This window comes from Populus nigra, chromosome 18 (assembly GCF_951802175.1).
Source record: "Populus nigra chromosome 18, ddPopNigr1.1, whole genome shotgun sequence".
NCBI lineage: Eukaryota > Viridiplantae > Streptophyta > Magnoliopsida > Malpighiales > Salicaceae > Populus > Populus nigra.
The window spans coordinates 9,258,476-9,330,564 of record NC_084869.1 but is presented as its reverse complement, the minus strand read 5'-3'; the positions used below and the strand labels follow the sequence as shown (position 1 = coordinate 9,330,564).

Sequence of the window (72,089 nt, the reverse complement as noted above, 5' to 3'; positions counted from 1 at the left end):
TTTATTAATTTCGCAACATCTAATTTTACTGGAGGCGGTATTAGGTGTCCATGTAGAAAATGTCAAAATAAAAAGTATCTGCATCTAGATGTTGTAATGATGTATCTTCTACAAAAAGGGTTTATGGAGAATTATCGATGTTGGTATGCACACAAAGAAGTATTTGTTCGTAATAAGAGCATGAGAGAAAGGGTGGTTAGGTCAACTTCTAGTGCTAGCAACGTGTATGAAGTTGCAAATGACAACACTAATCTTTACAGGAATATTGTTATGGATGCAATGAGAATGAATCAAGATAATGTCAGTCAATGTCCAATCATAGAAGAAGAACGTAATACAGATGCAACTAGGTTTTTTGATTTGTTGAATCTAATAAACCATTATAGGATGGTTGCACGAACCATAATAAATTATCAGTCGTAGCATAGGTGTTCACCATCAAGTTAGATCACGGGTTGAGTGAGGTCGGGTATGACAAAATTATTAAATGGGCAAGAAGCATTTTACCTGAAGGGAACAGGCTGAAAGAGAACTTTTTTATTGTGAAGTCCATGATGAAACCCCTCGGTTTAGGATACCAAAAAATTGACATGTGCCCTAACTTCTGCATGTTATATTACCTTGAAAATGCTGGGATAACTGAGTGCATGACATGTGGGCATTCCCATTACAAACCCAGAACTGGCAGGGGAAAGACTCTAGTGGCATATAAAAAACTTAGATACTTCCCAATCACACTTAGACTGCAGAGGTTATTTATGTCACCAAGGATTGTTGAGCATATGACATGACACCAATCACATGATGCGGTTGATGAAGTGATGGTGCCTCCTTCTAACGGCGAAACGTGGAAACACTTTAACAGTGTATATACTCACTTTTCAGTTGAATCAAGAAACATGCATCTTGGGTTGTGTATAGACGGATTTAACCCATTCAAGTCATTTCTGCTCCTCATTCTTGTTGGTTGGTCATAATCACAGTTTATAACTTGCCACTGGGAATGTGTATGAGGCCGAAGTTCATGTTTTTATCTACTGTCATACCCGGTCCGAGCAGCTCGGGCCGGAATATAGATGTTTGTCTTCGATCGTTAATTGACAAGTTGGCGCAGTTGTGGTCCTCCAGAGCTTTGACTTATGATATATCAAGGAAACATAATTTTGTTATGAGGGTGGCTTTGATGTGGACTATCAATGATTTTTCAGCTTATGAAATGCTTTCTTATTGGAGCACACATGGAAAACTAGCATGTCCATACTGCATGGAAAACAACAAGGCATTCACACTAACAAACGGAGGTAAAACTTTTTTTTTACTGTCACCGTCGTTTCTTGCCACCAAATCACAGGTACAAAAAGAACAGAAAAGATTTCTTTGTTGGCAGAGTTGAAAAGGATGTTGCATCCCCGCATCTTTCTAGTAAAGAATTGCATGATGTTGTATCAGAGTACGATGACATTGTGTTTGGTCTTCAATTAGGTAAGCAGAAGTTTCTTGGTTTTAATTTGACCCATAATTGGGTAAAGCGAAATATCTTTTGGGAGCTTCCTTATTGGATGACCAATATGCTCCGCCATAACCTTGACGTCATGCATATTAAAAATAATGTGTTTGAGAACATTTTCAACACCGTCATGGATGTGAAGGAAAAGACAAAGGACAACATCAAGGTTAGATTGGATATAGCTGTGTTCTGTAACCGTAAAACTATAGAGTTGGTTTGTGATGAGTCACGGGTCGCAAAATCAAGAAGAAGCTTCGTATTAGAGAAAAACACACAACTATTAGTCTACAAATGGCTTAAGAGTCTGTGTTTTCCCGATGGACATGCCTCGAACATATCAAGGCTGGTTAATATGAAGGAATGCGGATTGTGTGGAATGAAGAGTCATGACTGTCATGCGTTTATACAAACACTCATCCCATTAGCTTTTCGTGATTTGTTGCCAAAGAGGATATAGGATGCACTCATGGATATTAGTCATTTTTTTAGAGATATATGTTCTAGCAAGTTGAATGTTGATCACATTGAGAGGCTTAAAACGAATATCGTTAAGACACTATGTAAACTTGAGATGATATTCCCTCCATTATTTTTTGACTCAATGAAGCATCTCCCTATACATTTACCATTCGAGGCAAAAGTTGAAGGACCGGTCCAGTATAGATGGATGTACCCATTCGAGCGGTTAGATATTATAGTTGCAATGTAATTCATATATAAAAGTATTTTCTTTGTTTTTCTTAATTGAAAATATTTGATTAATTCAATGCAGGTACTTATTCAATATCAAGAAAAAGGTTAAAAACAAGGCGCATGTTGAGGCTTCGATATGTGAGACCTATATTGTTGAAGAAATCTCAACATTTGTCTTGTACCATTTCGAACCTCATCTGAGAACGAGAATCAATCGTATTTCACGACATGATGATGGCAGTGAAATGCCTTCTAGTGGGAACTTGTCAATATTCTCAAATCCTGGACGACCCATACCTAAAAATATCGTAAGAGAAAGATATTTGTTGAAAATAGAGTTCAAACAAGCACATAATTATGTTCTATTTAACTGTGATGAGCTGAGACCTTTTATTCAGTAAGTATATAAATGTACTACTAATTAAACTTTGTTAATAATTTAATGTTTATATATTGTAATATCATAAACTCATTATCACTTGCAGGCAACATTGACAATATTTGCTGTCCAATAACTCATAGTTGACCGAATCCTAAATCTTTCAATTGCAAGATGAATAATTTGCCACGTGGTTTAGAACATATGTAAGTACTATCACAAACTCATTATCACTTGCAAAATTACTGTATGCATGTCATTACGAGATTCTTGTTTACTGTTCATTGATGTACATTACATACAAGATTTATCAAATGAGAATGAGTGCTACTAAGTCATTGTCTTCACTAAGCCTAGGCCCTGAAAGAAAAGTTAAGTGCTACAACGAGTATTTTATCAATGGATATGTGTTCCATACTGAAGAATACGGGCATGGAAGAAAGACATACAATAGCGGTATTTGTGTTAAGGGATCGACTAGTAGTGAGTTAGAAGTTGACTACTGTGGTAGAATAGAAGAGATCGTCGAATTGCAATATCATAGCGAGCAGAATAGAGTGTTTTTATTCAAATGCTATTGATATGACACGACTGACAGAGAAATCAAAGTTGATTTCGACCAGACTATAGTCTGATCGTAATCAACTCAAAAGCTAAACTTCGCAACGTAAATGATGTCTTTGTTTTCGCAAAGCAATGTCAACAAGTTTATTACACATACAACCCTTCCTTTAGAAAGGATCAATCAAGAGTTGATTGGTTATCCGTTTTAAAAACGAAACCCAGAGGTCGTGTCGAGGTTGTTCAAGATGAGAACGAAGACACAAGTGTGCGAGATGAAGTCTTTCAAGTTAGTGAGTTGGTTGCACCATATCGAGTTGCTCCTTCAATTGACTTGGAAGAAAATTCAAATTTTCATGTTTTCGATGATAGTCTTTTTGACGCTGACGCAAAGGAATTGAATGTTGTTTTGAGCTCAAGCGGACAAGCAAATGTCGATGAAGATGATGATGATGATGATGATGATGATGATTATATCCATATTGAATATTGCGATGAAGGTGATGACTATTCAATTGACGACAAAAAAGAAGAAAATTCTGACTAACTATCAAAATGAAGCCATGTGAAACATTTTTTTCATGTAATATATATTATGGATGATATATTTTGTAACATGAAATATTTATTTTGTAAGTTTGTATTGTTTAAGCATTGTTGTTATTGTTTTGTGCGATGGACAATTTATCATTTAAGTGTTTGCAGGAAGGTAAATAGGCAAAACAAACATCATCTTTCTTGCACACTGCACTATCACCGACATCCATACCGATGGATTCCAGTCCGTCGGCATTTCACAGTAGCCTCACTGGAAATGCCATAACCATCACCGATGACTTTGCGGACGGATTATAGTCCGTCGGCATTTCATAGTAGCCATTTTATCACTGAAAACTTTGCGAACGGACTCCAGTCCGTTGAAATTTCACAGTAGCAATTTTATCACTGACGACTTTACAGACGGATTGCAATCCATTGGTATTTCACAGTAGCGTCACTGGAAATTCCATAACCATCATCGATGACTTTATGGATGGATTCCAATTCGTCGGTATGTTGTTGGCAGCTCAACATTACCGACGGGCGGTGTGAATTCCAAAGGGCGAGGCATTAAATGCATCTTTAACCACGTGTATTTACCAACGAAATGACCAACAACTAGCAAAAAAATATGGAGGGTAATTACAAATTATGGTGCGAAATTCAAAAGTTACCGATGGATTTTCGACAGATCACTGACGGAATAATTTAAAATAATTTTAATGTCCATTAGGGAAGCCGTCAATAAAACTGCGCTATAAATCCTAGTGACCGCCCCTTCAGTTTATTTTTTCATCTACTCCGTTATTCCCCTTTCACTATCGATTTTTTTCCTGTCATTTCCTTCAAGATTTTTTTTGTTTTGCTTGTAATCTCTACTTGAATCTTCAACAAATTAAAAGGCATGTGTTTCCTCTACTTCATTTTACTTCAAGAATTTTTTTTCTTTGTTTTAGCTATTGTTATTTTTGTTATGTTTTTTGTTTTGGTGTATTTTTATAATGTAGATAAAGTCTTGAAATAAACACATTATTAAGGTAAGCATATTTCATTCCTAAAATCTACAATTTTTTTTAATTTATTGAATATATTTTATTATTTGTATTGCCATAATAATTGAATAATTTGTTGAATTTACCTTGTAATTAGTAATTGAATATGTTGGAATAAATTTAATTATTTTCTCTCAATTTTATTCTATTATTGCATGATTTGTGTTTAATTATTTCCATTAATTTTAATTGTTAGTCTAGAGTTTTTTTTTTGAATTTTTTGAATATATTTTATTGTTGGTGTTACCATAATAATTGAATAATTTGTAGAATTTTAATTGTTATTGTTGAATTTACATTGTAATTAGTATATATGTTATTTGTATAGATGTTATGTTATATACAAGATTAGTATAGATGGGGTCAATTGGTTGTGGCTATTGTCAATATTGTTGAATTTTTGTTAACATTTGAATTTAATTATATAATTATTTATATAAAATTGTGTAGATGCGTAGAATGAAATCCATAGCTTGTCGCTCATATATGATCGCAACTAGTTTTTCTAGCAGCGATGATGACATATCCTTAGGTGCCTATCAAGAAGAGGCACCTGCGCCGTCAACCGATGCTACCTCTTCCAGCGCAGTTTCACAACGCAGAGGCGGCGTGCCTTCACAACAGAATCAATTCACCTGTAAGTACGAGACATAATGGAAGGATGACCTTTCAATGTAAGTTTGTTTCGGTTTTAGTTTTTTTAAAAAAAATTATAACATAATTTATGAACAACTAATCAATATTTCATTAATTTAATTTATTTTCAAGTTCACAAACATTGAGGCCGCCCGAGTAATATCATCAGCGTTTAAATCGTCGATGGAGATTCTATTATTTCAATGGAGTCTGGTATCCAAACATCCTGAATGGATACCTCAAATCGATGCATGGTTTGACAGATTCGAGGTTGGTGTTAATTTCTAATTTCCAGCTTATTTCTAATAAATTATTAATATAATTGTAAATAAATTATTATTTTTTATTTAAAATTAATAATTTATACACATGACAAATTCGATTGGGACAATGCGCATGACATTGTTGTGAGGAGGGTGTTGGAAAATCACGCGGTAACAAGGTAACATCGAAAACAATACAATATTTTTTAGAACAAAATTTATGTTTCAAAATCTAATTTCTTTTTTTTTAGTTTAACGTGGGTGTCTAGGCTAGCTTACGCACATCTCGACTAATCCCACGGGCCCTGAAGTTAACGATCATGTAAGCCTCCAGTGGCCATTATATAAGTAACCACAGGGCTCGAACCTGAGACCACAGAGGGAGCAAACCTCTTAGTCCCAAGCTCTTACCACTGGACCACCACCTAGATGGTTTTCAAAATTTAATTTCTTGCTATGGAAGTAGGTTGCGTGATTTTTGTTATGAACCACAAAAAAAAGCAAAAACAAAACGCGAGAGATAAAGGTCTCCAAGGCTGGAACGATGTGGTGGTTTGAAGGGATTTCAAATCGCTATACATCTCGGCAGATATATGGCCGCAATATCTTGAGCACGTGACGTCTGAGCGGTTCACACGACGTTCACAGTTCGGTGCTGGCAACCTGAATCGGCCAATTCATGGCTCGATGACAACGCACACCGGCGACTCCATTCCGTTTGCTGCCCATGCGAAATAGATGGTAAAATTAATTTAAATGAAATATATCGTTAAATAATTTGTTGTTACTTAATTAATTTTTTTCATTACAGGCTACGTCTCTTGGACGTGAGCCGAGCCCAATTGAGTTGTTTGTTGAGACCGCCAAAAGGGGGTGCAACAGTTCATTGGCAACCGCGCTCAACATTTTGTGGTATGTTCGTTTAACCATTTTATTTCATAAGTTATTATTTTTATTGAGTTGAATATGATGATGATGCTTTCTTTTTTCATTTTTCAGGAGACATATAATAGCCGGTCGAGGCAGAGATATGAGGACGATCCTTCGACCCATCTGAATTTCGATCCAAAATAGTGGATGGAGGTCGGATCGTCCAGTGGACCCAATAAAAATCAGGTGTACGGGCTCTCCAACACTACGACCGAGAACTTGCGTTCGGCCCGTAGTGTCTCAATCGTTGGGAGCTCCAAATCAGTATCGAGCACCCAATCTGAGGATATCATGGCCTTGAAACAACACACGGCTAATCTCATCAAGAAATACGAGCAACTCTCGGTGAATTATGAACAACTCTGCCAAATAGTCATGAACATGACTTCACAGAGTAGTGATACATGTCAGCCCTTTTTTTGTAATGAATATTATTTTTCATCAATGTTTAATAAAATTTTATTTGCATAATTGATTTTTTTACCATTAATTTATATAATTTTATATTATTTATTCTAAATCATTTTTTTAAAAAAATTAAAAATACCCACCAAGGGATTTATCGACGGATATAATCTGTCGGCATTTCACAGAAGCTTGGTGGAAATGCACACACACCGACGCCATTACCGACGGATAGTGTCCATCGACCTTTCACCAATAGCTAAAAAATATTTACCATATATGCCAGTATCACCGACGGAATAAATCCGTTCGTAATGTTCCAGCGGGAAGTTTTTTTTTTGCGCGCAATTTCTGTCTGTAAAACCTTTGGTAATATTTTTTTTACTGACAGCCTTAGCGACGGAATGCGGTATTACCGACGAACGTTATGCCGATGGAGGTTTTCTGTTGGCGATTTAGTCAGTAAAAAACTTACCGACGACCTCTAACTCTTATACCGATAGAATATGTCCGTCAGTAATATTGTGAAATCTTGTAGTTGATTGTGAAAAAGGATGCAACTGTCATAGCAAGAATTTTGACATTTATTTTCAATTTTTTTCCTGAAAAAATAGAGAGAAACAATAAAAAATATATAATTTTAATGTATTTGTGTTTATTTTTGTCATTTTTAATTTATTGTTGAAAGAATCTTAATATTTATAAATTTACTTTGCAAAATAAATAAAATGCAAAAAGTAAGAAAAAATAAAAATAATAATAATGTACAATGGGGCTAGAAGTGCAAAGGATGAAAATAAAAGAATAAAATAAATTTAAGTTGCTTGCAATTAAAGAAAAAAAACAAAATTATTTTGCATATAAATAATAATAAAAAAAATCTCCCAAGCAAGAAACAAAGTTATTTTGCCTTCCCTCACTGTTCAAAGTCATCTTCTATCTTCAATCACCCTCGTTTCTCAGCCACAGACCCTTTTATGCTCCATAACCACCACACCAGCTGCCCCTACAGTTTCTTGCTCAACACTACCATTCATTTCACACTTCATACATGCACAAAACAAACAGACTTTTCATCTCCCCTCTTCCTAAACTAATGGCCACATCTCTCAGCCCACTGACACAGCCAGCATAACCGCTGGACCTTCCGCCTTCTAGCCACTGCACTAGCTAACCACACACCCAAAGCCTAAAAGGTTGATTTTTTCTCTCCCTCTAACAGGCCAACTGTTGGCCTTCCTTTCTCACAAACCATATCCTTCACCTTTCAGAAACCTTTTATCTTTCTTCACCACTGACAACCATATCCATAGGCCATACCTACCACCATCAGCGGAGTTGTGTCCATCAATAACCGCCAGCACCCGCACCGGTTGAAGCAGCAATAGTGAAGCATCACAATGGCAGTAACCCCGTCAGCAGCAGCAAAACCGATCATTGTCAAAAACCCAGCAACAGCCACCGCAGTGGCATTCCCTCTCACCAGCTACCTCCATCAAGAAAGATCACCAAATCCAGCCAGCATTTCCTACCAGCAGCACCTCAAGTGTTGGTCAGTGGCCACCATCAACGACATCAGTTGTCTCCACCATCCACAACAGCTTCTCCATGTCTCTCAGCCCAGCTCCTCCATCTCCACCAAAACCTGAAATTACCATCATCAAAACCCTTTTTTTCTGTTGTTTTGTCCAAGCAAACCAAACCAGCCTCTCCTCTATCTCTCCCTCATGGTCTCCCTCATTGTCACAAAACGTGACAAACACACACTCACAGCCAGACCAACACTAGAAGGCCAGCCGTGGGGGGTGGAAGGAAGAAACAAATCTGTTGAGAAAAAAATGAGATTCTGCTTTTGTTGATTTTCTTTGTAGGTAACTTTGAGATTCACCGTCGGCACGGGAAGAAAGAGGAAGAGACACCGCCACTGTTCCAGGGTCTTCTAGCACTGTTTCAGGGTCTTCTAGCATTGTTCCCGAGTTTCCTCCAATCTATTCCCAACCTTCAGAAGGTTTATTTTGATATTTTGAAATTTGGATGATATTTAATGTTTAATGTTTAATGTTTTTTTCTTTTTAATTATTGTTGAATTTTGATGATTTGTAAGATGTGGGAGTAAGATTAGTGGAAAAGGGAAGGGTGTGCGTGTGTGTTGCATTTTTTTTAATTTTAGTTTTTTAACATGTGTTAATAAATGATGGAAAAGGATAAAAAAAAATAATTATCAAAAGATTTTTAATTGTATATGGAAAAGTTTTCTAAAAAAAAAACATGTTTTTTTTTTTTAGAAAAACAATATTGCATGATTTAGCATACAAAACAAATAATTTTTATCTTTTACATGTTTATAGCTTTAATAAAATTAAAACCACAAGGACTCTACCTAAATTTTAAAAACACAAATAATCAATTTGTTTATATATTCTGGATTATGAATTTACTATAAAAAATAATTAAACAGTTATATAAAATCCAGCAACATACAAATCCAAAATTGCTTACAGTAATAGGAGATCCAGTGTGTTAAGCATGGGCTAGCCTCTGACCAAACCTTCAGTGCCATCCATAGCAATAGTCCTAACAACATTCTCTCCCAAATGCTAGGCCACTTTACGAACCAACTGAATCGAATGACCCTAAACCTCCAAAGTAGACAAAATCGGAGGCAAACCCTCATCCGGTAAACTCATTGATGATCTTCCCCCTTTTCCCTTCGACTTGGCAGGAGACAGTTGTGATGGAGGTGATATGAAGGTGGTAAAGGTCATGCACTCAGCCGCACGGTTAAGAAGGTGATCATAAGGAGACGCGTGGTGCATAGAGGATGCAGAGACTTAAGGTTAGGACATGTAATATTTTGATGAACAAGTATAATTTCAACCAAGCTATAAGATACTATAAATATTTGTTTATAACAAATTTAAACTTTTGTTAAAAAAAGAAATTGTTTTATTATATAAAACAGGCACTTGAAAAAATTATTTACAGATTTGAAAGGAAAAAACCTAATTAAGAATTTCTGGTACATTAAGGAGCTAACGGATGAAAAAAATTCTTAAATTGCTTGTAGAGATTAGTGTTTAGGACTAGGGATTAATATGAGGCCACCCTTATATATCTAGGGCTTAAAATTGATGACCATAAACATTCACTCCATTATTGAAGATAACATGAAGGAAAAGCACACTAAGCACTCAATTTTGTTGATGCCCACCTAAGAATCCAATTCATATTTTTACTTATATTTTATCTCAAGAGTAACGGGTTCAATTAGCTCGTTTTCAAGATATTGAGTGAATGAAAGAAGAAAATGAATTGATGTGAATATCAATGTGTGTTGAATGTTTGTGAATATTTCTGAACAAGTATTTCAATATTGGTCAAGACACTTTGACTTATACGAGGAAACATGCTAACAAGAATGCATATAAAAAGAAACTCCATAAGGAACTTAAGTCATACTATTGTCTAGTGGATTAGAATAATCTGAGTAGCAATTCAATCTATCTTAGCTCAGAAAGGTCTTTCCCCCCCTTCTATTTGGTTGAGAAACTCTTATTTTTCTTAGTGCATAGCAATACATCATTTACAGTATTTCATTACATGCATCTATTTAGCTAAGTACTTTTTTTTAATTTTAATTTTGTTGCAGGTCTACAAATATGGCTAAACCATCGTTAGAGGTGGCTATTGAAGGATTGAAGGTGCTGACAGTTTTGAGCACCATTAACCATTGAAATAATAGAAGTTTTAAGTTATGGATATTGCACATCATCCACTAATCTTTGAATGACAAGCCTAGTTATGCATCTAGCTAACTAGTATTGTAATATGGCATGCACGCAGTTGAGATACTCTGGAGTTGGAGCAACTATTGAAAACGATGTGCTAACACCAGAAGTAAATTTACAAACCTTTTTCTTGAACACTTCTTCTATTAAACACTTCCCATTTTTTCCCCTACAATGAAGCTTCACAGGTAAAGAATATCGTGGTCATTGGACATAGTTGTTGTGGTGGGATAAAGAGGCTGATGTCTCTTGATGAGTATGATGTCATGACGTGCACGACATTGAATGACGGATCAGCCTCATGAAATGTTAAAGGGAGTTTTGGATTTAATCATAAAGTTATGATTATAAAATTTAGAAGTCGCCACCTAGTATTATGGTCACAATAAAATTTAATGGTATGTGAGAGTATGGATAAAGAGATTAATTATGTAAGGAAAAAATACATTACCCCTAATGCATCCTACCTAAGATAGGCTCCATTGTTATTTAATTATTATTCTAAGTTGTGTTTCTATTCATTTGTGTCATTTGAAGTTCAAGGGAGATCTCACTTTCTAAGGAAATATCTACCTTATCGGGTTAAATCCTAACCATTCTAAGTCTCATATTTATCGTTGCATTTATTTTCTATTACTAATGTTCCGGGTGACAAACTAGTTATTATGAGATTTTTGGTATTGCAGCCAAACCCTAATGGATAATCATAAACTGGTTACGATATCCAGTTTTGCATTTATTTTAAAACATAGAAATGTGATTCTTTCAGAAAATATATGTGAAAAACCTTTAGGATTTGATTGTGTGTGCGAAAACAAAACATCTTCTTCTTTTTTTTTTTTTAAAGTTCATTTTTGAAATTTTGAATTTTTCATAGGGGGAAATCAGATGTTTTAACATTGGGTCCGTATCTTACAGTGTAAGTCTACGGACCAATACTAGAAAAAATTATCAGAAAAACCTGTGACAAACCTATAAATAATTTTAAAATGGTCTTCTAAAAAAATTAATTTTATTTTTATTTTTTAATAATAATAATAATAATAATATTAATATTAAAAGTCCATGGCCCGGTTAGATTGGGTTGGGGCGATTGACAGCCCAACAATCTTTTCTCTTTTTTTAATATTGGATGGGACCTAGCCCAACCATCTGGGCTAGGCTAAAACGGGTTCAGCCTAGCTTATAACTGTTGGCGAAAGCCAATAGTTGTAGAATATGAATTAATTAACGTCCTACATGGTAAAAAAGAGAGGGAGGTTGCAGGGAATTACCTGGCATGGGAGTGGACGGCTAGTAGCCATGCTCGCGGCTTATGGTGGAGCTGTTGGTGAAGAAGTTGGCGGAGAGGTCATCCAGGTTGAGGACACGATGAAGGAAGAGAAGGATAGGGATGACAGATGAAGAAAAAGACTGGGATAGGCTGATTTTTTTGCCTACTATATGCACTTAGATTTTTTGTGTCTCAATGATCGAAATCCACTCTTATTTATACGGAGTGGAAGAGGGACATCTTGTCTTTATCGGGGACCAATCTTGGCTCTTGATTCAAGCAAGGATCTCAATTGTTGGCTTATGATCTGCAAAAATTACGCTGCTATAGGCTAGTTAGGTTGGTCTTTTTGGGGCGGCACTGTGGTGGCTATAAGGGCAATCAATCAACAAGAATTACACTGTGGTGTATTAAAATGTCAGGACATTATAATGGTGTATGGTTTGTCTAGTTTGGTTGAGATATGAAGCATTAAATGCTCTGAAAAAGTAGTCACCTGAGTAAACTTTTCGGGTAAACGGTAAGGGATGATGAACAATAACCACACAACAAGTCATCTAGTTTTCTCTTATTTTTTGTTGGTCAAAACAACGTTTTTTGGGTCAAAACATGAAACGATATCTTTTTGACTTTTTAGGTTTTTAATTAGGAATTTGACTAAAGTTCAATTTAGTCCTTCGACTTTTAATTTCTTTTAATTACATCCCTAATTGATCTCGAACTTTTAATTTCATGTGATTTTTTCCTTACTGGACTTCAATATTAGCTCTAAATTTCAACGTCTTTTTCATTATAGTCTTTGGTTTTGGATTTATATAAATTGACCATTAAACTTTCAATTTTCTTCAATTTCACCCTTGTCTTCAACTAAATTAACCCCAAACTTTAGCCCTATTTTCAAAAAATTTCTAGGCTGTAAATTTCTTCATTTTAACCCTTAATTGACCCTCAACTTTGATTTTCTTGTAATTTTACCCCTGATTTCAATTAATTGACTTTGTAAAAATAAAATTTGATCCTCTAGAATTTTAATATTCACAATTAAACTCAAATTGAGCTCCTAAACTTATTTGTTCACTAATTAAGTCCCTAATAAAATTAATATTACACATTAAATGTATAATTAAGTCATTGCATCTAATTAAATCTTTTAACCCAAATTAATCTTTAAACATAATTAAACTTTTAATTTGGCCATGATTAAATTAAATTGACCTATTAAAAATCTAATGATATTTCTAGACTTAATATTTATATAGATTCGTTTAATAATTAATTAATTTAACTTTGAATCTGTATTGTATCTTCAGTCTTGGATACAATTGGTATGATTAAACTCATAATTTTATCTAACTTTTATTAAATTATCAGTGTTCTTATTATTACTTTTGATAGATTTGGAGGAACAACCCAAAATGGGTTATGACATATGGTTCGAATGAAAAGTTAGGTTTTTGGTTTGTTTTCTAATTGTCTTTACGTGGAGAAATATGAATGATGGAAATGAATGTACGTGCAGTGACTTTATAGATGAATGGGTCAAAATTGGCTACGGTCAAAGCTGAGTTTGTGCATCTGTCACCTGAAAAGCAGAACCAGATTTGTGAAAAGGTTATTACTTTTTATTTTATAATGGATAGCTGAAATGAAGCTGGTGATGTTAATTTGTTTAGGCAAAATTGTCATGCAGGAGGCTGTGAATTTGTCATTGATAAACATACAGACATGCCCATATGTTCAAGAAAGGTTGTATATATAGCAATGAAAACTCCAGCTCTGAGGGGTGGTTATTATGATTTTGTCGATGGCTGTTTCAAGCTCCGGGAGGTCAAGCCTCATTTAGCATCACCTATCATACTATGAATCGAGATTCAAGATCCTCGCTCAACCACATGAAATCACAACATGTATGCTGTTTCCATGTCTCTTTAATTTTCTCTTAGCATGTGATGCTGGTTAACGTGTATTCAATAATGAGAGTTTGTGCTGTGCATGTGTCATTATGAACAATGATCATAGAGTGAAAAAAGTAGGGCAGCTCCTTGCCTGAATGGTTTGTTTTATCTGTTCATTTTCGTTATAGTCAAATCAGTTCTTGATCTTGTTATCAGGGAATAAAAGGACTTCAAGTGACCCCCCCCCCCCTCCCATTGGCGGAAGGCCCTCTCTATATAGTGCATTCAAGTTGGATGGCATTAACATGAAAACAACATAATGAATGCAGATACAGTGGAGCTGGCAAGCATGAAAATAGATAGATGATTGACAATGATCTGCCAATTCTATCGAACAGATTGTTCTTTATCTGCATGCAGGTTGTTTTGTTTGAAAGATGAAAGCAGTGAGGAGATAAATAGGAAAAACAAGAATTTTAAACTTACTGGAGCACTTCCAGCCTACCTAGCTAATTGCTAGATAACCAAGCGCGAGCCCTTAACAGTATTTGCTTCAATTTGTACATAAACTATAGATGATGATGCTCTATGCTAACATGATTTCAGAGAATGGCATGTTTCCTACCATTTCCAGCATTGTCAAGAGTTCACACCCTCTTGAATTATGCTATCTCTTTGTTTAATTTGCTAGCGGTGCTGATATAAGCATTCAATAAAAAGGGAATTAACATCATTGGAGGATCAACATGGCACTAAAATTGCAAGATTAAGTAAGCAAACAATATAAATTAAGTACTCTTTTACTGGATGGTGTGTACAGGACTCGAAAGGATGGAGAGAATCTTGGCAGGAAAGAAGCCAGAGCCAACTGAGATCATTTCAACTTTAGAAACCTAACCCCCCCGCACACACCTTTTTCTCTTCTTGCATGACTAATTTCTATGTCACAACGAGCGTGTTGTTGAAAGTAGAAGAAAAATACAAGAGGATAGATAGATTCGAAAAGAGAGGGAAAGCATTCCCTTTACGGATGGAAGTAGGACAAAATGTCCTCAGAATCATCTAGTCTGTCCGAGAATATAAATTTGAATTCCAGAGAGGAAATCAATAAATGTGATTTTCACATTCAATGTTCTCGGAAAAATAATTTAGGTCTTAGAAAAAACTTTCTAAATTTGATTTGATTTTAAGTTTTAACAGCGATTAAAATGTGTTTTTATTTAAGAAAACAAAATCAATTAGAAAAAAATAATTAATTAACCGAGTTCACCTGTCAAATCCGCAATCCTAATCACAAAACTAGATTAACCTTATAAAAAGTAAATTAAAAAAAAATATAAAATTTAATACCTTATAAATCTATTGTTGAAAGGATGAAATTCAAATTGATAACAAAAAAGAAAGAAAGAAAGTAATAGTATATTGTTTTTATTTGAAATATTATTAAATAAAATTTTAACTAATTTTTTTAACTATAATTTTAACTAAATGGTTGGAATTCTTAAAAATATTTATTTTTATTATCATATAACTAAATAAAAATAGATTTATGGTATTACACTCCACTGTATGTATTTATGCAGCCCTTTTAGCATTGCCTTTGGTGGCTCCTTAGATTTTTTTCATTTTCTTGCTGCAATCTGAAAGAATAACAGCAGAGACCTATCATATTGCCCCCCACTAACTTTGCCCTTTCTCAACGCAAGGGATTTATATGTCCTGCACAGAGTAGAGAATGGTACGTGCAGCATAGACATGGAAAATTCAACAGCTCAGTGATTACAGAGGAACACCAACAGATGGTTAAAGGGAAAAGGGAATGAAAATGTGCTGCAGAAACAGTGACAGTGCTCTCTTCAAATGATGCTCATGATCTCGTCTGCTACTCGATACTGCACTTGACTGTCGTTGGTATATGGCTCTAATAATCTGCCTAGAAATTCCCAGTCCTTTTAATTGTTGAAGCATTTTCAGGAATCTGCCAGCTGCTTTCAGTCCAAATCTACAGTACCTCCATTTTAGGCAATTGAATCCTGTAGTAGAATCGGCTATATTAGCGACCCAGAAATTTGATCTAAACGCTGTGATTTAATACCAAACATGAAATCCCTCTAACTATGCTACGTCCTCGTTGTATGACTCACAATCACATTAAAAAAAATCAAGCCCCAAGTAGTGTAGGATTGTAAATATAGAGATGTATTTTTGGCATAGTAATATTGTCTGTGATCTATTTTGAACTTTATATATCAATTGTTTATTTATTTTATATAGAAATGGTAATTCTAACAGAATTCTCATAATTATTTGGTTTTATATATATATGTTAAAAAAACACTAAATTATTAGGTGAAGTCGCAAACAATAGTTTTATTATATTATTTGATATTATTTAACCCTTACTTATTAAGTTGTTGAAAGGGAAAAAAAAGAAATATATAATATTTTTGTAATAAATGAAAGGATATTAAAATTGTAATTAAATATCATATCATATATTATAACAAGCTAAAAGTGTGGGGGAACTTTTTTGAGCTGCTAGAAAAAAATCTTTTGCCATACATTTTGTTTCTTGAGCAATCTATTTATGGTGTTCTTCTCTGCAAGCTTCGCCTGCCTTCTCTCCTTTTCTTTTTTTTTTTGTTGGAAGCAATTTGTTTCTTCATTAATTTGGGCATGTTTGCGACGTTATTTTAGGTGTTATATTATTTTCTTATATGACCTTTTGAATATAAATCGCAATCATGTTATTTGTCTATAATTCAACTCTTTAATTTCTCGTCAGGAATTTCGGTTCATATTATGGCTTATCAATTATTGTTCTTGGTTGGTTCACCTTACCTTAGTTTATTTGATTTTCTTGCTTTAACAATATTTTGTTGGCTCATGAAGCAGTTTTTTAAAACACTTTGAGTGTTTGGAAATGAGATTGTGGTTATTTTTCAAAATGATTTTTACTTGAAATTTTAAAATGTATTAAAATAATATATTTTTTTTATTTTTAAAAAATTATTTTTAACATCAGTGCAATAAAATAATTTAAAAATACCAAAAAATATTAATTTGAAACATAAAAAATTAAAAAAATTATTTTTTCAAATATTTTTTTTAAATTCAAATAATACCTTGGTGTTTGTAAACATTATTGGTGATCATTTTCGGTTCAGTTTGGTTTTTATCAAAAAAAGTAAGCAAACCAAAATTAAAAAAAAAAACAAACCGAAACCGGTTCAACCTTGGATTCGTGTCGTGAAAGTTTGATAACTAAATAAAAAAAAATAACGTGTTACCCAGAATTAATTTGGTTTACCCGTCAAACCCAGAATCCGTATCATGAAAGTTTGATAACTAAATAGAAAAAAATTGAACATTAACAAACTAAATTAAATAAAAAAATTAATTAAAAAGAAAAAAACCAAAACAAACAAAAGGCATCAGCCTTTTCACCGTGGACTACACTGTACAGTCCACGGTCAAAGGCATAAAAACAGTAAAAAAACAAAAAGAAAAAAAATGTTCTCTAATTAGCCAAACCTAAGATAACTAAATAGAAAAAAAAGCATCAATCAATAACTAAATAGAAAAAAAGCATCAACCAATAACTAAATAGAAAAATTTTCATATTAATGAACTAAATTAAATAAAAAAATTAATTCAAAAAAAATAACAGAAAAAAACTTATAAGAAGAAAAAAACTAATGAAGAAAAAGAAAAAAAAACTAAATTAAATGGGTTAACCTGTCAAACCTAAAATCTGTATCATGAAAGTTTGATAACTAAATAAAAAAATATTTAATATCAACAAACTAAATAAAAAAATTAATTAAAAAGAAAAAAAAAGGTGATGCATACAATATTAAAAGAAAAAAAAACAAAAAAAAACTAAAGATATCAACCTTTTCACTGTGGACTGCATACAATATTAAAAGATGAAATCGGAAGAAAAAAACTAATGAGGAAAAAGAAAAAAAATCTGAATCAACTGGGTTAACCTGTCAAAGCAGGTTAACTGGTTAACCCATCAAATCTTGAATTCGTGTCGTGAAAGTTAAATAACTAAATAGAAAAAAAAAATTGACAGGTTATCTAGAATTAATTGAGGTAACCCGTCAAATCTGGAATCCATATCATGAAAGTTTGATAATTAAATAGAAAAGAATTGATTATTAACAAACTAAATTAAACAAAAAAATTTATTAAAAGAAAAGGAACAAAAAAAATAAAAAATAAAAAAGCTTTTTAGTATATGTTATAATAATAATAATAATAATAAGAGCTCATGCTTGTCACTGAAGCTTGATTAACATATACTCTTTGCGCCAATGCTTGGTTTGGTTGGTGGCAGAATTCTTCGAGAACCAAAGAAATATGCAGATGTGGCTCACTGTTTCTAATAGTAGTACAACAAAAATAAAAGGCGTGGGGAAAGCTACAGTAATTTCCCCACCCCTTTTAGAGTATTCTTAATAATATGTCACTGATCTCTTGTCATAGCACAGTACCTGTCTAGTCATATTATTAACAATATACTAAAAGGCGTGGGAAAGCACTGTAGCTTCCCCACGCCTTTTAATTATACTTATATATAATAATAATAATTATTATTATTATTATTATTATATAATAATAATAATAATAATTTTTTTTTTCATTTTTTCCCTTTTTTTTTGTTTTTTATGCCTTTATGAGTTTTTTTTTGCTTTTTTCTTTGTTTTCTTTTCTTTTAAATTTTTTTTGTTTAATTTAGTTTGTTAATGGTAAATTTTTTTTATTTAGTTATCAGACTTTCATGACACGGATTCCGAGTATGACGGGTTAACCTGGTTTGACGAGTTAACCCGAAGTTTTATATTTTTTCCTTTTTTTCTTCTTAATTAATTTTTTTCATTTAGTTTAGTTTGTTAATGTTAACTTTCTTTCTATTTAATTATCAGACTTTCATGACACGTATCCCGAGCTTGACAGGTTAACCCAGTTAATTGTGGGTTAACCTGTCAAATTTTTTTTCTATGTAGTTATCAAACTTTCATGACATGAATCTAAGGTTTGACAGGTTAACCTGATTTGAAATGTTAACCCAGTTAATTCAGATTTTTTTTCTTCATTAGTTTTTTTTTTCTTCTTGTTGGTTTTTTTTCTTTATTTTTTTCTTTTTAATTATCACACTTTTATGACACGACCTTGCAGCCAAACCCACATCCAAGGCTCTTGGGTCCGATGTTGCAATCGGACTCACTTAAACTTGAGTCATGTAAGTTTAATATTATTATAAATATTATAAATATTACTCTTGGGTCAAACGTTACAGCTAGACCAAAAGCTCTTGGCTATATCTTTGCAGAAAGACATAACACTCTTAGATCTTAGCTTTTTTTGATATTTTTTATGCAAGAAAATAAATAACATGTGGCGTATACTTTTGTTTTGTTTTTTTTTCTTTTTCTTTTTAAGCCTTTTACTGTAGACTGCACAGTGCAATTCACAGTGAAAAAGCTGATGCCTTTAGTTACTTTTTTTTTTATCTTTTTTTCTTCCTTTTTTTTGTTTTGTAATTATTCTTTTAATTTAGTTTCTTAATATTAAATTTTTTCTGTTTAATTATTAGACTTTCATGACACAGATCCCAAGTTTGACGGGTTAACCCAGTTGATTCAGATTGTCTTTCTTTTTCCTCATTAGTTTTGTTCTTCCGATTTCATCTTTTAATATTGTATGCAGTTCACGGTGAAAAAGCTAATGTCTTTAGTTACTTTTTTTTTTTATCTTTTTTTCTTCCTTTTTTTTTGTTTTGTAATTATTCTTTTAATTTAGTTTCTTAATATTAAATTTTTTCTGTTTAATTATTAGACTTTCATGACACAGATCCCAAGTTTGACGGGTTAACCCAGTTGATTCAGATTGTCTTTCTTTTTCCTCATTAGTTTTGTTCTTCCGATTTCATCTTTTAATATTGTATGCAGTTCACGGTGAAAAAGCTAATGTCTTTAGTTTTTTTTTTGTTTTTTTTTCTTTTTATGCCTTTACTGTGAACTGCACAGTACAATCCACAGTGAAAAGGTTGATGCCTTCTTTTTTTTCTTTTTAATAAACTTTTTTTATTTAGTTTGAATATTAATTTTTTTTCTATTTAGATATCAGACTTTCATGACACGGATCTCAAGTTTGACAGGTTAACTCAGTTAATTCAGTTTTTTTTCTTTTTCTTCATTAGTTTTTTTTTCATGTTGGTTTTTTTTTTCTTTTTAATTAATCTATTTAAGTATCACACTTTTATGACATAACCTTGCAGCTAGACCCATATCCAAGACTATTGGGTATGATATTGCAGTCAAACTCACTTAAACTTGAGTCTTTCCAGTTTAATATTATTATAAATATTACTCTTGAGTCAGACGTTGTAGTCAAACATAAAACTCTTAGATATAATTTTATAAAAAAATCTAATACTTTTAAATCTTGATTTTTTTAATATTTTTTATGTAAAAAAATTAACCTGGTATCATGCGGTACCGTAACTAGTACAACTTACATCATGATAATAATATATAATCGTAAAGCAAAAGTAATTCTAATTAAAATTAATAAAATATTCAATTAAAATATTCAATCGTTTGTTGTCTGTTGTCTACTGGTCATTCACAGTTAAGTGATAAAAATCTAGCTAAATCATGTCTTCTAGTCCTCTCCTATCAGTATCATTATCAGCTGTCTTGTCTTCTTTATCCTTAAGGACTAATATATCTTATAATATCAATTATTATCCTTAAATAGGTTATTAATTGTCTGATAAACATGCTTTCTGACTTGCCAGTTCATGTGTTATATATCCCAGTCCCTTTCTACTTTGTCTCGTTTTTCTTCCACTCTGTCTATAAGATCCAGTCAGCCTCTAAGTTATATTATTTGCATGAAATTTGTCACCTACCCTGTAGATTCTAGAATACATGCTATAGGTATTTTTTAGTTGATTTTTAAAGTATTTTTTATTTAAAAATATATTAAAATATATTTTTTTATTTTAATAAAATTATTTTTAATATCAACACATTAAAATAATTTGAAAATACTAAAAAAATATTAATTTAAAAAAAATAAAAACAATTTCAAAAGTACTTTTAAATAAAAAAAACAAACAAAAGCTATATCCTATACCATCTTTGAAAGAAATAATTCTACTCTCTCTAGAAGTCCCTTAAAACTCTAATAAGATTTCCTGCTGTTAGAGAAATTATATATATATATATATATATGATTAAACATATAAAAACATAAAATAATAAATTTATATTTGACAAATTAAAAAAATATATTTTTATTGTCAAACGATTTTTGGGTTTAAATAGATGAAGATATCATTTAGTAAGAGAACATAAAATATAAAAAAATATAATTCTAATTCTAATTTCAACAAATCCAGAGAAAAAATAACATATTAATTGGTAAAATATTGTGACTCCATCGGTGACTTTAGTAGCTGGAAAATAGGTATCTGGCCCTTGAAAAATAAGTACAAATTAAAATTAGGTTAATACTGTAAAATCTATTTTATATGAAAAATGAGTTAAGTTTACAGAAAAATTCTCTTAAAAAACCAGAGCTCAATGAAAATTAAAATTTAATGAAACTGAGAAATCATTTAGCGTTGTGCTTGAATAATTTTTAAATTATATATATATATATATATATATATATATATATATATATATATATATATTTCAAAGTAAAAATACTAAATTACCCTTAAATGTTATTTTCATTTAATTAGCATTAAGGGACATTTTGGTTTTCAACTTTATTTTAAAAATTAGATTGACTAAATTGTCTCTAAAGTCAAATTTTCTAAGCCTTGTGTTAAGGGGTGTTTTTGTCATTTTCTATGGATTTTTTTTTGTTATTATTAAGTTGGGCCCGAGGGCAATTCAACCTTTTTTCATTTTGAAAAATTATTTTTTAAAAAAGTTGTTAGCGTGTACTACACACGTGCTAGTATATAAAGCGGTTTCACACTCTTCGAGCGACAATTAAGTTGTTCAATTAAGAAACACCAGCTTCCACTACAATGTTTGAAGCTCCACAACGCCCCCTTCCATGCAGGGCAACAAGTGTGATAGACTTGATGGTTTGTCATCGGTTGTCTCTTGTTTTTCCTTTTCTTTTTTCTCTCTCTTCCCTGTTTAATTTCATGTTAGCCGTTAAAAACAATATGGTTTGTCCTCTTATTTTATGACATTTTAGATTTGATTCTTAACGTTTTGATTTCTAAGTTTGATTGGTAGGTCTTTTATCAAATCTTAATTTGTTTTCAATTTCATCATTGAATCCATAATTTTCATTTTCAATTTTTTCAAATCTAATCCTCATTCTTTTACTTTTATCTTGGATTCTTTTGTGAATTTGATTTTTTTTTAAATCTTACCCTTCAATTTAAAGTTTGATAATATTTAAGGTCTGGTTCTCAATATTTTGATTCTTAACTCTTTTATCAAATTTTAATTTGTTTTTATTTTCATCATTTTATCATTATTTTATTACATCTTTTAAGTTATTCATTTTAAAAAATAAATTTTAATTTCTTTTCAATCAGATTATCCCTTCTCATGAGTTGCCTAATCACCATTCTCTAAATACAATTAATTTTGAAAGTTTCAGAAGTCTGGATTAATCAAGCATATGTATCTCGCAGCAAGACTTGCCTTATTTCTCGAAAAAGCCATGCATTCCCATAGGGTACGGCCATAAAAGATAGATGGATGACTTATCACCACATGCATCCCTTGCATGCATGTTTGTTTGCTTGTCGAAGGTATGCTTATGTTTCCAATGAATTGCTGAAAATCCTAAAACCTCATTTCAAGATATCAAATATGTGAACACTTGATTATATATATGCATATATATATATATATATGTATGCATATATATATATGCATATATATATGTATGTATGTATGCATATATATATATATATGTATGTATGTATGTATGTATGTCAAGTTAATTATTACAGAAAAACCAAAAAAAATTATTTATTAAAACAGCTATTGAAAAAAAAAACCCGGAGCTTTAATTACAAGTTATACCATAAGAGATCAAGAGACTGGTCTAGAAATTCCATTACATTAGGGGAACAAGAAAATGGGTCATCATTGGAAAGCCAAAAATTATCATAGCAATCACCGAACAATACAGGGTCTTGCGAGCTAGTCATTTCCTCTACTTTTTCAGAATTGTCTTGTGTCTCCGTTTGAATTTCAGGACATAAAATTGGTTCATCATTTGAACTTAATTTTTTCTTAGAATTCGCCCCTAATTTTTCAGAAAATTTTGATGAAGAAGCACTAACTTTACATTTTTTCTGTTTGATCCCAAGTCTTTTGCTCAAATGAGTGTTCCAATGATTCTTCACCTGATTATCTGTCCTTCCCGGAACTCTACCGGCAATTAAAGACCACCTAAGAATAATAAATGAAAGTATAAGAATATATATTTGGTATGTTAACTTAATCATAGAAAGCAAATTATCCCACAATGAAACTTAACGTACAATAATATTGTAGAAGACAATTCAAAAGATATGGCAGCTAGGAACATGGTGGAAACAGTAAAAAATGATGGTGTCCTCTGGTAAAGTAAGAACTAAGAGTAAACCATGGGTATATAGAGCCATAGAATACAGGCATAGGTAAAAGAAAAGCATGGCCATTTTTCGCTATCAACCTACATACGATAATTTTGATGAAAATGATTTTACACATTAAAATTTTGCAATTTAAGCTGCGCGCGCATGTTCACCTCTGCTAAGAATCACGAGAGTCCTTTTTCGCATTTTTGTGAAATCATATCCGCACATGGTAGACTTTTCAAAATATATTGTTGCAGCTAATGTGGGTTACAGCTCCTCTTTAGAAGACAGGGCCAGCCTTGTCTCCCAAAAAATGTATTGTCCTAGCTCAGCCGATAGAGCAGCGTAAATGGGTTTTGTCCTTGTTTACCTATGATGTCTTTTTTAAAAAAAAGAGAAGACCCCATGCTATATAAATGATCATCTCCTAGCTAGTAGATATTGTGAGATAATAGAATCATCACACATGCTATATATATATATGAATTCATGCTGCCCAGAAACGCATGATATTGTGGCCATCCTCTGTGCATCAAGCAAATATTAAAATGAGATAATTAACTTATAAGACTTGATAAGTATAAGCTGAGAGAATGAATCAGGAGGTTATATCTGTGATTAGTCTTAACCAGATATTCTAATTATGCTAACTCAGAATTTATATAACCGTAAGAGAAGAAGAGAAACCTGTTGCCAAGAAGCTTATGGAGCCTGATGATAAGGTCATCTTCTTCTTCAGAGAAAACGCCGCGCTTAACACTAGGGCTTAGATAATTCATCCATCTTAACCTGCAGCTTTTGCCACATCTCTTGAGGCCTAAATCGCAATATTCAAACACAAACAAATCTTCTAATTAGCTGGTAAAAAGAAACATGCCACAAGTACTAATTAAAGCTAGCATTTCCTTCTATAGGCAAAGATTAAAAAGAGAAATCCTAAGTACCTGAGACTTTTGCTATCTGATTCCACTTCCCTTTGCCATGCACCTTTACGTGATCCGTTAAGATTCTGTCCTCCTCCTCTGTCCACAACCCTTTTCTATACTCACCATTCCCAGCTCCTTGCATTGTTGTCGCAGAGAAATGTTACAGAATATGGAGGGATATGCACGTTAACAAACCCCTTCTGGAGAGAGTTGGTAGCTCGAAAGATGTTCTGTAATCTGGAATGGAACTCGTCTGCGGATATGGAGGGTATTTATATACTAGTCATGGTTCATGGATGGATAGAGAGTGTATGATTGTGGATGTGGCCACCGTCTGTTCCCAAAATTATTGCTGATTCGTGTACCCTTTTTTTATTTTTTTCTTAATCATGCATTTTGAATTAAATTATATATATTATTTGTCATGAAGTTCGATACAACAATATCACTATCAGTGGTACTCTCGTCGGCCTATAGCGGCCAGATGGGCTTTTGTTCATTACATAAACGATAACGCATAATAAATCTATGGGCCTTTTCAATTGTCAGGCCACCTTCGATTCTCCGGTCATTTCACGTTCACAGGCAGACTCCCAAATTACCGTGTGGGCCAAGGCTAGGGGTAAATCTTTCACTCAAATTTCTGCCTCCTGGTGTTTGCCCACAAACCAAATCTTTTTTTTTTGTCAACCTCTCATTCGTTGTAAACAAGGGGACAAAAGCAAATATTTAGTGCACAATAATTTACAAGAATCTTTGTACGCAATATACCAATTTGTTAACCATAAAGCATGCGTTATACCCATGGCCAACACAGCATTAAACATCTTTATCTCTTTATATCTGGTCGTTACATACATCGATGTGTCCAAAGCATCTAATTATCTTCTTGCAATGCCTCAAGTTGCCCGTTGGTATAAATGTTAAGATGGACTCACCGATAGAAATAATCCGATAAAAAAAATTTTGTTGGTAATTTATGAATTATTGATGAGTTTGTCACTAATAAATATATTAATAAATTTACAAATAAAGTATGCCAAAATAAATTACTTGCTTTATTTTATCAGTATATTCATTGATAAATATAATATATCACCGACAAAATACCTTTTATAATTTCATCGATGCATTAACAATAGTAGTGATATTTGAAGTAATTTTTTTCTAACTCTCAAGAATATACCGACAGAGTTGTGCCGTCAGTAATCCCCTCAGTAATATTTTAAAGATATTTTTCAAAAAAAAATATTGAATAAAAGTAGAAAAATAATTAAAATAGAATAAATTAGTATAAAAATCAAATATCTATTACAAAATTAAACATTTGTATGTTCAAATAGAATAAATATAAAATAGAGAAGGAGGTTGGTCATTATCGGGACCGTGAGGTTAATTAGAGGGTGCACATGAATCACTCATATATGATCTCATCTCCGTTATCAATCAGCGGTGTTCTTTATAATTAGCAGTGAGTCGTTCATATTTATCTTTAAGATGGGTCGTCCAATCCTATACCTATTAGTCTAACATCGCTGCAAACTTCAAAGTTTGAATGCTTGAAATTGATTGCAAACATCCAATGATCGAAGCAGTACAAGTTGTCCGCAAGTTCTCAATTGTAGTGTTAGAGAGTCCTTACACCTGATTTCTATTGGGTCCACCAGACGATCCTACCTCCAACCATAAATTTGGATCGATATCCGGAAGGGTCAAATGATCGTCCTCGTATCTCTCCTTCAATCGGTTGTTATATGTAGCTTGGAAAGAAAAAATAAATTAATTAAATTCAAGGAAATAATAACTTAAGAAAAAAAATAATTGAAAACCAACATACCACAAAGTGTTAATCTCGATTATCAACGAACTATTGCATCTCTTTTTGATGGTCATCACCCCGCACATGCATTTCAATAAAAAGCTTCATTGGGTTTGGGTCACGTCCAAGAACCATAGCCTATAATAAAAAAAATGTTGTTAGTTAAATATATTTATAAAAAACAACTAATAAAAAAATGTATGTAATAAAAAAAAATCATACATCCGCTTTGAATGCAAAACGAACGGAATGGAGTCGCTAATGTCCGTGATAATGGAACCGTGAACACATTTGTTCTAGTTATCCATATTGGATTGTGATCGTCGAGTGAAATGCGTGAACGTCACATGCTGAATGTATTTCACCCAGCATTTAAGTCCCTTCAAACATTCCCATGTATCAATCTTAGGTCGTCCACCATTTAAATCTTTCTTGGTTCTTGTCCTCCACCACAACTTCACATCACCTACAAGGAACATTGTATTGATGTCCTCTTGCTCACCCAAACTAATCTTAGAAACATTGAAATACTACTATGTCTTGTATAAAGTTCTTTAATTCCTTAGAACTCCTTACCCCATCAAAGGGTTTTGGTTTTTACAATTTGGGCCTAGAAGTGCTCATATTAATGGAAGTGTTTGTGGCTTATAACCATCAACTTGTTTCTGTTGTAAGTTCACGTTTTTTGTGTGTGTTTTCAATGGCTATTGTAATCATAACTCCTTTTTTCCTTCATTTTTTCCAATGTATTTTAAATTTCCTAAAACAATGTCTCTTAGAGGTGATTTAGCCAATTGATGGTCATTTTAAGATTTTTTGTACTTCTATTTATTTTATTCCATGTAAGTTTTTATAATAAAAAATAAAATAAAATGAACCAAGGATTGAAATGATGACCACCGAAGAAAACGGGACCAAAATGATGGAGAATCAAATATTATAATAAAAGATTATATAAATGAGGAAAGAAAAATAAATATAGGATCAAACAAAATTGAAAGAGTTGTGACTTTAATAAGAATATTTATAGGAGATTCTGAACATGTAAGAAAATGAAATAAATCAATTTTTAACCATAAAATTTTTTAATTAAAGATTATTATCCAATACGGTAAGAATATTAAAATCTTTTAATTTTTCTAGTTTTAACAGGAAACTCGATACTATAAAAGCTTAAAGAACATCATAAATATAGGGTAAAATCATACAAAAATATTAAAAAAGATATATATATATATATATATATATATATATATATAACACTCTTTTTGAAAAATACATCCTGTAAGAACAAAAAAAAAACATAAATCATTTTGTTAAAACTCAATCATTAGTCACCACTATAGCAACAATAGACTTCCATTAGACACCATTATACCCACACTAACCAATAGTTCTCTCAATCTTCCATACCTCGCGTTCACAATAGCTTTTCTACCATCTCCCTTATATTGACCTCAAAAACATTTACTCATTACCATTTCCTCGATTAAATTGGTCTATTAACACTCAAAATATAATTAAATATGAAATGACACATATGAAATTTTTTTTGAAAAATATCACAATTTAAGGATATTATAGTTCAGAAATGTGACATTTCAATAATGTCATGGTTGAGAACCAAAATATTTGATATATATCGCGTTTCAAAACTGCGACAACTGATGACAAGGTTCAGAACCGTGACATTAATGAAATGTCATGTTTTTTAACCATGACATCTGATTCAATGTCATGGTTTAAAACCGTGGCATTCTCAAGGAGATCATTTTGAGAAATAGCTTGACATTTGATAAAACGGTTGGACAATAACCAAACTATAAGGTTTTAGGTCATTTCCATGTTTTAAACCTGAAAAAGTTGATAAAATCATAGTTTTTATTAATCTGAATTTTATTTACTTTATGATTTTATAGAGTTAAAATAGTTATAATTTCATCAAAATTTGGACAGAGTTTCCTCTATATAAGAACTATACCTAAAATTTTACTTCGGTAAAAAAAATAAAAAAACCATAATAACCACAATTAACAAATTATAACTAAACTCAACATATTCTCGTATTCCATAATCATAACTAGCCCCGGGATTTTCAATACAAAAACATCAAATGATGCTTAAAGACTAGAATGAGTTCAATTTTTAGTTGTTTTAAAGGCAAAATATAAGTGATGAACAAGTTTTTTAAGAGAGATATGAGGGAGATGATGAGTTTTTTTTTCAAGAGAGAGGGGGGTGTCTGTGTGTTGATGGTGTTTGAAATGTTTAAATTTTAATTGATATCGCCCTTGTGAAGCGCGACATCTTAAGTTATTACACTTTAGAAACATGACATTTTGTTAATTTCGCCCTTCACAAGGGCGACAAGGTCGACCTATGTCATTTCACCAAATGTTTTTCAAATGATGTCATTCCCCTAAATTTTTAAGTTTACTATGCTAATTTGACAAAAAAAAAACCATTTCCTCCGTCTTCTTTGGAAATGAACAATATTCATGATCCTCCATGCCCCTCTCATTAGAAGTTTAGCAGTCCATGATAGCCATTTCCCCTCACTAAAAACACACGAAAACCAAACAATCCTAGAATTCTAATCCTACTCCATTCTCCAACCCAAAATTCATAAAATAGATCATCCCTAAATAAAAATCCTTTCGCCTAAAAAATCAACCCAAAATTCTTCAAATCAAAATGTTCTGTTCTTTCTTTGCAAGTCAAATTCGGTGCGTGAAACACGTGTGCCACAACCTTCCCACATGTACTAGATGTGCAAGCATGTGAGCCCATACGTCAACATTTTCTAGTCTTTATTCAATAATCTCAAGTCAACTCCAATATCTTTCGAAGGTTATTTTCAAACCGGAATAAATTTTTATTTATCTTGAATAATTTATAATTTTATTGATTCTTTATGGGTATTATGATAGATATTTGAGATGTTGGAGTCCACGTCATTGCATGGTAAGCTTGGGAGTATAAAGTTATGGGGCATCATTTTTTCAAGACGAGATAAGGTTAGAATCAATATCCATGATAGGGTTAAGAGGATCATATTTGATTTTTAGTTTACTTGATTCATAATGTTTAGGTCTCAATGCAAAAGTTTTATGCATATATAATTGTTTATATTTGTGTATAAGTTATCATCTATTTTGAGAACTCAATTCATGATTAGATGACCTATTCCTGGCTTTCATCTTTACATGTTAACTGTCAAGTGTTTAAATTAGCAAGTACATGTCTATGTTATTTATTATATGGTTTTTATTATTGTGTTTGTTATGGCATATAAGCTGTCATTTATTTTAAAAATTCAACCCAGGGTTAGAGGGTCCTTTTTTTACTTGTATCCTTGGATGATTATTATCGAATATTTGAATTTGTGAATACATGTTTATAATCATGTTGGTATGTGTTATTTGTTTTATATTTAAAATATCTTCATTGATACTGTGAGCAAGTTAGGTCGGATCGACTTAATCCCATAAAAGCCCATTAAGAATGAGTGGTGGCATTCAAACCACATATTTATTATAGGTCAACATCCGTCAAATAACTCACCATTCTAGCAAGTCCAATGCTTGAACATTTTCTAAATGGGGATCAAGCCCTTCTCATTTCTAAATAAAAACCACTCCCTTAATTTAGACTTTTAAACAAAACATGTTAGTTTAGGCAATTCCGAACATAATAAACACCATTCATTTTTTTTTAAAACAAAAATATAGTTTGTTTTAGGTATGATATATAGGGTGATAGTTATCTTTTTTATTACATAACTAGCCCTTCGCCTAAAACTTCTAAAAGACCAGATAAGGTTTTCTAGTTACTATAAAACTAGGATGCGATATTTTGTTTCTTCTATTTTTACCCTTTGTTTTGTTAAGATGTCCCGTGTGAAAACTATTGGCCTATCATCTATTGAGTGATCTACATCCTCTATAATAGACCCTATCAAGCTTTCAAGATGTGTGTGTCAATATTTTTTGAATTATTTTTGTAGCTACTTGGTTACTTTACATATAGATTTGGGCTATAAAGCTTTCCAAGCTTTAAAACGAAAAACTCTCTTATACCAATTATTATAGGGATAAATGTTTCACTCAAATTTTTTCCCATTATGTAGCGATATAGCCCCAATAAAATTCAACCTTACCTCATCAATTGCTCATGTTTGCCTACAATTAAGAGTTTCACACCCCAATAGAGGTTTCCTACAGCTCACTCATTATAAACAAATGAAACACACATGCAGATATGTAGTGCATAATAATTTACAAGAATATTTTCCAACATTTATTAAACTCATCAAAGGAATACGTAAGTCCTTATGAGTGATATGTATAATATATCTTTTACCTATAAGGTATTACATACTACATAATATATTTTACAACCTACTTATAATAAAACTACGTAGAAGTTACATTTGAAAACTCTCTCCACTTTCTAGCAAAGACTTGGGCAATTAACTACATATCCCCCCCATGAACTTAGTAGTTTTTAGGACATGTCCACCCATGTGCCACATTAGTTATCCACTCCCTCATGAGAGGAGATAAAAAAAAATTAAAAACTTCAAAGACTTATCGAAGCTCCGATGATGACATTACTGGTACTATTAGAGAAATCTCGATGAGACAAATCCAACGATACTAAGAAATCTCATTAACACAGATTGGAGTGGAGCACACGAGCTTCCCAGAGGTGGCGGAGCTCATGCCTTCGAGAAGCTCGTGTCCCCCACTATGATCTCTGTTTGTGAGCTTCCCTAATATTGTTGGATTCATCTCGTTGAGATCTTTTATGGTACTGCTGATGTTGTTATTAGAGTATTGATGTGCTTCCAAAGTCTTTTCTTTTATTCTTTATGTTTTTTCTCTATCTTCTCTTCTTTTTGTAATTTATAAAGAGAGAGGAGAGAAAGAAAATAAATAAAGAAAAGATCTTAGAGGAAAACAAAATCTCATACGATGACATTACTGGTACTATTGGAAAAATCTCAATAAGATGAATCCAATGACACTAGAAAAGATTAGCAACGGTGACAAGAATGAGACACACGATTTACCCAAAGGCAAGTGAGCCCCACAACCTTTAGGTAGCTCGTATGACCCACTTCAATCTTTATTAATGAGGTTTCTTGGTATTGTTGAATTTATTTCATTGAGATATTTTTAATGATACGAGTGGTGTTATCACGAGAGTTTCGGTATGCCTCTGAGGTCTTTTTTTTTGTTATTTTTCCTCTCTCCTTTCTCCTCAATTTCATTTTTTATATATTATTTTATAATTTAGAGATAATCGCAAGTGTTATATGCTACTCTTTTTAACTGTGTTATTTTCCTAAGTATTTTTTGCACTATGTTAATTTTTAAGTTTTTTTTTAATGTGTTAAAATATATATAAAAAAACTTGCTAAAATTCTAAAGTATTTTTGTAGTTTAACACTTAAAAAAATGATAAAATAACACAGTAAACAAAATATTTAGGAAAGTAATATAGTTTAGAGAGTCGCAATTGACATCTGTGACTTTGTCAAATGCTAAAAATAGGCTGACATGATTTACAGTAAAGAAATAGAAGAGAAGAGGGAGAGAAAAACAAGAAAAGAAAGAAAAAGACTCCAGACACACATCGAAACTCCGATGTCAACACCACGAACACTATTGAAAAGATATCAATGAGACGAATCTAACGACACCAAGAAAAGTCATGAATAGTAATCGGTGTAAGCCACAGAGCCATCTAAATGTGTTAGGGCTCATTTGCCTTCAGACGACTCGTGTGGCACACTCCAGTCATTGTTGGTGACCTTCCTTGCTGTTGTTGGATTCGACTCATCCAGTGATGTTGTTATCAGAGTTTCGATGTGTTTCCGGGGTCTATTTCTCTCTTTTTATCCTTGTTTTTCTCTCTCTCCTCTCTCCTTCTTGTAATTTGTGATGAGAGAGAGAAAAGGAGAGAGAGAGAGAGAGAGAATATATTTTAGAGGCACAATGAAGCTCCGATAATAAAATCACCGGTACTGTTAGAAAGATTTGGACGAAATGAATTCAATGACAGCAAGAAAGGTTACTAACGGTGACTAGAGTGTGCTATACAAGCTATCCGAAGGCAAATGGGCCCTGATTCATTTGGATTGCTCGTGTGCCCTACTCTGGTCATCATTCGTGACCTTCCTTGGTGTCATTGAATTAGTCTCATTGATATCTTTCTAACGATACCGGTGATGTTATTATCAAAGTTTCAATGTGTCTCTAAGAATTTTTTCTTTTCTTGTTTTTCTCTCTCATCTCTTTTCTTATTACAAGTTGTGTCAGCTTATTTTTAGCATTTAAGAGAGTAGCAGGTAACACGACTCTATAAACTTTGCTATTTTTCTAAATATTTTTTTATTTCATATTTTTTAAAAGTACCGAGAAAAAAAAAAACTCAAAATTCTATGGGTATCTCTTTCCCACTAATTTGGACAGTACATGATTAAACTGTTCTTTTGTTGCAGGAGTCAGGCCGATCAATCCACGATCCACAGGAACACAATTTTTATGTACCAGCATGCTGTCCCACATATATATTTCCTCCTTTACGTCAAAATTAGCTTGTGATGATTTTATTTTGTTTTATTTTTTGTCTTGGACCTGGTTGGACTTCCAACCACACCAACACTACGCAGTAATCCACGAGCAATTTTGACATAGGAAGCATTTTTATGCGTCACTGTAACATCACCATATTGAACACCAACAATTACGAAAATCAAAGTGCTAGTATTCATAATGCTATATATCAGCGATGGTCAAGCACGTGATTACCATGAACAGATTTCAATGTAAAGAAGTTGGAAGGGTGTTTACCATTGCAGAAGTAGAAGCTAAAAAACTCCAGAGAGAGTTGATGCAGAGGCCTTTCTGAAGTGTTGAGATTGATAAGAGTCCGTGCCTGCACTGCACTGGCCTGAATAGACTGGTGAGTGCTTTATTGGGAACTGTAAGATTTTGTTTTTCTAAATTGCAAAAAGAAGACAGTATATGCAGTTAAAGATGGGAGCAATGAACAAGGAAGGCCATGTTCCGCATTAAATACTTGTCACTTATTTTCTCGAAATGGCCCATCATCCATTTAATTTATTCGTTTTTTTCCTGGGAGGAGTTGAACCATTGATCCTTTTAAAGATTATTTGATGCGGCAACTGCTGGAACTTGGAATACCAACCTTTCTTGCGGTGCCATGGATTGCCAACCCCTTTGACTATCTGGTTATTGTTTAAAAGGTTAATGGATGAGAAAATAAGAAAATGGTGGATTAAAGGAAGAAATTGTTTTAAATTCACCTTCAGGAGTTTAAATTTGATGAAAACAAATGCTATGAAGATTATACAAAATTAAGCATACTTTGTGAAAGGGAGATTTTTCAATACAATTATGATGGGTATCGTATTCCTCTCTAGCTCGAGTACATGGTGTGAAGCTTTTGAGGTCAAGATTGTTGACGAAATGCATGCCTTTACTGTACAGGTCAGAAAATCGACATGCAGCTGCAGCGATAAATACAACACCATTTAAGAGGCCTGGAAATTAAGTTAATACAGCAAAGATAATACCTGAAAACAAATCATACATCACCCTCAGTACGAAACCATTTAATGAAGGTTTCACGAGCAAGCTAGTAGACAGACTCCCTTTGAGTATTTTTATACTGGCCAGTGAATTTATTCATTAACAGTGGCACTAGTCTATGAGCTTGGAATTCGTGTTTCTCGGGTTCTCGGACCCGACTCCAGATTGACCCGGCAAAGAGTTTTGGCCATTTGGGTGGATCAACTTGCCACAATAAAACCCAAGCTCCCGCCAGGCGAGGGGGTTTAGCAATATAAGACTTTGATGTAGTAGTTGTGTTGCACGCAGGGAAGGTTCTCTTTTTCCATAGATCCCTTTTGCATCATGTTCGGTGCTCTGTTTTTACCCTCCATGACAATCTCAAAGATTTCAGGGGAGCAGGACAGTGGAGAAAGCACATTTTTACCTGCTTCTCTTGGTCTTTTGTTTGCTAAGTGAAAGAACCTCTGTTTCTCAAGGGTCATATCTCGTCCACAAGATTTTCAGCCGGTAAGTGAAAGATTTTCAGCCGGTAAAGCCAAAAATAGGCACCACATTTTCTGTCTCCATTTTACGATCGTAAGGTGTGGTTCGAGACGTGTCAGACTCCCGATAGCAACTACAGTGCAAGGGACCACTCTGCATCTCAGATGGGATGGATCCAAAAGTCAAACTCTCCAATCCCAACAGCTATACCACCCAGAGGGCACGATAGAAACACGGATTATCTACTTGAGGCTCCGCAAGACAAAATAAAGCATGCAACGAAAAATGTGTTCACAATTGTTGACAAGTTACATAAACAAATTACCAGCACAAACAATTAACGAAATTTGATTGAAGTTCAGTGCCTCGACATATCCACAGTTACAAAAATGTTGACTTATATAAGCACTTGGAGAGAATCAATCCGAATCCTCAGCTTAAAATATTTTGCATCTTTTAAAGCGGAAGTGAATAGGCAAATATCTCAAAAGTGACACTTTCCTTCCAACAGCCCGTGTACATTCAGGAAGTACTTGCCATTATAAGCCTCCGAAACCATGAGCTGGTGACGTATATTTTGGTCTTCAAACTTCTACGTACATGAACCTGTCCCTTCCAATTAATTAATATGGTGGATCCAAGAGACAATGTTTGCAGTTCTTCAATCATTCTGCAGTTGAAGTTTTGTTATTACAAGGAAATCGAGGGGGAAAAAAGATTCAATAAAAGAAAAAGGGGGAAAATGAATCTAAGGATGACAGGAATAATTCCTGTTTGTTTTTTTTTTTTAATTTTTTTTTAAAAAGAATCTAATTTTTTAATTTATTTTTTATTTACTTCAAATTAATATTTTTTTTTATCTTTTCAAATTATTTTGATATGTTAATATTAAAAATAATTTTTAAAAAATAAAAAAAATATTTTAATACATTTCAAGCAAAAACACATTTTAAAAGTCAAATAATCTGTCAAATGATTAAAGGGTTGAATCATAAATGCGATGCAAGCACCTGAATTTTATGCAGCAATTTCTCTGCCATAATTTTCTGCTGCACTCCACTTAAAGTCTCCGAATTCATGATTGCATTGGCAACAATAATAACTATTGATGGAGAATTAGCATTCACCTATAGTCATAAACGAAAAGAAAAGGGTATTATCATTAGAATTTGATCTCTTCTACACAAGCAAAACAGAGCAGTCTTAAAGTTGGTATATGAATGCAAACATGCCTAAAGCAGAGAAGATGAGACTATGAAACAAAAGAACCAAAGGAAGGGTGAGGGAAACCAAAAAAAAATGGAAATAAATATGGTAACACTGCTCAAAAAATCATACCCAAACACGGCCATTTAAGCCGACTGCTATCTCAAAGGAGAGCTTCTTGCCAAGAGCCTCAAGAACCGGACATGTTGGTGAGCTCAACAGCCTAAACATGAAAAAAAAAATATCCATCATGAAACATAAATACGTAAGCTAGCTAAGTAATTTCGTTATGCAGTGAAAATCTTAAGGCAGTGGCTTCAGTCAATTAAAAGTTACATGGGGAGATGTCTCACATTCTTGATAGACCAGTTGAACATTCAAACATGTAGCCATCTTTGAGGGCACCAAATTCTGCTGCCTTCCCACTGGCTATGAAACAAAAACAAAATTTTAAGAAAGCTCAAGAAATAGTTAGCAATAATTCACTAAACAAACCAAACAGTAATATGACACGAGAACAAGCATGCTGATTAACCAACCATCAGTGCATGACAACTCAGGATTCATTCCAGGATTTGCCTTCACAACTCGAACATAGAGCAGGGTACCTGCCTGCTCCAAGCAGCATTGGTAAAACGAAACATTAGCAGTGTAATTTCAGTTTGAAGTGTTCAACCACAGTTTTTTGTTCATTTATGCACAATAAAAGAAAGAAATAATCAAGACTGGGTGCCAAGCCAAAAGGCAGACACTGTTAAGGTAGTTGCAAGACTTTGTGATTTCTGATGGTGAATTCTTAAATTGGTAAAATACTAGCCTCATTATGATATATATATTTCCACAGGTGTCATATTTCAAATTGCAGCAAATAAAGTTTCATCATGATTAATTTCACTTTTACAGAATCCTGATATTTCTAGTTTTCCACGATGGCAAGCAAAATTTAGGCTGCAGTCCATGCAATTAAAATAAGATGGGATTATAAACTCAAACTTTTGAATTTTTGAATAGATATCGTAGTTGCAAACTATTTGATATGATTTCCTTGAACATGAGAAACTAAGGCATGGACCAAGTAAACAATGCCACTAATGGATACATGACTTGATGAGTATGAACCTCAAATTTGGGTATGTTTCTCCTGGTCCCTCCTTCAAATGCAAGCACAGGCAAAAAAGCCAAGGCAGGTCCTTTTATGTCGATAAGAAAGTTCTGCAAATTAAAAGTTAAGGCAAGCATTTGGATCTAATAATATATTATAATGCAAGATGGATGAAAAACACTAGAATTTAATTAAGGAGAAAGCATATACCAACTGTGAGAAGGACATGGGAAGCGTACAGAACAAGCATTTGACATAATAGATGGAAAGAAGAAATAAATAGAACAAATATAAGCACTGGTGGCTTGTCAGCAAAACCAATGCAATGTTTTAAAGACATTACATTAAGTACACAAATCAGGAAAATGTACATGCTGAAGCATTTAGTAATATCCCTTCACTACAATGAATTCCAAATATCCAGTCACCAGTCTACTGTTACTGATCACAGAGAATAGTGCTAGAAAGAAGATAGACTAGATCAGATCTTTCCTATCTATGCTTCCTTATGTCTTCCAAGCTAATTAATAAAATCAACAGGTTATTTTGATTTATGCCACAATTTGGTTCGGTCAATTTTGCTCATTAAAGAGGTCAACTTGTGTTTGACCAAAATCTCCTGCATCACATATTAGACCTCCTAACCAAAACTGGCAACTCGACCTGTGAACCTGTAAATACTTCTATTGTGATAAACCATGGTCTTGCTTTCTATCCGGATCATATTCCAACAACTAACAAAAGGTATTAAAGGTTGGCAGGGAAGTTGATCTATCTAGCTCATATTGGACCTGACATATCATATGCAGTTATTGTTGGGTTCAATTCATGCATAATCTAAATAACCAACACATGGATGCAGTGAATCGTATCTTGGCTTACCTGAAATCCTCTCTAGGTAAAGGTGTTATGTTCTCCCAACATAACCACCTGGATATTGTGGGATATACTGGATCCAAATTAAATATAAAATCTAGCTTTGGGTATGTGTCTTTTGTTGGTGAAACATTCTAACTTGGAGTGAAAAATAGAATGTGGTATCACTATCCAATGTGGAAGCAAAGTAACTTGCGTTCCATCATGCAATTACAAAGCTTACTTGGCTCAAAATTAATTCTCTTGGGTGAACTTACCGATGGTGCTCTTTTGTGACAACACAGCAGCTACTGAGATTGCTAACAAACTGAATTTAGCATAATCGAATCAAGCATATTGAACTTGACATGAACTACATCAAAGACAATCTCGACTCTGGTGTGGTTGAGATTTCTTATATTAAAAGTGTGAATCAGTTGGCTGATATAACGATTCATGTTGTTACTAGTGATACTTTCCATAGTTCGCTATCCAAGTTGGGCATGTGTTATATAAATGCCCCAACTTGAGGGGGAGAGATAACAAATATTAGGTGCATACAACTATCAATTAGTTAGCTGATTTTTAACCTAACTTTTAGCTCCCAGATTGTAGCCTATTCAATTGTATAGTTGACTTAGCTAAATGATTGATATATATCTTGTATAAATACCCTTTAGTGATATGAACAAAAACTACCCAGCCTAATTCAATTCTTCATTTTATGTCAATAATAAAACTTATATTTTCCAGGTCTTTCCAATTTAACCTATTTCTTTTTGGAGGGAAAAAAATTGAGATGGCTTATTTCATAAAGCTAAAGCAGAAAGAAAGTTATGGCAATCATCAAGTGATTTATAGCATCAATCTCACAACATAGCTCATATTTAAAGTGCTTACATCTGATTTAGAGTCTACAACAATTCCAAGAACACTGTCCTCCGCACACGGCACATACTGTACAAAAAATCAAATAAACCATCATACACAAGATAATGAACATCAACCACAAAAAATATTTAAAGTCATGTGTGAGATAAAACAGATAAAGTTCCTACCTGAAATCACTTGCATAATAATACCACTCATTGGATGAAGGGATCTCAGTGTGGATCCCATCCACTGAATGAATGAAATTTTCACAGTGATTTAGGGACGAAACTTTCCGTAATCTTAGCATAATTCACTAATGTGCAAATTAAAATTTTTCTATAAAATCACTTTGAGATTGGCAACTAAAAGAGAATAAATAGCAGCAGCAGCAGCAGTCACACAAAATACTAACTCAATCACAAAGAAGTATTGTATTATTTAAATTTTGAGCAGTCTGCTAGATTATCCACTGTTGGCATCAGTGCATAAACTATAATATAAGATAACTAACAAATAAAAAAAAATCCAACACTAAAACTGTTCATTCCTCATAGAAAATAATGAAATGCCTTTCAAATCCCACCTTTATTTTCTCCAAACCATTCAAAAATATTTAACACAAATCAACCCTCCCATTTAGCTCGTTACTGTGGTCCCTTTCAAATTGTTGAGTAATTTTAAACAAATTTAAAGCATATGCCCATAATATTATGAAAAACAAAAGTCACAGCTCCCCACATCACCAACTAATAGGCAATCAGTAAGTAAGCAAGCATACCCTCTTTTGGGAGGTTTCAACCCAATATTTATTTGGCTTTGAGAACCTCAATTTCCCTGCTTTCATTACAGATATAGCATCAGAGTCCTGTTAAATTAAAGAAACCAAAACTCAAACCAAATTTTGAATAAAGAAACAAACTTTGCAGTCCAAGAAATTCAAAAGTTTTTTTTAAAAAAAAAACCCTAAAAGATAGACCTGACGGAGCCCACCACCAAGCTTAATTGTCTGGTTAGTCATGCTAGAAAGATCAACAACCACATCTCCTGGTACCTACAATTTGACACAGAGAGAGAGAGAGAGAGAGAGAGAGAGTTTGAGTCTCATAACTGTACGAATTGGAAATTAATCTGTAACTGTATAGAAGAATATGAAAACCAACCACTAAGTTATCAATAAAGCTCGCCGGCGAACCGGAGGATTTACTCTCCATATTTATCGGCGATTGAGACTTCTCTGTGCGTTCTTCGCTGAGGAGGGAATTTAGGGAAGCGGGAATTTATATACTATTCTTAAAACGCACCGTTTATGATAAATATCTGACAAGAGCGGTCTTGAAATATTCCCCAAACGACTTGTCGTTTTTACTCTATCCCTAAAAATTAACGTAAGAAAACAAGAAGAGAAGGTAGGTGTTATGAATATGATGTCGGAGTTGGAAGTCTGGAACCTGAAAACGACATCACTTGATTGAGCTAGTTCCAAAGAGCAAATGGAAATTGTACGGTCACACTGGCTTCCATTGAATGGTCATTGCTTGAGTCACAAACTTGTGTCAGTTCCGTACAAGGTAACTCTCAGAAATCTTGAAAAGACAACTTTAATTTCTTGTAGCTTACAAAATAATGCTACTTCAATTCGGTTAGCTGAAAACCCATCTGAGAAATCAAGTTATTCACGTGGGTTTTTGATCAGGAACTCTGTTATGGATGTTTCAAAGGTTAATAGGATGATTAAGGAGTGTACAGAAGATGGGTTTTTTGAGGATGCAATTAGAGTGTATCTTGATTTCATTGAATCTGGTTTTCCAGTTGAGGAGTTCAGGTTCTTTCCTTGTTTGATTAAAGCGTTTGGTGGACTTTATGATGTTAATAAAGGGAAACAAATTCATGGGCATTTGTTGAAGTTTGGGTTTTTACAAGACATTTTTGTTAAGAATTCTCTTTTGGGTATGTATTGGAAATGTGGGGCTGGTGGGAATGCGGTTGACATGTTTGAGAGGATGGAGGAGAGAGATTCAGTTTCGTGGAATACAATGATATCTGGGTTTTGTCAATCGGGAGAGTATGTGAAATCGTTGGTGATGTTTAGAAGGATGGTTAAGGAATGTGGTGGTTCATATCATAACCGGGTGGCATGTCTTGCTGCTCTTTCATCGTGCGCTTCAATTAAGTGTTTGACTCATGGGCTAGAGATTCATGGGTTCCTTGTGAAAAATGGGTTGGATTCTGATGAGTTCTTGGTGAGTGCGTTGATTGAAATGTACATGAAATGTGGAGATATAAAGAATGCTGAAAATGTTTTTGAGAGAATTCGGGATAATGAGTTGGTGGGAAGGAATATGGCGGTATGGAATGTGATGATCTTGGGGTATGTTTCAAATGAATGTCTTTCATTGGCTTTGGAATTGTTTGTTGAAATGTTAGAATTAGGGATTAGCCCAGATTCCTCAACTGTAGTGGTTGTTTTAGTTTTGTGCTCCCAGTTGCTGGATTTAACTGTTGGAAAGCAAATCCATGGACTCATTCTGGGTCTTGGCCTGGATGATGATGTAAGAGTTGGAACAGCTCTTATGGAGATGTATTTTAAATGTGGTGATCCTGAAACCAGTTTGCAAATATTCAAAAGGTCTCAAAATCATAACTTAGTCATGTGGGGTTCAGTGATGTTGAATTGTGCTCAGAATGGTTACCCAAATGAAGCATTGCAATTTTTCAGTGAGTTTATGTTGGATTGTGGTTTTCCAGATCCTGTCATTCTTTTGGCTGCACTCCGGGCATGTTCATTCTTGTCTCTTAAGCCTAGAGGGATGGCAATTCATGGGTTTGCTATGAAGATGGGGTTTGATTCTGATGTTTTTGTTGGTGGTGCTCTAGTTGATTTCTATGGAAAATGTGGAGACATGGAGTATGCTCAACAAGTTTTTTATGGATTATCAACCAGAGATCTGGTATCGTGGAATGCGCTAATATCTGGATTTGCTCAAAATAAGTGTGCAGATGAAGCTTTGAAGGCATTTCGTGATATGCAATCTAAACAAATCAAGCCCAATACTGTAACCATGGCATGTATTCTTTCTGTTTGCACTCACTTGTCAGTCATGATCCTTTGTAAGGAGGTTCACTGCTACCTGCTAAGGCATTGGTTTGAGATCAATGCTCTTGTAAACAACTCTCTAATAAGTGCCTATGCCAAATGCGGGGACATACATAGCTCACGGACTGTGTTTGAAAAATTGCCTGTACGAAATGAAGTCACGTGGAATTCAATCCTACTGGGTTTTGGAATGCATGGCCGTACTGATGAAATGTTTGCAACATTTGAAAAGATGAAAGAAGCGAACATAAAGCCTGACCATGGAACTTTTACTTCCCTCCTTTCCAGCTGCAGCCATTCTGGGAAGGTTGACGCGGGATGGAAATATTTCAATAGCATGATGGAAGACTATAACCTTGAACCTCGAGTTGAACAATATACTTGCATGGTTGATCTTCTGGGCCGAGCTGGCAATCTAAATCAGGCATATGATCTGATAATGTCAATGCCTTGCTCCCCAGATGATAGAATATGGGGTTCCCTTCTGGCATCCTGCAAAAATCATGGTAACACAAAGTTGGCAGAGGTTGTGGCAAATCACATATTTGAACTTGATGCTTCAAGTGTTGGTTACCGTGTACTCCTCGCAAATTTGTATGAAGATTCTGGAAATTTGAATGAAGTTTTTCGAGTTCGAACTGAAATTAAACAAATGGGACTGAAAAAGCAGCCTGGATGCAGTTGGATTGAAGTTGATAACAGTATACATAAATTTGTTGCTGGTGATTACTCACATGATCGGTCTGGGGATATCTATGCAACCATAGAAAGTTTATCACTAGAAATGAAAAGAGTGGGGTATGTTCCTCACATTCAAGCAGCAAGCAACAAGTACTGGGCTTGATAAGTCAAAGGATAGCATTGTTTTGATAAGAAGAAAGGATTCTGTCTTCGGGGGTAACCTTGTAAGGAAGGAGAAACAAAAAAGAAAACTATTTGAATTATGTTCAATCAATACTTGTCAATGCCAAGCTGCATGGATGGTATTGGAAGGCAAGGTAGCTGGCATTTATCAAGTGATTGATATTTGAAATGATTTGTTGGAACCACGTAGATGCCAACTGATTAGTTTTTCCTCCCTGAAACTAATCAGGTATGTTTCTGTACGACTATCTGATATTTGTCTTTACTCTAGATTGGTCATTTTTGTTCATTAATGCTGTCAAATTATTTTTATCTTCTAAGCATCAACATGTCTTCTCATTTTCAGGCCAACTTATCTGAGGTGAATTGGACAGTTTGATGGTAAACAGAAGGTGAAAAGTTTATTCCTGAAATGCCAGTCGATAGCTTTCCTTGAAATCTTGAATGCAAGTCATGTATAATGCCTTCACTTGAAATTTTGGAAATTGAGCTGAAGTATGTAGTGAGCCTGATGAGGCCGAGGATGGCCTTGTTTTTCTGGCAGGAATGGTTTCTGTCTGTGGGTCTAACCTTGTAAGTGGCAAAAAAAAATTTAAAAATCACTAGTTGAAAGTAAGGAGCCAATACTTGTTCAACGCCAAGATGTATGGGATGATATTGGAACGAAAGGAAGCAGGCATTGGTTGAGTAATTGAGATTTGAGATAATTCTCAGTGTTGTGCAGATGCCAAGTAACTGGTTTTTTTCCCTGAAACTAACCAAGTAAGTTTGTGTTGCGACTACCTGATGTTTCCTCATTCTCCAGATTGGTCGCTTTCGCCTCATTAAAATGCTGTCAAATTATTTGTCTTTTATAGGCAGTTAACATGCCTTTTCATCTCTTGCAAACTTTAGCTGAGATGAAAATGAACGATTTGCTGGTAAAAGAAGAGTTGAAAGGCCTATTCTTGATGGGGTCACTTGAGAGCTTTTCTTAAAATCCTGGAGGAAGACTGGTCATGTTTAATGCTTTTATTTGAAATCTTGGAAATTGAGCTGAAGTAAGTAGGATGTTAAGATCAGCCAGCCCTAAATTTGACTGTTTGAATTTCTTTGATGCTATTGCATGATCGGGGTCTCATCTCATCACCTTATATTGTCAACAGCTCATCATCCTAGTTGGCTCAAATGAAGAGGTATCTGATCCCATCTTCTTTGAAAAATTCACTGGACTTGTGCAGTGATACGTTCTGGATCCGTGTTGCACTGCATGTATTTTTTTCCCGTAAAAACAATGTTTAAGGGACACAATTATGTTTTTGTTTTTTTTTAAAAAAAAAGCTAACTGAAAAATATAGTAAACTGATAAAAAAAATTAAAAAAACAATTATGATAACTTGAAAAAAAACCCTTTGAAAGTGCAAAATTAAATAATAAAAAAATATAGTTTGAATTAATTTGATAGACATGTAACTGAGGTAATAAAAGTTAAACCAACCAGGATTCACCTGTAAAACTCGTGGTCTATTCAATGAGATCAAGATGACCCAACATAAATAAAATTAAAGAAAACTATAAAACTAATTTTTTTAAAAAAAAAATTATCATACGATAAAGTCATAAAACAAAATAAGAAAAAATAAAAAAAGAATGTCGACAAATGTGAACTTTTTAAGACCTTGGTCATTAGACTAGAGACATCAAAAACTATAAAATACAATTTTTAATAAATTAAATGTTGAATGATGAAATTAAAAAATAAATTAGTTATATGAAAGCATCTCAAACAATAGCAATTAAAAAAATAAGAATAAAAATTAAAATAAAATAATAATCAGAAGAATAAAGATAAAAAATAAATTAGAGTACATACAAAAAACTTTCATCGAATAGTGAAATCAATAGGAAAAAAAATAACAAAAAAATTAAAAAAATAAAAATTAAATTAAAAAAATCTATATCATAAATTTGAATTAAAAGATAAAATTAAAAAAACTAAACAAAATGGTTAAGAAAAAAATATTAAAAGCATACTCTAACTATCCTGGATTATGATGGAAAGAAAAATTAATAGCATTTACTATTATCTAAGATTTAAACGTAATAAACAACAAGGAGCACAAAAAATTAATAAATAAATATGAAAATGAAAATCAAGAAGACAACCGAATCCATGCCTGCAGTTGTTTCGAAGTATGAATCTGTGAGAACACCAATAACCTATGCCTTTCTTCTTTTCCTTCTTGAATCAACTCCTATAACACATTGTGCTCCATTTGAATAAATACAGCTACAGAAGCAGCATCTTTACGATACCTAAATGCCATCAGTGTTTATGCCATGAGAGTTGTCATCAAGGAGGTTCTCCAGTGACATGGCTTTTCTGCTCCGAACTCTGCCAGCTTCTTTCAACAGCTCGGCCAGCCTTTTTTTCTCATCAACAACATCTGGATTTGCTGTCCCGAGCTTTTCCTCCCTCGTCCCGACAACATACTCCAAGATTTCAATTGCATCGTCCAACCTGCGTTAAACATTACAGAGCACCTCGACTGAGCTTCAAGTAGAACTTGTTATGTGGAAGAAAACTGCACATGAGCACATTCAGGCTAACACATCCATGTTTTACAAATTAAATAAATCTAGAGAAGAAAAGGCATCACATTCATTTGGTAACTAAACCACCTAACAACATCAATTCGTAAAATGAGCAACATTGATGACTTGACTAGAAATTAGAATGGCATTAAGCCTATGACAGATGCAAACGAGGATGGCATGGAGAAAAGGCACAAGAAATGGTAAAAGGTGCGCACCTGCCCATTGCATCATAAGTGCCTGCAAGATTGCTATATACCCCAAGAGTGTCAGGGTGATATGGTCCACACTCTTGTTCCAGAACAATCTTGGCTTCCTCAAACAATTCTGCAGCCTCATTTATAGCATTGCGCTGCGCACAGGCGAGACCCATTTGGTTGAGAGCAATGCCAAAAAAAGCAGATTTCTTCTCTCCGCTTGAACGGAGCTTTGAAATTGCGTTCTTAAAGGAGTTGTAAGATTCGGAATAATCTCCCAGCATGTAGTATATGACACCCATTTGAGCTTCAATTCCAGCAATTGTGCTTTGTTGGCCAGGTGCATCTTTATATTTCTTTAACGCCTTCTTTAGCAACTTGATTGCCTGATCGAGCTCATCCATTGATTCATATAAAGCAGAAACATCAGTGAGACCACTAGCGACCTCCTCTGGAGGGATCCCTAGCAAGGGCTTTTCGTAAATCCCAAGGGCATTCTCACAATATGATTTTGAGTCCCTCAACTTCCCAGTTCTGTTACATAAATCAGCCAAACGAACAAAAACTGAAGCAACAGATGGATGATTCTCTCCTTTTGTTGTCTTAAAAGCTGTGAGTGCTTTTTGATAAGCAAAAATAGCCTCATCATACCTAGACAAAGATAAGTATGCATCTCCGATGCTACAATCAACACAGGCCACCTCAGCTTCCTGGCCATTTGCCACCATGGCCATACTGGCTAACACAAGATGTTCAAGAGCAGCTTCATGATCTCCCTTTGTTTCACATATAAGACCCATAAGCCGTCGATCCGCTGCCTCTTCAAGAGAAGCAGGAGAACCGTTGTCTCTATGAATGTCTAGAGCCATCTGGCAAACCTTCTGCGCATCATCAAACTGCAATGCTTGAACATGGGCCTCAGCCAAATATCTACAAGTCTCGCCAACTCTAGGGTCAGTTTCTCCCAGAACTTGTTTCTGCACTTCCAATCCTGTTGAGTAGCACTTTGTTGACTTCTCAAGCTGGCCCAGCATCGCATAAGTATCACCCAACTGCATGTAACCAGCAAACTTGGCAAGGGCATGCTCTTGGCCTTCCTCGGGCACTGGAATCTCAATTGAATGCTCAAGAATGGGAATGGCCTCGCTATACTGGCCTATGCTGCAGTGTATAGCTGCTGTGACATGCAAACACATTACCAGTTCTAAACTGGGTTTATCATTTGCACATATTTCGAATGATTTATATGCTCGAAGAGCTAATTCAAGAGCTTTCTGGGGATTATCCCCTGAAGAAATCAAATCCCTTGCTTGCTTTAGCAAAAATTGTCCAAGATCTGGATTATCTAAACCCGATTCTGATGAATCCTCGGTTCCATTCGGTAACTTTACTCCTCCCAGTGAAGAATTTCTTTGTTTCTTCATCAATCTGACTCCCACATTTCCTTTTTTCAAATTCCTATCATTCTGCTTGTCAATAGGAGGTTTCTCTGGAGGACATTTTCCCTGAGGAGTCAACTTCGATGATGCTTCAGAGTCCAAAGGCTTCTTTGAGGTTCTTGAAGAAACAGACTTGGTGCTTGCAGATTTGGTCTTGTCCAAGTTCCCCGACTTCTTGCTCCCTGATGAACTTCCCTTCTTGGAAGAAGAGTTGCTATGAGTGCCAAGTTCTGGTTTATCCACCTCTTCCTCTTCCTCTTCCTCTTCCATTATCTCAACCTCTCTCATCTCTCCTCCTACCAGATGGCGCAACTCTGAATCAATCCTAGACTCTTCACCATCAGATCCAAAGCTATGCCTTAAGGGAGACTGATCAGAACTCTGCATATCACACACATTCTCATAAAGCTGCTCGATGGAGGTGTCAAGCACCCCATCAACTGCCACTCCATAAACAGAAACTCCATCTACAGGAGGATCTAGGCCAGTACTGTGACGGCTGTGCGGACTCGATTTTCTCCTTGGGGACTTATTAGGCACTGAATTGTCCTTCATCGGCACTGAATTTCCATTCATTTCATTCACTATTCCTTCCTCATCAATTCCATCCATAACAATTCCAGGCATCTTTATTCACCCAAATCAATGAAAACACCGAGTTCCAATAAACTAACTGCAACAAAGTTTCCATAAAAAAAGAAAAGGGCACGCTATATCAAACAAGTGGCACTGTAAATCCAAACAAAAAAAATCATATATTTAAACTATCTAATTATATACAAGATGCACCAACCTTACACATGTAGCTAAAACATGACAAAGTCAACTAAAACCAAAGCAAAAACACCAATGATAACATCAAAAGCTCAATCCTTTAACTTGTGCTTTAAACAGCCCTTTAAACTTTCCATGTTTGCAACAGCAATAAAAAAAATCTAACGTTTCTTAATTAGATCTTTCGAAAAAAAATGTTTCCAAAACTCAATAAAATGAACCCTTAGATTATAAACTCATCAATACAAAACAACACAATCCCACAAATTATATAACTGACACAGCAAAAAATCAATGAACAAAAATGCAAGCTTTAATTTTTTCTGACAGTTGACCTCTCAAACTGATCCAATAACAGACAGAACATGAAAGGCAAAAAAGAAGAGAAGACGTTGATATATTCAGTACCTTAAAAACCAGTCATGAAAGAAGATTCCAAGATGATATGTTATCTGGGCTTTTTAAACAGGAGATAGAGATTGAATACTCATGTGATTACATATAGAGAAAGACACGCACCACAAAAAAAAAAAAAACAATCTTGAATTTGGTTTTGTGTCAATCCTCTGTGTGTGTGTGTGTGTGTGTGTGTGTGGAAGAAGTTAGGCAGTTGAAAAAGAACAAGGGGTTTTTGTTAAAAATAACACAAGGGCAATATGGCAGCTTTCATAGCTTAGCTGGTTAGAAATGAAAATGGTAGAATAATAATAAAAAATATATATATGTGTGTGTGTGTGTGTGTGTGTGTGTGTGTGTGTGTGTGTGTGTTCTAGCAGAGGTGGAATGTCAGAGAGGGAAAGGTTAAAGAAGGGGACTTTTCTCCCACCCTAAATAGGCATAGACAGGCCTATATAGAGCGGGAGGCCTGCTGCTGCCATTCTGCTTTCTGTTTGTTTTTTTCTGTTTAATGGGATTTTGCCACGTGTCATTGGGTTATGTGAACTGACAGCCATGGCCTTTTTGGATGTCGCCGGAAGGTGTACGAGAAAGTCAGAGGTTGTTTTTTAAATATTTTTTATTTAAAAATATATTTGTAAATAATATTTTTTTTATTTTTTTAATATTAACATATTAAAATGTTTTAAAAATATAAAAAAAATAATTTTTTTTAAAAACAAATTACGAAACTGCGTAAGTAAATGAAGGGTTCTTTGACAATGGTGTTATTGGGTGGAACATGTGAAGATACTGAGGGTCGTGGTCCTGAACCATACCGACCCTCTCTTTTTATACTTGAGAACTAGCTAAGCTGATCAGCTCCAATGTGTCACTTTCAACCAGGGCCGGGCCAAGAAATTCTGTTTGGGGGTTAAATTAAAAAAAAAACAAAATCTAGGGAGTCAAAAGTTAAAATTCACTAGTTTTAGAACCAAAAGTTAAAATCCACTAGTTTTAGGACCGAAAGTTAAAATTACTCAAGAAAAAGGCAGTAAAGAAAACTTTGTAGGGCCGGGCCCCTGCTTTTAACCATGTTTGCTATTTTATTATTGAGCACCCTTTTGCAGCTCCTTATAGATAAGTGTACTAGCTACGTGAACCGTGATTCACACGGGTAAGATTATTCTTTTTCAATAAAAAAATAAATATTCATGTTTTTTAATATATATTTGAATTTAAAAAATTCTTTATTATAAACTAAATTACTTATCCATTTATTTTATTAAATAAATTGATATTTAATCAAAAAACCAAAGTCAACTTATTCTAACTTTTAAAAATATATGACCATGGTCTTGAGGTGGGGACTGATTTCATAGAAGACAAACTTATAAAACACCAGAGCAAAATTTTTAATAAAAAAAAGCTTAGCGATGAAACCAAAATAAAAATTAATTTAAAAACAAAACAGTGAAAAAAAATATGAGTCAACCTAAGATCGGGATAATCTCATGTAGAGAAAAACAAAACAAAACATGAAAACAATTTTTTTTAAAAAAAAACAAATATTGAACCATGACCTTGGAAAAAATAGAAGGGGGGAAATAATGAAGAAAAATTCTAAAAAATGACAATAGATTAAATTGGAAAAAAATTCAAAACAAAACAAACAATAATAAAAAGAATGAGGACCGAATTCAAAATAAAAATAAATTAAAATCAAATGCTTAGAGATGAAATTGAAAATAAAATTTATTAGTAAAAGGAAAAAATCAAAAGAATAAGGATCAAATTTGACATAAAAATCAAATTAAACTATATGACAAGGAAGAAATTGAAGGAAAAAATCAAACAAAATAAGATAAAAAAACTATACATATAGTAATAAAAAAAATAAAGACTGAATTGGATATAAAAAATAAATGATAGGATACTTATACTTTGGCAAGGAGAAGACAGAAAAAAGAGGGAGTGAAAGGAAAAAAAACTCATCGAGGCCTAATTAAAGCTCTATTGTACACACATGTCGTATCACCGTGTAGAGAACGTTAACACGCTTCCAATGTTACCTTGTAAGGTAGTGTATAACCGTATGACACCGTTACATGTGCCACCCAAAGAACACAGACGACATCCACTAGCTGGCACTTGTCATGCATGTGTCAACAACCTTTTCTTTTCATTAATATTTTATATTTAATGAAAGACCAAGGTGCTCTTTAGCTCCTCTAAGAATAACAAAAAAGCTAAGAGAAGGAAGCTTTAATTTTTTTGATCCCAAGGGTAGTTAAGTAACTTTACTATGCATTAAAAATTGAAATTCCAATAAAACCCATCCACCAACCTATTATTACAAAGAAAACTATTGTAAAAATATCAATACACCCCTAACTATTAGTGAATAAAACTTGATCTTTTAGGGGTAATTTAGATTTTTTTACTGTGTATATGAAATGAAAAGGACAAAAAGACTCCTTGGCATCAACTTTAAAAATTTTGATTCCAATGGTGGCAAAGTCATTTTATTTTGCATAACACACGAAAAAGACCGATCTATCCCCCATAAATATGGTAATGACAAATGAACACCTATGAAATGACAAAAATACCCCCAATTGGATGGTTTTGAGAGGGGCAAAATGGGAAAAACATAGTGGACTGTCCTTGTGTTTTCCCCACTCATTTTAGTATTTCTTATATTATAATTATAATAATTTTAATTGTTCCAATTTATGCAGGATATTAAAAAGAAAAAAAGGGTAATTTCTTATATTTATATGCATCTGCACTAACAAACTTGAATTAATTAAGGAGATGATGGAGTGTTATAATAATCACAAAGCTTTGGTATATCTGTTTGTTATTAATTTAATGTTATGATATTGATCATCCTATATATATAAGACCAACATAGCTTTTGTCTATTGATGAGTTGAGTGCATCATTTTAACTACAGAGCTTTTATGAAGAACAAAAAAACTTGTAATTCACTTCCTCGTAATTAGGCAGTCATTAAGATACTTGCATTATTGTGTGTTTATAGGAAGTACAAATTGCATAACAAATGCAAAATAGCTACAATGCACCATGTGTTATGTATTAAAAGACTTCTTACACATAAGGTTTACAATTTAAAATTTTATTAATTAATACACACACACACACACACACACACTTCATGTTGAATAATAAATAGTATTTGATCATTGATATTTAAAATCTGATAAATAATATATAAATATCTAGAAAATTTATATAATTAATAATGGATAGGATATAAACATAATAGAATTAGTGGATATTCATTATCATCAAGTGACAATATATAGCTCACAATTATATATTGTTGGCCCGCGCTTTGTTGCGAGTCAAATCATTATTTTTTAAAAATGTTTTTTAACTAAAAAAATTAATGTGACATCTATTATTTTTTAAAATATTGAGACAAAACATATTGAATTGATTTGTGTTAACGTGAATTAACTTGTCAAATATATGACCCGAGTCATGAGACCATGATAACACCATATAAAAAAAATCAAAACAAATTATGAAATTCAATTTTCAATCAACTTAATGTTGAAGGATAAAATTTAAAAGAAAATTATTTTAAAAAAAAAGGACAAAAGAAATTATCTGAGTTAACATGTCAAACTCATGACCCGAGTAATGAAACTAACATAACCCCATAGAAAATAAATTAAAACAAATTATGAAGTTTAATTCCAATCACTCAATATTGAATGATAAAATTGCAAAAACTCAATTAAAAAAAGACACAAAAAATAACATAGGTCAACCCACCAAACTAATGACTTGGTTCATAACACTAGGATAACCTTATAGAAAGTAAATCGAAGAAGTAGCTCAAGTCAACATGGGTCAACCTTTCAAACCAACAATGCAGGTCATGCGACTAGGATAACCTAATAGAAAGGAAATTGAAATAAATTATGAAACTCAATTCCCAATAAAACTCATTCTTGAATGATTGAATTAAAAAAAATCTAAAATATGACACAATAAAACAACGTGAGTCTATCAGGATTAACCAGTAAAACCCTTAACCTAAATCGTGAGACTGAGATAACCTCATGGGAAGCAAATCAGATCATGAAGCTTAATTCCTAGTCAACCTAACATTGAAAGGTGAAATTAAAAAAGAAAACACCAATTAAAAAAGTAATAAAAAAACTCAAGTCAACTTGGTTAACCCGCCAACTCGTAACATAGGTCAAGAGACTGAGATAACCATATAGAAAAAAACTACAACAAATCATGATGCCTAATCTTCAATAAACCAAATATTGAATGGTAAAACTAAAAAAAAATAAGATTAAAAAAATAAAGGCAAAAAAATTATTGTAATTAATAGTGTTTTGTGAGGTGGTGCACAATAAAAGCACATTCTCTTTTAGTTTTTGTTAATGTTTATATGACCTAGCTAACTAGGCTGCATAAATAAAAGGATAGGTTTAGCATGAAAAGCTTACATGGCACTCCATCCTTCACATGTTTCTTAATATTTATTCCCTACCTGAGTTATATATATACATATCACATTTATTGATGCCTAAGCATACCTCTTGAAGCAATATTAAGTAGCTTGTGTACATGTGTACATTAATATGCTTGTATATATAAATATAGATTAACCTGGCAACAAAAATATCTACTAACTATGATGCAAATATGGTAAAAATATCTTCCATTATTATACTGATTTTCATCTTAAAGGGTGGAGAAGAAAAAAGAGTATAGGTGTTTGACAAACAACGGTAAATGATTGAAATCCTCCTTAACATATGGTGGAGATAAATTCTCATTATATACATAATAATTACAACTATGTAATCCTATATAATAGGAAAGGATCAAATATAAATAATCAAAATATTTCTATAACTATACAAGCATATATTATGGTAACAAAAAATGAATACAACACATATTATGAAGAATCATTCGATTCTCCCAAATAAATACAACATATATTATGGAGAATCATTTAATTCTCCTATATCATCCCCTATAAGGTTAGTATGGTAGAAGGGATATTGTTGAGCTTGCTTTGAAAGAGAAAAACCAAGGCTTGGTGACGTCTTTGGTCAACGACTTAGTAAACTACAGTTTGAAGGAACAAAATCAACTTTTAAAGTGCCCATTAACAACAAGTTCACGGACAAAATGTTAGTTGATCATAATATGTTTTGACCAAGGACGAGTAACCAGATTGACTACCATAAAAATTACACTTTGATTATCGCAAAGAGTTTTAGATGGATATGAGAGTGTAGCATAAAGGTCATGAAGCAATTGAATAATTCATGCAATATCAATAATGACAACAACTAATGAGCGATGTTCTTTTTCTAAACTTAAAATAGATATAATGCTTTATTTTTTAGAGAACCAGGAGATTAAATTGGTGTAAAAAAAAAGATAGCATAACCAATAGTAGAACGACGTGTATTAGGACTTTCAGCCCAGTCCGCATCAGAATAGGCAAGAAGATCACAAGTAGATTGTTTATGAATTTGCAATCCATAATAAGTAGTGCCTTTAACATAGTGCAAAATACATTCGAGAGAATGAAAATGATCCTCGGTGGGAGCATGCATGAACTGGCAAATGAAATTTACAATGAAGGACATACTAAGCTTGGTGATAGTCAAGTATTGTAAAGCACTAACAAGAGAACAAAATAAAGTAAGGTCGATGAACAACTTTCATTTGGTTAATAGATGTTAACCAATAACAAAAGGAATAGAAATAAGCTTGACATCAATCATGGAAACACATTGCAAAAGATCAAGAGCATATTTCATTTGACTGAAAAACAGACCTTCTCATTAGCTTGAACTTCAACACCAAGAAAATAATGAAAATCACCAAAATCCTTCATGGAAAATTCTTTGGAAAGTCAAGTAATAAAAGTGTGATCCAGAGAAGGATTATTTCCAGTGATGACCATACCATCAAGTAAGTAAACAATCCTGAGCGAGGAGTGATAAACAAACAACGAAGAATCAACCTGACTAGAGAGAAAGCCAAGTTTAAGTACAAAAGAGATAAAACAATAAAACCAAGCTTGAGGAACTTGTTGTAATCTATAAAGAGCACACTTCAGACGACAAATATGCTGAGGAAACTATGGATCAGAGGTGGTTCTTCCATGTATACCTTCCATTGAGAAAACCATGAAGAAATGTGATTTTAACATCTAATTGATGTAAACACCATCCAAAAGTAATAACCAATGACAAAATGATTTTAATCGTAGCAAGGTGCACCACAACGATAAATGTGTCATCAAAGTCAAGACCATGAACCTTAGAGAATCATTGAGCCTTGTGCCTTATATCGCTTAATAGACCTATTAGATCAAAGCTTTGTTTAGAAAATTCAACAACAACCAACTACATTATTGTTTTTGAAACGAGGTACAAAAACCCATATACTATTTTTCTTCAAAGCTTGAATTTAATCATCCATAGCTGAGAACCATTTAGGGTGTTTTGCAATAGACTTGAAGCCTCGAGGCTTTTTTAGAGAGAAAAAAAAGCTTAAAAAGGCTTAGAAGAAGATAAAATATTCATAACATGATAGAACCATGGTTCAAATGTATCATTCTTTCCTCCAATAATCATTAAATGGCTAAAAGTGGTCATATGAAGAGTTGAAGACATGGGTGGAGGAACGACAGAGTCTGAAGCTGTTAAATCTAAGAGAGATTTCATAGCAAAATGAACTTGTAGATCAAGAGGAGGATTTAAGGATAGACATGAAGTATCACTATAAAATAAACATGATGAACTCGATAAGGATAGTGAAGGCCAATAATTTTAAATAAAAACAAACAGCATTAGAAGAACTAAAGACTCATTCATGACAATCATAAAAATGAATATAGTCAATGTTAGGTTGCAAATTTTTCACAGAATCATAATTATATGGATTTTTTTTCATGAAATTATATGTGTCGAGAAACATAAACACGATGTGTCTTTTGGTCTAAGCATTCAAATCCTTAATGAAGGTTAAGTAACCTAAAAAAAACATTAAGCATATTTTGGAGATAATTTATAAGGTGAGAAATATCTCAAATAAAGAAAGTAAAGACACCTAAAAGTTTGAAGCATAAAGTAATCGGGTTGTTTTCCAAACAAGAGCTCATAAAGAGTTTTGTCATCAAGAGACGATCACGGGAGTTGGTTAATGAGAAAGAAGATAATAGATAAAGCCTAAACCCACGAAAAAGATGGCATACGAGTATGGGATAAAAGGTAAGACCAATTTTTATGACATGAAAATGCTTGTGTTTAGGAATGCTATTTTGAATAGAAGTGTAAGGACATGTCAGGCGAAGAACAATGTCACAATAGTGCAAATGAGAATGGAACTTATTATTTGTAAATTCAGTTCCACCATCACATTGAGATGATTTTATTTTTGCAGAAAATTGCATCTTTATATAACATTGTAAATTGATAAAAGAATCAAAGAAATTATATTTGTGTTTTAAAGGGAAAACCCAACTAAGGGCCTGTTTGGGATTATGATAACGGTGACAGTTTAAAGTGTTTTTCGCTTAGAAATGCATCAAAATAAAGTTTTTTCATTTTTTAAAAATTATTTTTAACATCAGCACATCAAAACAATTTGAAAACATAAAAAAAAATCATTTTAAGGGAAAAAATTGAAATTTTTGGGAACACGGTTTGCAACGCGTTCCCAAACAAACCCTAAATCTGGTACAATCATCAATATAAATCGCATAGTATATATATCTAATAAATAAGAAATTGGTGATGGACCCTGTTGCATGTATGTGGTATCATGGTGATCATCCTCCTAGATCATAAATTGTTGATTATGTGTGGAAAGAACAAGGATTATTGCCCTTTTATGATTTAAGAGGTTTGGAATCACCACATAGTATTTTGGTCATTATGAACCCTAACTGGTCTTTAGAGTTTGGATATAAATCGCATAGTATATATATCTAATAAATAAGAAATTGGTGATGGACCCTGTTGCATGTATGTGGCATCGTGATGATCGTCCTCCTAGATCATAAATTGTTGAGTATGTGTGGAAAGAACAAGGATTATTGCCCTTTTATTATTTAAGAGGTTTGGAATCACCACATAGTATTTTGGTCACTATAAACCCTAACTGGTCTTTAGGGTTTGGATAAGAGAGCTGGTTGTGTATAGAAATAACAATATCATCCCTAGTACACCCTACTTAAAGTAAGCTGCATTGTTTATTCGTCTAACTATCATTAAGGCACTATTGTATTTTTTTTTTAATTGTTAATATATCTATTAGTTAAAGCAGATTCACTCTAATAGAGTGGATTATAACTTTACGGGTCAAACCTAGCTATTCTAAAAAACCTTGAGTTATTGGTATAGAAAAAAATGGCATATAGAGAAGAAAGTTATGGTTGGCTTTATCAACGGAGGCTAGCAATATCAACAATAACAAAACATAGAGAAACTAAATGAGTGTTGAAAATAGAAAAGACCAAGAAACATAACCAAACAATATTGAGGAGTCATGTTTTGGAGAAAATAAGAGTTATACCTATAATAGCAATGACAACTTGGTATATCTTTCCCTAAATGAATACTAGACCAAATATTTTTCTCCCCTTCTTTTCTTCTTGTTATTCTTTTCTTTCTTGCTACATCCCTTCTCTTTTTTTCTATAGTTGTCTAAGAACCATGATTTGTTGGCAAAGAAAAAAAAAGTGACATGTGAGGAAGAAAGCTATGGTTGGCTTTGATTATTTATTTACAATGGAAAATGAGGTTTGGGCGATGGTGTTTTATGGTGGAGAGGGAGAAAATTACAGGAGGAAGGTCTGATGGCTTCATATTCCTAAGATGTAGGGTGTCAAGTTTTTCAAAGCTAGAAGCTAAGGCTTGAAATGGTAGTATGGTTATGGCCTCTTTATAGGCTCCTTGGGTTAGAGTTTTGTAGGACTTTTATAAGAGAAATGGGGAGGTTCTAGGGCTTGTGAGCTAGTGGAATCTCGACCATTGATATTCAGAAAGAAGTATGTATGACCATTGATTATAGCTAAGAAAGAAAGTTTGTCCTATTTTATAACTGTTAAAGTGGTTACTCATACCACCTGGAACTGTTAAAGTAGTTACTCATACCACTTGAAAATTTCATTAGTTAAGGTTTGAGGTTGTTGTGATTTTTTCTTGGGGCAAAAGATAAAGATCTGAGTGGAGGGGATTTGATAAGAACATATGTGTTTGTATAACATTCAAATCTAAATAAGCAGAATTTGGCTTCATGGTGCTATTAGAGGTAAAAATCATGTTAGAAGAAGTTGTAATGCTACCGTCCAAATAGCTAAAAAGCTCTTGATAAACAAATGCATCATTATGTTGAGCGAAAGAGTAAGAGATGAAGAAGACGAACCAACCATGAAAAGGATTATAGAAAAAAAAAAACATGGGCTCTAATACCATAAAAGTGTTTGAAAAACAACGGTAAATGGTTGAAATCCTCCTTACCATACGAAGGAGATAACTTCTCATTATATACACAATAATTAAACTATGTAATTTTATATAATAAGAAAGGATCAAATACAAATAATCAAAATATCCCTACAACTATATAAGCAGATATTATGGTAACAGAATATGAATGCAACATATATTATATGGAGAATCACTTGATTCTCCCTTGTAAAATAGAAAGGTGGTTGTGAATTTGTGATTCATATAAGATTGATTGTTTGGGCATTTGATTTTATACGAATAATAAGTAGGTGCATCAATAATTTATATTTAACATATTTGGAATATAGTCTCAATTATGATCAAGAAAAGGTTATGGAGAGCATAAAAAAATACTGGCATGTTAATTCATGTAATCACTTGGTGATTTTACGAACTATATACATACATACATACATACATATATATAGGGATGGATTGGAGGTGACCGTTTAAGAATAATTAAGAGCTGCAAGCATTCTGAAGATCCGAATGCTGGGTTTCAATTGTCACATCTTTTTGGTAGAACTTCAAAGGAAATAGAAAAATGAGGTTCATAAGCATCAAAATATCAATGTAAGGAACGGCTTTTTGTTCCAATATATTTGATGCTGCACAAGGAAAATAAAGAAAAGGCCATTCATAAGCTCCTGACCACAACTGAGCATACAACCCTAGAAAAGAAAAGCATATGATACATATAGCATTACACATAATTTAGTTACAGTTCCTAGGCTTTTACAGAAGCGGACCGACGGCCAGCTATAAGTTTTGGGAAGCATCTCAAAATAGTATGATTGGTGGGAGGCTTGTAGGATGTGAAAAATTCGGCATCCTGCTCGAGGGACTCTGAATAGCTTTCCAAAATCGCAACAATCTGGTCAAAATGTGGTCGTTTATCTGGATTGCTGGACCAGCATCGGTTAATGAGATGACTAAAGGCCATTGGACATTTTGGGGGTAATGGTGGTCTGGCATTCTGCAGAAAGCCCAGAAGATATCAGATGCAAGAAATTAATGAATGTGAAAAAATAATCCTAAGAAGGGATTAAGGCAAATTTCCTCTTTGAAAGATTGAGAGCACAAAATGAGAAAAAGATGTCACTTCTTGTCAAGCATTTACTTGGATGGAGAATATGATCATAAGATGTACACTTGGGTGGTAAGGGAAACAGATTGTCATGAATCGACATACATATACAATATACAGACTCGAGTTATGTACCTTCAAAATCAAAAGGGAAGACTTTACGTTTGTCTATGCTACTATGATGTCAGTTGGCTTGATATATAATACAGTTTTCAAGAAGATAGATAGACCCCACATAAGAATGGCAAAGACAGCATGGTCCCCACTTCTAATGGCTACAACACAGGCATGGGCACATGTGACTGATTGTAATCACAGTGCTCCAGCATGTGAGGAAGATGCATCTCGGTAGATAAATCTAGAAGACCAAAACTAGCAAATGTTACAAAATTGCAAATGATTTGATCCACTTGTATTATTGCAATTTCATATCATTGATGCAGTACTGGTGTATCTTCTTTGCAGCTTAAATGTTCCTATTGTAAGTCACATTTGGACATGTGATATTGAGAACATTCCATGCTGAACATTTTCCATCTCGTCAGATAAAACTGACGAGCACATCCAGAATAAGACTTGGAACCCTCCCAATCACGTAACAGATGAACATGAATACAATACAGAATGCAATAACCGGGCTACATGAATATTCCCCATTATAGATCTCAAATCTGCATTACCACAAAGGCCATATTCCTTCTCGATAATATTAAAATATCAGACCTACACCACTACCATATCGTCATTACCATCATCTTGTCCACAATTGCCAGCATGAGTAGAAAATTGGGAGCTATGTGACAATAAAAAAATATTGGGACCAGTTACGTTAACCTGTGTATCATCATCCTAAAATTTTCTTAGATTGACAATTGAATTTAAACAGTGCATGATGATCTATGAGGCTGAAGGAATGTGGTTTAGAACTTCCTTCAACAAGAGTGAGAATGTGTTCTAACATTCTCACTCAGAAGATTAATGACTTCAAGACAAAACCACCATTCATAAGATGAAATAGATATCTGCCTTCTTTCTCCTCAAGTCAGCAATGAGTTGGTATCAGATTGTTGCTCATTACATCCTAATTTTCAAGGATATTCAAAAGAACTTATTGCCTGACAGTCTATCGTTATAGCATATCATTAACCTATGCATGAGTGGGGCTCAATATCCAGATGTATATTACCTGAGAGATCTTAACAAAACTCAAAGGAACTCTTCTTTTCTTTTCTTTCTTTCTATTTTTTTTCTTTTGTGGTTACAAAGGAGAGGCTCAAACTCGAAGATCTCTTAAGGGAAGCGGTGCATGGGTGCTAGCAAGCTAATTGGCAGAAAAAACTCAAATGAACTCTTTAAATGTGTAGTAAGACACTAGTTTGGAGGTCAACAAAAACTTCCATGTTGATTCTCGTTACGTGTGACTGCAGAACATTTTGCCTTGTTTCATGAAATTTGACCCGGTTTCCTTCTACTCTGAACCTTGTAACCCCTTCAGTGGAACAAAACCATGTGTACTTTCAACTCATAAAACACTACAATCCAATATTTCTTAATTTTCTTGAACCTTCTAAGAGAGATTTGATCAAATTCTCACAAATCAATCCCTACTGGTCTGGTGCTCCATCCATTTTTTCCCATTCCTCATTTTAGCATCCTAATATATCTCTTATCTTTTGCCCACAGCAAAATGATTCACAACATGGAAACGATTTGTTTGACAGATAAATAATTAGACTTCTGTATATTTTGACATGAATCAAAAGCTCAAATAAATATTTTACTCCTTGCATCTGCAGATATTCCTTTCCTATTTGTCCTGGAAACTATTTTTATTCAAAAGTTGGAGCATTTTCGCAGGAATTATTCCTAAGAAATAATATGTCATGCAAAATTATCAAAAATTTAAAACACCCTGAAAACATTTCTAGTCATGCTTTCTGGGAATAGCACAAATTTTGAAGTTCTTCTCGAATTAAATTCTCCAAAATAAATACATGACAAATTCAGAATGCAAAATCATTAATTATCAATAAAAAAACTAATTATCATATGAAACATCATTATTGAGAGGAGGCTCTGTTGTTTCCTTCCTATTCCCATTTTTAAACTTTTTTCTTACCCTTCAGGATCTAGCTTTTCATTTGTCTTATCATTATTAATATGCAATCCATTCGAGATTTTGGAAACAGCCAAGGGCTTGAGGCAATGAAATGTCTAGCAGATGTATATGCATTTCAGGATATGTCAGGTATAATTCATATGCAAATAGAGATAAGTAACATCCTACAATTACTAGATTCATACCAGTAAAATGAATCAGATGCGTTTACCTTTTGGCAGACAGCAAATGCAGCCTGTTCTGGAGTCATGTTGTCAAATGGTGTCATTGCTGTCAGGAGCTCCCAGAGGACTATGCCAAAACTATAGACATCAACTTTTTTTGTGTGATGTTTTTCTTTGATCATCTCAGGAGCCATCCATCGATATGTACCTGTGAATCCCTTTGCATTACCGCAATGAGATTCCAAACAGGAAATACCAAAATCAGCAACTTTGACGCTCATATCTTCTCCGAGCAGTAAATTTTCAGATTTGAGATCCCTGTGAAGTATCCCTTGTGAATGGAGATATTGCATCCCATGTGCAATGTCAAGGGCTAATTTCAGAACTAGATCGAGAGGAACTGAATATGGCTCTTGCTGATGGAGAAATTTTCTCAACGAACCCCCAGCCAGATACTCGGTGATTATACAAAATACAGGAGGTTTCTTACAAGCTGCAACAAACTGAATGACAAAAGTGAAGAAGACAGTGTGACTTATAATCAACAAAAATTTGCACAATTTGTCATTTGATTAAACCATTTAGACTCTGTACAATGCCAGTAGGGTCAGAGATTCAATTCACTCCAACATCTGAAGTGGCCTAGATGTAAAAATTAAAAAGGCTCATCTGTACAGAGAAACATCCCCAAGAGTCTAGGAATTTGCATTTAATCTACTTTTCCAAATATGTAAGAATTACTGAACATGATGAGATGAGGATATATAGCATTTTTGGTCCATTGACAACACTGACAAAGACTTCCAATAGTAAAATATAAAAAAGAAAGCAAATTGTTTTCTCTCCTTCAATCTTCATTCTTCAGTCTCCTAGCCTCATCAATCTAGAAAAGATACTAAAGACCCCACTGGCCATTGCAACCTCTGGTATGGGTACCCTAATGAAATAGTCTAGATAATTAGTGATTTAGCTATAAACTTTTAACTGCTTAAGGATATGCTGCCAAAAATATTTAATGCAGAAGAGAAGTGCTGCTCATCATAAATACTAGCTAACAATCATGTCCATGACTGTATCAATTTTCTTTGCTGGTCCACTTCATTTTTAACCATACCTCAGGGCTCAGACTGCAAATATCCATTCATGACATCATTTGGAAAACAGAAGAAGCATTGATGATCTTATATCAAAATTAGAATTCGTAAATCCCAAGAGTTTTTTCATAAGATTGCAAGCCCATGGTGAAAAGTTCACAATCTAGTAAAGCATGATATTACAAGGCTACTGCTAGAATTTTTAGACGACTCCTTATCAACGGAAGGAAAAGAGAGTAATAAATAATGCACATGGGCAATATGTAATTGATATTGAAAGTTTAATGAATTTCTACCAAATTTGTTCCACAAAACCAAGCCAGGAAACATTGCATGTTGGAATCACTTTCATTGTTCTGCAGCAAAATTACAAGCCATTTCCACCACCCTTTGTTAACAAGTAAAAATATGTATAAGATCACAACTGGTTCGAATGAGAGGTTAAGAATTTAGTTTTAAGGTAATTAACAACATATTCCTTTACAAATCCAAACACTAAATTAAAAAGAAAATGGAACTCCATGTATTGTTAATATAAAGCACAGGACATTAACACATGCAGTTAAAGAAACTGGATGCTTACAGTGATGATATTAGGATGCCTTAACCGAAACAGCAAAGCCACCTCTGAAGTGAAGTGGTTCTCAAGCATAGTAGCCAAGTTCTCGTCCTCTTCAGGCTGACTTATAAGCTTAATTGCCACATCGCTTTGCTTATACACCCCCCTATATATCCTACTGTGCCTCCCAGATGCAAATTTGTTACCAATAAACAACTGAGACATATCTGCGCTCCATTCCCCCTCTCCCTCTCCTTTAATCTCTGCCCCAGATGACACCAAATACTTGGACCAAGAAACCGCTCTCTTATATTCTCCAAGAGAAAGCCTCCTCTCTGATTTTCCATTGTTATAGATTTGCTTAAAACAGTAAAGATTCTTCATGGATTTGAACCAAGTCTTAACAAAATCACCAGATGCTTAACCCTTAAGCCTCTGGAACTCAATGTAGAAACCACAACGCCTCTAAATTTAGACTAGAAACTCAATTTGTATGTGACCCGACAAGGAAACATCTGAACTTGCATGCACAGAAACTGTTTCTCATTCAACTACATTTCAAAACATTCAGTGCTCACGCATTCAAAAATTGATGAAAACAATTCCAACCAACTAAAAAAACGAGAGCAAAAAAACACTAATCAACCATTTAACTTGAATCACAGCACTAAAAGCCAAATTTGGAAACAAGAAAAACATAGGTTTTTCATATAAAAAATCAAGCTACAAAAGATATCCAAAAAGCTCACTTCTTTCCCTAGCAAAAATGTTCAGACTGACCCTTTCGCAAATCTCAAAGCTCTAGCTTTAAATCAAACAAAAAGACCACAGTTTTGAATAAAACACAATCTCAAAAGGATGGTTTTTCTTATCTTTTCATGCCATAAAATGGTGGCTCCGCAGACAGTCAAAACCCGGAATCAAATTCTAGAGAAAAGCCGAGTGTGGTTAAAGAAGAGAGAAAGGGAGTCGGTTGGGTTGGTGTAAACACTGTTATTGTTGTTGTTTCTAGTGTGCAAAGCAGTGAAAAGCATGCCAAGCGCTGGCTGTTTTCTCTCTCTGTGTCTCACACAATAAAATATTCTTGAAGAAAGTAAAAAAGAGGAAAACACAAGCTTCACTCACTCTCTCTGACTGCAAGAGGAGGAGGAAAGGTGTTTGACAATCACAACGTGCGAAGATCCACTTCTAAGGAGACAAACCGGGTCTTCATGATAATGACATTTGTCCATCTCTTTTTCAATTTATCCTTGCTTTTGCAGCTGAATATCCACCATGCCATTCCGTGCTTGTGCTTGCCGTGTTTTCGACTTCTTTAAACTCAAGGTTGGTTCGTTTTTTTAATTGAAATAGAATGTTTTAGTTTTAGAGTGTTTTTTCATATTGGTTTATAGTTATATTATTTATATATATATATATATATATATATATATATATATATATATATATTTAACAAACATAATTTAAATTTAAAATAAATTAATTATAAATTATGTAATACAAACACAATGTCAAACAAATATAATTTTAAAATTTAAAATATTTCTATATAGTCAAGATTAAATAGATCTTTAACTTAAAGTAATTCAACTTAAATAAAATATCAAAATATTATGAAAGTAAAATGTTTTAACATAAATATTTTAAATATAAAGTTAGGTCAATGTTATCAAGACTAATGGAATCTAAAGCATCCCTTATTTTGCTCAAATTCCTACAAAGTATAAACATGAAAAAAAAACAACATGAATATAAACCATATATATTAGTGATAAATCTAATTTTAAAAAATTAATATCATTGTTAATGAAAATAGTAATAATAATTTTCAATATTATTATTAATATCATTGTTATTAAAAATAGTAATGAAAAATAGTTTTTTATAATTGGGTGGTTTAATTAATTAAATTGAACAATGTTCAATTTGATTCAATGGCTTTTCAAGAGCGGAACGGAACATGTGGAATGAAACCGGAACGTTCCGGGCGGAATTTAGCCGAAAAATTCGGAACGGGCCGAGATTTAAAATGAGATGAAATTTGTTCCGTTTTGTTATGTTTTTTGAATTGGTATGGAATGTTTCGGCCATTCCGGACGAAACAGAACGGAATTGACAACCTTGCTTTAAACAGTTCCGAAATGACCAGAAAGGCCTCTCCCTTCTAATTACTGCAAGCATTAGATTTCATTTTCTTTTCGATAAGTCAATTACCATTTCCCGTGCGTTGCTAGTAACAGATTTCATTAAAATTAAAATTAAAATTAAAATTAAAATTAAAATTAAAAGGCTAACCATGGTGACATTTTTTTTAATTCTATACTTTCATTTTCTTTTAGAAAAATCCATCATTCAAATATTAGACTTTATATTTTTTTTTAGTTTTTTCTTTATATGAAATTATCTTAATCTCATGACATACATCACGGTTTTGGTAAGTTAACCCAAGATGACTCATGTATCTTTTTTTTTATCATTTTTTAATTTTTATTTTTTTTAATTTTATATTTTATTAGGATATCTCGTTCACATTATCCGACTTGCAGAGTTTAGCAAACTTCCTTGGGGTTACTTTTTTATATTTTTTTAATTGATATTTTTTTATTTCATCCTTTTATATTTATATTATTGAAAATTGGGTATTGTAATTTTTATTGATTTAATTTTTATGAAATTATTCTAATATCATGACCTGGATCCCGAGTTAGCATCTAACTTGCCTAACAAGTTTATTTCATTGGTAAGAGAGAGTTTTTCTCATTGTATTTAGTAGCAAGTCCTACTTACATTTTTCAACACAAGTTTTAAATTGTTTTTTTTTTATGATTTTTATTGTATTTTAGTAACACAATAACCTATCCTTTGTTTCATAATTTTCTGTTAAAATTCATAAAATAGCCTGAGTTGAGCTGAGAAAGCGCGCATGTGTGGCTTAAGTCTAAGGCCACTTGGCTTAGGCTCATTTATGAAATATTTTTTAAATTTATCCCATTTATTGTTGTTGTTGTTTTATTATATAATTAAATCAAACTAGCGTATTATACCCAATTAAATCTATAACTCAAGTCCTGGATTTTTCTTACTTCTTTGAAACACGCTAGCAGCGCATGAACATCTTTTTTTATATTAAAAAAAAATTAGATTTAACCCTTGATGTAGTGCATGTCATCTATCTAGTATTTTCTCAGACAAGCTAATTTTTAATGTAAGAGAAGAAGGTGCAGGTATTATGAATGTGTTTTCGAGTATCATGATTTTTTTTTTATTGAAAAGTAATAATATGTTATTTAAATTTAATAAAATAAATTAATATATATATATAAAGAAGAATTATTAACACTAATTAAAATACTAAAAGCAAAAAGTTAATCTTCTTAGTGAAAAAAAATAGATGCATATGTAAATATTTAACTCCAAATATCCTTTATATATATATATATATATTATCTTAGTGGTTAATTCTAGTTGGTAAAAACATACAATTTTCATTTGCATAGATTTATCATGCAATTACAATTTATTTATATAAAATAAAAAATAAATTACAATAATATCTTTGAAGCAATGTGAAATTAAAAACAAATTAAAACATTAATTAATATTTATTTTTTAAAAAAGTGAACTAAATATTTTAAAAAAATAATAAAGAGGGTGTTAATTAAAATTTAAATAAAAAAAAGGTCAAGCATTGTTGGGCCTAACAGATCAAACCCACACACCTAGCATATTAATTTTCTTTTTCCATAACTCGAGTTGTTGGTTAAGCTGAATTGACCTTAGGTCAATCTAATATAATATCATCTCAATATTTGAGAAAAAAGAAAGATATCTTGATTTTTTTAAGTCAAACCATATTTTTACAGATCATTTGGGGTGTCTTTAGACCCGTCAAGTTAATTGAATCATGTCAAGGCAACTTCAACATGGTTTAATTTAAAGTTCAAGCTAATTAAAGAGTTGAATCAGTAGGTCTTAAGGTTGACATGCAGGGTCAAGTTTAATGACATTGTTAACTTTTTATTTAACTTGAGCCTTTTTTGTTAGGCCTTTCTTTTTTAGGTCAAAATTTTTTTATCCTGATTTCATATCACGTGTGATGGGTTAGTCGAGTTAACCCAGGTTAACTCAAAAAAATTTTCCTCGGTTTTTATGACCTTTATCCTTTTTAATTTCATCATTTTGCATTAAATTATTTACCCTTGAGCTTTGTTATTTTTTCACTTTTCTTGTTGTTTGGTTATTCCAAAAACGGATTGGTAAAGTTAATCCGAATTGATTTAAGATTTTTCTGATTTTTTTTAATTGAATTTTGGTGTTTTTACTAGGTCATCCTTTTGAAATTTTTTTTTTATTTTCATCTCATATTGCGGGTTGTTGGTTCATCAAGTTACAATGAGCGACTCAGTTTTCTTTTTTAATATTATATTTTTTAAAGTTTTTTTTAATATTAGATTATTACACCTTGAATTTTCCATTTTCCTTTCATTTTTCTTTTGTGAGTTTTTTCAGTCTCATATCTTAAAACAGAAACCGAAGCAGTAAGAGAGAGAATGAGAAGTGCATCGTTGTTTTTGGGTATTGGAGTCAGAGCAAAAGGAGGGTCCCATAAACACAGGGTGCGATCCGGCCGTGACAAAGCCGTATGGTATGGCCCTCTTCCGTATACGGTCTCTCACTGTCTTCTTGTGTTTACTAATATCGATAAAGAGCTTAATTAATTACAGCTAACCCTTTTGTTTTTTATTATTCTGAAATTGTAATCTAATCTAACCATAACCCTGTACTAAAAGCTAGAGATGCAGACTGTACGTGTCGATTGTTATTGTAAGGCCCACTTTCTAGGTGGCAACGCGTGAGTCACTCTCCACAACCACCAGAGGAGAGGCCCCTGCCTCCCCTGCCATGGCTGCCTGGGGGGTTTTGGTGTTTGCTGGCATTTCCTAGCTAACACCCGGCACTTCTTGGACATGTTCGGCGGTGGTTCTTTTATTTGTCTGGGGTTGGATTGATTAACCAATACAAGCACGCAATTAATTTCCATCACATTCGAATTTAGAATAATAATAAATAAAATGAAAATGTGCATTTAATTTCGTGTTGAATGATGTATGAGTTTACCAGAACTTGAAGGTATAGAGACAGAACCTATCTATTCAAAACCTAACCACAAGCTTGATTAAAGACTTCATATATATTCGTTGTTCAAATTTCTACTTGATAACGTTTTGAGTTGGAATTGTGAACCTAAGTAGGTGATTTAGATTTTCAATCGATATTGATGCCTTAATTTAGGATTGTCCAAGTTCCTTGTTTCTTCAGGGAAAAAAAAAATATTAAACTTTAACTATCATCTTATTATTACAATCATTATCATTATTTTGTTTTTTTTTATTATTATTATCATCAGATTATCACCATCATTATTATTAAGTTATCACCATTATTATTGCTTAACTACCACCATAAAATATTTTCTTCTTCTTATTATTATTATCACCACCACCACCACCACAACCACCGTATTCTTCCATTATATTCTTTGTATCACTATTTTGTTAAGTTTTTGAAAACACATACACACAATGGAAAACAATAAATTTAAAATTTTTCAGTAGTTCTAAGAATCTCATTAGATAGATTTAGAGTTGTTTAAGATTTATACAAAGATTACCTGGAGATCATATATTCTTTTGAACTTTGAGTATTTACTTCAAGGCTGAGTTATCACAAATCACAAATCACAAATCACAAATCATCTAAATGTTCAGTCTCTAACAGTAATTCACATGAACCACTAGTGAGAAATTTCTTAAACCCTTTTAGAAAATAGAGATTGTTATAACTTAGAATGTTAACTCTTTTCTTTTATGTTGTAAGTGTTTATATATTGTACTCTAATTACATTCTCTTCGAAAATAAGAGGCATAACATTCTATTTATAGAAAAATCTAAAAACTCAATAAATGACAAAGTATCAATTTTCACCTTAAATAATATCACATATATTATTTTAGGTTGATTTTAGAATTTTTTTCAATCAAGTCCTTACTTGATTGTTTCTACGTCTAAAATTGCAATTCCTTGTATTAATTACATTCTAGTCATCAATTTCTAAAATCTATTTACTATCAAGTCACACTTGATTAAACATCTTATTTTAATTTCTAACCAATAGTTCTTTTGTGTGTGACCCATTAGGTCTCTAATAAATTGGCCAAAATATAAATCATAATCCTAAATAAATTAAAATTTTCATTTATTATGAATTTAACAATTGATTGACTAATAATTTCATATCAAGTACAATGTCTAACAACCTATTATAATCCTCCAAATATTAAGAAAGTCGTAAGTGGTTTGACTTAACCTTTTAATGACTAGTTTCTAAGTGTAATTATTATTCTTTCATCAAGAATGTTTTGATTTAGACATTATAGCATAGAGTATGTATGCTTTGTCAAATCATGTTAGTTCTCAACATTATAATCATTGATTCTTTTAATAAGATTTTGAAACTCTTTTCAAAACTTATTCCACATTGGCCAAGAACTTTACAATCAATACTACTTGAGAACATATGCAATATTTTTTCTAATTCACCTAGGGTGATGAATCCTCTTTTGATTACTTAAATATCTTCATATAGTTTATGTTGTACTTAATATTTGTCGTTTGTTACCCTTGATTAGAACAACGTAAGTTTAGGATCAAAGTATAACACTTCCTATATAAGATAACTTTGTAGTCTAAAAATCAGTTACACAACTGTCACGTGAGCTTTTTCATAGACATAGGTAATCTCTTCATATGAAATTCTCTTATTGGTCAGTTCAGTGTACATGACATTTAACAAGCACCTATATATTAGTTCCACGTATCCCTTATACCTCATTTTATAAGAGCAACTACTTCATTTCACAAAGGAAGGAACATAATATATAACAATCTGAACAACTCTAATTAATATCCAGTCTCAATAGAACATTGACTAGAAACATTTAGGAATAATGTTTTGATGTAATAAAAATCTCATAATTAGATGGGGAGAGTTTATAGATGATAGAGAAAGTAAATGGAAAATGGTGAAGGAGAAAATGTTGTCGGTTAGCCATATTTCAGAAACAAAAAAGCTCGATCTTTGTGTCAATGGCTCTATTGGATGAGATGAGTTTTATTAAAGTGTTTTTAAACTTTTCTCTTATCAGAAAAAAAAAGATGGTAGTTGAAAGATGAATTTTTTTCCTGATTTGATTTTGAATTTTCAAACCAATTTAGGGGTGTTTTGAGTTGACATATTGGTTTATTAAAATTATAATTATGTGTATTAGGTGTTTTAATTGAAAATAGGTTGAAAAATAATTTTTTAGGTCTAAAAAGCCCCTACCCGATTTAAAAGAAAAAAAAAGCAAACAACATGTCATCTGCTTTCTTTTCTAAAGAAAAAAATAGAAAATGTGAAGTATATAGGCCTCATCTTGCAAGCCTAAGTGAATAGCCTTTTCTTTAAATGGACTAAGCACGTAGACCAACCAGGCCCATGTATTTGGCCTATGTTGATTTGACCCATTATGGATTTTCTTGGTTTTTTATATATTTTATAATTAAATTTTATTAAGATAAATAACTTAAAAAAACATTAAAAACAATATATTATAGTATTTTTCATATTAAATTATCTAACACTTTTTTTTCAACTGTGATTTGTCTTTTTTTTTCTAAAATTATTTTTCACTTTTCTACATAATTTTTTTTTTATTATCAGATGATTATATAAACAACAGACTCCAAATATTTTAGTATATTATTCTTATATTTTTTTAATACATCCATGAAATAATAATTAAACCATTAAATTTATTATTAAATGTTGCTTTTATGATTCTAATATTTTTTTGCTTGAAAAAAATAAACATTTTATAAATTTCCAAAATACAAAAAAACATTCATTTACATATAAAAATGGTATAGTTAAAAAGATGTATTTTTATTGTTATTTTGGATTCTTTAAAGGCAATTGGATATTCATGTTCTAATCATCTTTGGCTTTTATTAAATAAAGTACATTGCAAAAAAACATATTGAGAAAAATAAATTAATAAGAAAAGGAAGGATTATACAAGCAAATTATTCTGTCTCAATAGAATTTAAATTATTAATTTTATTATAAAAAATTATTGACATATAATGAAATAAAAAAATATGAATAGCTCTCGGTGTCATAAAATCAGATATCTGGATCTATATTTATCTCTTAACTTTCCAATTTAGTCTTTAATTTGTGTCAACATCTCTTTCTAATATTTATTTGTGTACAAAATTATCAATTTATTTGATTAAACATGTCTTATTTATTTTTTGTCACAATAGAAAGTTTTTTTCAAATTAGAAAGCATGTTAACAACGTTCAGATTTTTTTTTTTCACATGAAAAAATTAACTTTTGACTCTATCAGCGGGTTGCGGGTAAAGTTGGTTAGTAATTACAATATATACTAGGATGGTTCGAACCAAAAGCCTATGATATTTAATTTGTTTTTTTTTTGCTATTAAATATCATAAATCATCATAAAAGAGTCTAAGTGCATTCCAAATTTCTAATCAATCATCAAATATTAATAAGTAATTTTGAATATAACATTTTTTTTAAGTATTGCTAAACTGTTGTCTATGAATCAGATATAATTGGTTTTTTTTATTTTTTAATTGTATAATTTTGGAGACATGCAAAAGCAATTCTTAGCCAAACTTTAATGTACATAATATATCTCCAAATCTCTACTAATCATGGTAGGTGGATACGTAAAGCTTAATTAAATAATGATTACTTATATAGTTTAAGTGGAAGATGGTATAATATTGCTTCAAGCATTGTATAAACAATAGACCTAAACGTTGGTGATACTTGGCTTTCCATAAGAACCCATAAAGTTTCATATTTAATGCATGTAGCGGTATAAACAATAGATCTAAATAATATACCTCGATTAATCATTAAGACTCTGAAGTTAACGATCAGCTTACGTATATCTTGAACTAGTGATTTTTTGGGGACAAACCTAAAATCTGATCAATTAAATTATTTTAAATTTTGTTTTTCAATATTATGGCAATGTGTTATAATGAGCAACGATGAACTTGGAATTTGAATTAAAATTATATTTTATCTTATTAAATTAGCTAAACACCGGATTTTAGGGGAGGTGCCTCGATCATAATTAATAAACTCAAACTCCAGACCTTATCATTCATAAGGAGACGAATCTAGAGGGTGAGGTGGAACGGTCCCCTCACATTAACTTTGAAGAATATTTTAAGATTTTTTTTTTTTAGTTTGACGTGGAAGTCTGGGCCAGTTTAGGCGTATCTCGACTAATTCCACGGATCCTGAAGTTAACGACCATATAAGCCTCCGGTTGTCATTATATGAGTAACTACAGGGTTCAAACTTAAGATTATAGAAAAAAATAAATTTTTTAGTCCTAAATTTTTACTAGGATCACCAACTAAATGGTTAATATTTCAAGATTTTTGATATTTCGATATGTCATTATCCCTGCAAAATGCAAAAGTTAATTACATTTGTCAGAGATAAATTTCAAGCAAACCTTTAGGCACAGAAGTCGATAAATTTGTCACAGAAAGATTAGGAATCACATATAAAAAGGCGATGGTAGAAAAGGCTATTCCACTTGAGTGATAAAGAAAAGACGGCATGATAGGGAAGATTGTCATGTAGCTCAGGTACAAACACTACTTGAACATGGCTGATGCAGGGCATTACGTGTAAGCTTTTCTATCAGAATTC

At 32.8% G+C, this 72,089-nt stretch overlaps 5 protein-coding genes across 7 annotated transcripts; 1 reads left to right on the top strand and 4 right to left on the bottom strand.

The window, feature by feature from the left end:
* Positions 1-22,920: 22,920 nt before the first annotated feature.
* LOC133678457 (transcription factor WER-like) lies at positions 22,921-24,719 on the bottom strand. The gene is made up of 3 exons (XM_062100753.1): positions 24,489-24,719; positions 24,232-24,361; positions 22,921-23,374 (listed from the first exon to the last, which is right to left on the bottom strand). The coding sequence occupies exons 1-3, from the start codon at positions 24,610-24,612 to the stop codon at positions 22,990-22,992; spliced, it is 639 nt and encodes a 212-aa protein (XP_061956737.1). The 5' UTR covers positions 24,613-24,719; the 3' UTR covers positions 22,921-22,989.
* A 9,978-nt stretch (positions 24,720-34,697) lies between these two features.
* LOC133678834 (uncharacterized) lies at positions 34,698-39,726 on the bottom strand. The gene is made up of 10 exons (XM_062101350.1): positions 39,573-39,726; positions 39,389-39,463; positions 39,191-39,277; positions 38,440-38,496; positions 36,702-36,794; positions 36,122-36,194; positions 35,936-36,011; positions 35,715-35,805; positions 35,387-35,503; positions 34,698-35,046 (listed from the first exon to the last, which is right to left on the bottom strand). The coding sequence occupies exons 1-10, from the start codon at positions 39,621-39,623 to the stop codon at positions 35,038-35,040; spliced, it is 729 nt and encodes a 242-aa protein (XP_061957334.1). The 5' UTR covers positions 39,624-39,726; the 3' UTR covers positions 34,698-35,037.
* A 47-nt stretch (positions 39,727-39,773) lies between these two features.
* On the top strand, positions 39,774-43,498 carry LOC133678832 (pentatricopeptide repeat-containing protein At1g11290, chloroplastic-like). Of its 2 annotated transcripts, XM_062101347.1 has the most exons (3): positions 39,832-39,980; positions 40,106-42,599; positions 42,717-43,498. In XM_062101347.1, the coding sequence occupies exon 2, from the start codon at positions 40,116-40,118 to the stop codon at positions 42,348-42,350; it is 2,235 nt and encodes a 744-aa protein (XP_061957331.1). In that variant the 5' UTR covers positions 39,832-39,980; positions 40,106-40,115; the 3' UTR covers positions 42,351-42,599; positions 42,717-43,498. The 2 variants fall into 2 exon arrangements, with proteins under 2 accessions (XP_061957330.1, XP_061957331.1); XM_062101346.1 differs by having other exon boundaries at positions 39,774-42,599.
* Positions 43,499-44,404: 906 nt separating this feature from the next.
* LOC133678833 (protein KINESIN LIGHT CHAIN-RELATED 3-like) lies at positions 44,405-48,163 on the bottom strand. The gene is made up of 3 exons (XM_062101349.1): positions 47,763-48,163; positions 45,163-47,253; positions 44,405-44,870 (listed from the first exon to the last, which is right to left on the bottom strand). Exons 2-3 carry the CDS (start codon positions 47,205-47,207, stop codon positions 44,666-44,668), a joined length of 2,250 nt encoding a protein of 749 aa, XP_061957333.1. The 5' UTR covers positions 47,208-47,253; positions 47,763-48,163; the 3' UTR covers positions 44,405-44,665.
* Positions 48,164-57,830: 9,667 nt separating this feature from the next.
* On the bottom strand, positions 57,831-63,456 carry LOC133678489 (serine/threonine/tyrosine-protein kinase HT1-like). 2 transcript variants are annotated; one of them, XM_062100791.1, is made up of 4 exons: positions 62,310-63,456; positions 62,023-62,082; positions 60,680-61,135; positions 57,831-58,238 (listed from the first exon to the last, which is right to left on the bottom strand). In XM_062100791.1, exons 1-4 carry the CDS (start codon positions 62,667-62,669, stop codon positions 57,990-57,992), a joined length of 1,125 nt encoding a protein of 374 aa, XP_061956775.1. In that variant the 5' UTR covers positions 62,670-63,456; the 3' UTR covers positions 57,831-57,989. The 2 variants fall into 2 exon arrangements, with proteins under 2 accessions (XP_061956775.1, XP_061956776.1); XM_062100792.1 differs by lacking the exon at positions 62,023-62,082 and having other exon boundaries at positions 62,310-63,453.
* Between the last annotated feature and the right edge of the window lie 8,633 nt (positions 63,457-72,089).

Coding starts and splice junctions, on each gene's coding strand:
- LOC133678457 (XM_062100753.1), bottom strand. CDS start 24,612: ATGCAAGGAGCTGGGAATGGTGAGTATAGAAAAGGGTTGTGGACAGAG. Junction 24,362..24,488: donor TCAGATAGCAAAAGTCTCAG/GTACTTAGGATT, acceptor ATTGCGATTTAG/GCCTCAAGAGATGTGGCAAA. Junction 23,375..24,231: donor CATAAGCTTCTTGGCAACAG/GTTTCTCTTCTT, acceptor TATTATTCTTAG/GTGGTCTTTAATTGCCGGTA.
- LOC133678834 (XM_062101350.1), bottom strand. CDS start 39,623: ATGGAGAGTAAATCCTCCGGTTCGCCGGCGAGCTTTATTGATAACTTA. Junction 38,497..39,190: donor TTGAAACCTCCCAAAAGAGG/GTATGCTTGCTT, acceptor TTTTTTGTACAG/TATGTGCCGTGTGCGGAGGA. Junction 36,795..38,439: donor TTGTAGACTCTAAATCAGAT/GTAAGCACTTTA, acceptor TTTAATTTGCAG/AACTTTCTTATCGACATAAA.
- LOC133678832 (XM_062101346.1), top strand. CDS start 39,903: ATGGAAATTGTACGGTCACACTGGCTTCCATTGAATGGTCATTGCTTG.
- LOC133678833 (XM_062101349.1), bottom strand. CDS start 47,207: ATGCCTGGAATTGTTATGGATGGAATTGATGAGGAAGGAATAGTGAAT. Junction 44,871..45,162: donor ACTTATGATGCAATGGGCAG/GTGCGCACCTTT, acceptor TGTTTAACGCAG/GTTGGACGATGCAATTGAAA.
- LOC133678489 (XM_062100791.1), bottom strand. CDS start 62,669: ATGAAGAATCTTTACTGTTTTAAGCAAATCTATAACAATGGAAAATCA. Junction 61,136..62,022: donor GGTTTTGTGGAACAAATTTG/GTAGAAATTCAT, acceptor TTTGTCATTCAG/TTTGTTGCAGCTTGTAAGAA. Junction 58,239..60,679: donor CATTTGCTGTCTGCCAAAAG/GTAAACGCATCT, acceptor GGCTTTCTGCAG/AATGCCAGACCACCATTACC.